This window comes from Amphiura filiformis, chromosome 6 (assembly GCF_039555335.1).
Source record: "Amphiura filiformis chromosome 6, Afil_fr2py, whole genome shotgun sequence".
Taxonomy (NCBI): Eukaryota; Metazoa; Echinodermata; class Ophiuroidea; order Amphilepidida; family Amphiuridae; genus Amphiura; species Amphiura filiformis.
In genome coordinates, this window is record NC_092633.1 from 63665160 (window position 1) to 63737248 (window position 72089).

At 38.1% G+C, this 72089-nt stretch overlaps 1 protein-coding gene and 1 long non-coding RNA gene across 4 annotated transcripts in view; both read right to left on the reverse strand.

Moving 5' to 3' along the window:
- Positions 1-1872: 1872 nt before the first annotated feature.
- LOC140154308 (uncharacterized) lies at positions 1873-34561 on the reverse strand. The gene is made up of 4 exons (XR_011859303.1): positions 34328-34561; positions 15191-15306; positions 10101-10400; positions 1873-1950 (listed from the first exon to the last, which is right to left on the reverse strand). It is a non-coding gene; the product is annotated as an uncharacterized lncRNA (long non-coding RNA).
- A 17574-nt stretch (positions 34562-52135) lies between these two features.
- Positions 52136-72089, reverse strand: part of LOC140155803 (nitric oxide synthase-interacting protein-like) — a 36253-nt gene continuing 16299 nt past the window's right edge. Inside the window, exons 8-10 of one of the 3 annotated variants that reach the window (XM_072178775.1) lie at positions 62956-63064; positions 52993-53063; positions 52136-52943 (exon numbers count right to left, since the gene is read on the reverse strand). In XM_072178775.1, the coding sequence (XP_072034876.1) occupies positions 52937-52943; positions 52993-53063; positions 62956-63064 (187 nt within the window). In that variant the 3' untranslated portion in view covers positions 52136-52936. Of the gene's footprint in view, positions 53064-62955; positions 63065-72089 lie in introns of all 3 variants that reach the window. The other 2 variants (XM_072178774.1, XM_072178773.1) reach the window with 2 other exon arrangements.

The following is a 72089-nucleotide window of genomic DNA, read 5'->3' on the forward strand; positions in this document are numbered from 1 at the left end:
ACTCCGATTGTAGGGTACGTGTTTCGCTAGAGGTCGCGAAAGATCACACAGGGGTAAAAAAACTGAAAATGCTTCGATCTTCTTGAAAGATATATCAAATTACTCGTCTGATGACAAGGATTAACAAAATGTATAGTTTGTGCTATCTACGACCTATCGTTATTGAGTTATCTTACGAAAACCACCCTAATTTTTGGGCTAAATGACACGTTTTTGGTTTTACATGGATCAAAATGTCAACTTACTCCGATTTGGGAAAAATTTGTAGCAAATTGTTTGTGTAGTTGAATAGAATCAGAAAAAGAATAGTATTGCCTATCTACTGTGTTCACTTATCGAAAAAGAGTGCAAAACAAGGTCAATGCCAAAGTAAACAGTTTAGAAGGTAAGTTCTATACCGTTTCTTGATTCTTATATCAAGATGGGTGAGCGATTTGCCACCATTTTTGCCAAAATCAGAGTAAGTTGAAATTTTGACTCCCGTACAACCAAAAACATGTCATTTTACCTAAAAATGAGGTTTTGGTAGGATAGGTAGCACAAATTATACATGTTATTAATCCTTGTCATCAGTAGAGTAATTTGATATATCTTTCATCAAGATCGAAGCAATTTAATTTTTTTTACCCCTGTGTGACCTTTTGTGACCTCTAGCAAAAAACGTACCCTACAATTTGAGTCCACTCCTCCCGTGGCAGTGATCTAGTAGAGGGCATACTGCAGTTACTGTCCGTTTTCCTATGCACAATACACAGAGCTCTCACAATTCACACGTGACCTCTACAAGTAGTGTATGTTAGAAGTATAGGCAATTGCCTAGTTAACGCCACTGTGTGAAAAATAACCGGCCAATATTTTAAAGTATTCTCTGAAATTCTAGAAAATATAGTTTTGTAACATGTCCTAAATTTTTAGCTAATTTAGGTGTTTGGAAATATTCGCACTTTGGTGTTTTAGTGTATGCTATAGGTAATAGGACATTGCTTAACGTCGCTGTGTGAAAAATAACCGGCCAATATTTAAAGTATTCTCTGAAATTCTAGAAAATATAGTTTTAGGAAGGATATGTAAACGACAGATAACACCAAAAAATATGAAGAAATTATTTCCAAACCGTGTTAAGTCTGCAAACCATTATGCTTCTCATTTTCAAGAACGTTGGTTAACAATAAGCACTCTATTGTCTCATTTCGTAAACAAAAGCGCACACGATATTGTTACCTTGCGTTCGCTTTATAATCGTTCACCCAACTGAAACTATAATACCAGCTCATTGCTCATTGCACAGGTAAAACAGAAACATGTGTCGTGTAGATTTAACCAGAGAAGATCTGATTTAATCAGTTCAGCGGTTTTCAATGAGTGTTATCTTGGTTTAATAGCTTTTAATGGGGTTTAAGTCCTGCAAAGGTCGTGGTGAATTCTACTGTAGACATGCCTGCATCATGGTCTACCCTAAATGTTAATACTAACATCATGGTATTAAACATTGGTTGACATGGGTGTTGAACTCAGTCCTTAATATTAAGGCCCGTATGAGATTTAGCTCCTAGACTAAGTAAATCGATAGCATATGACGGTGAATCCTTGCATCGAGAGGAAGAATTTGACATGTATTTGGACCCGATTGGTGGATATTGAAAAATTTGACATCTTTGACTTGTTTTGACCATATATCTAAAGCTAAACATCTCAGGGTTATGAAATTTTGACTTTTTTGTTCCTAGAATCATGAGGAACATTTTGAGATACTTAAATGTGCACAAAGGGTCCCCAGTGGACCCTTTATGAAATTATTTACACGTGTGAGGGAATTATTAGATACTATGCAGAAAGCTGCCGATTTACCTGGATCTGGGATATCACAGAGAGTGCCAGTAAATCCATCTGGACAAATGCAGACAGCACCTGGTCCACATATCCCACCGTTTATACAGCCAGTACCACAACCTGCAAGTGAAATATACCATGAAAAAATGTATGTATTATATAAGGGGGTATAGGAGTTTGGGTCAGCGATTTTTTTTCGCCTCACTATATAACACCTAAGTAGATCCTTGTCATTTGATTGGTTCATTGTAGGTCACATGTCATTCAATAAATAAACTATTTTATGGCCAATGTCATTAAACATGGAATTTTGTTATATGCATACGTTCTAAGATTGTATGCTTTTTCAGTCTCTATTCCTAATAGAGTCCGATCGGCCAACAGTATACGTCAATTCCCTGTTTACTTTGCCGTTACTATGAGGCTATATTTGTGATCATGAGTTCACAACCTTTGACAGGTAGCAGACGATTTTACGACCTGCTTGCAAATTGTCCGGTGCCGGTCAAAGCAATGTTGTGCTCATGAATGAAGATGACTTTGCAGCGTTAATTGACGCAGCTGATGTCACAAATAGTGAAGCAGAACTGGAGCAGTTGCTATCCCGATTTTACGCCGTTCTACGCAATGATGATGGAACATTGTATGGCAAGAAATCAATGCACGCAATTAGGTATGGAATACATCGTCACTTTGCAGCGACCAAGGACGTGGACATTACTAAATCTGACACATTTAAGGAAAGCAACAAGGTCATGAAGGTGTCAGGGGCGTCGCTGGACCAATATGATTCGCCGACAGAAACATTTTGTGAATTGTAGACCCAAATGTTTTTTACTAATATAACATTAACAATAGGCCTATTACGTAACAACAGAACAATTTCGTAACACATTGATCTTTTTCGGCCCCTGCAATTTGCCCCCCCCCCCCCCATACCCCCTCTAGCGACGCCCCTGGAAGGTGTACAAACCAATGATGGTGAAGCTGAAACAAGAAGGGAAGGGGACTTTGCTGCATAAGGCAGCCATATCTGACCTTGATATGGCCAAGATACGGCATTCGCTCGACATCAGCACACCAGAAGGACTGCAGAACAAAGTATTTATTGACATGATGATTTATTTTGCGAACAGAGGTAGGAATAATCTGCGTAGTATGGCAGTCGCAGACTTTGTGGTAATGTTGATGAACAAGGCTTACGTTACATTGTTCATCGTAACAACTCTCACAAAGTCCAGTGCGTGAAAATGAAGATGTGGGCTTTAACACATTGGGGAATGAGATGAAAGTCATTGGAGAGAAAGCAGGATGTTCAAGAAATTACACAAACTACAGTTCGAGAGCAACTACTTGTACCGTACTCGATGAAGCTGGGTTCGCGAATCGTCACATATTAATGTCGGTCACTGGTCATCGGTCGAAATCTGAAGAGTTATTCTAGAACCAGTGACCAGAACAAAAAGCTCATGAGTGCCGTCTTAGCAGAGCAAATGCAGGAGAATCATGCTCCACCTCCAGAGCCTGAGGAACACACTGTTCATGATCATGATAATTTATTGAGAGCGAGTCTGGTAATAGTATCTTGGAAAATATTCCAGACAACATCCTCACTAATTCCCAAGAGCAGCTCATCTTGAACGAGTCCAATTATAACATCCAAAATGCAATGCAACTTCTTCAGTGAAGCAGTTCCATTTCCATGGACCAGTCAACTTTTTTAACATATAACTTACAGACCCTTCAAGTAAGTATGTTGTTGTTTTTTTCTTCAATTTTTAGAACTTTGACTGTTTTAACTTTTGAACTTGAAGAAATGAATCTAGGTATTTTGGATGTATATTGGTGTGATCAACTTTGGAACTTGACTGTTTTGATGAATTTAATATTGGAGTTGCGGTATTTAACTTTTGAAATTGAACTTGACTTGAATCCGGATTTTGAATCTATGTGATATGTGCATGTATTATAAATTGGACAAGCCGGAAAGAAGAATTGCAGCAGATACCGAAATGTAAGTACATTTTCTTTATAATATTTTATAGGCTAATTCTCCAATCAAATGACAAAGATCCACTTTGATGTTATATAAAACAAATAAGGAATAACAACTATTCGTGCAATGGAAAGAATATTTTTATTCGTTGAAAAATGGAATGTTCCATTCAACTCGGTTGACTCCTCGTTGAATGGAACATTCCATTTTTCAACGAATGAAGATATTCTTATCATTGCACTCATAAACATTCATTATTTGTATACTATATCATGCCTGGTAACATTTTAAACTTGTTATTTTGTTTTTTATATAGCGCTTTGAGACTTGATTGTGTATTGCGCATGGTTATATTATTGTGGCGGAAATAGATTTAGAAGAGAGATGTCGCCCTTCAGTTATATCGGGTCACATGATTATAAGGGTATATAAACCTGTGCGCCCGATCATTCAGCGCACTTGCACTTCTTTACCCTGCGATCGTCGAGGTAGATAGGTCAAGATCCCAAGTCAAGATCCCTCCTCTCTCTGCAGGGTGCACACCAGTAAATAGCCCCCATTGACTTTCTGTACAAACAGGCTCCGGGAAAACGTCTATTTCTTGACTCCAGAGCGAAGATTAAGACATCCATTGTAGAAATTATATACGGAGTCCGGCATTTTTTTCCAGAAACATGCCGACTAGATCGTCCAATAGCCTATACAGCGTACGCCACTTCACAAATAGCTTGGTGTTTCTAAAATGTAACACATTTTGAAAGTTGAGCCAAATCGTCATAAAAAGTCGAATCCTGCACTCATTTTACACAGACAATCTATTTCCCAGGCCTAAATGAGGATTAAATATGAACAGGGCCTAATAGTTGGGGTTTTAAGCCTTTTCTAATGTATTAAATTAAGTCGTCTTGCACGTTTCCTCGTTTGAAACACTGATTTTTTCCTCCCAGGGTGTAGGAGACTTGTATTTACTGGTGTGCACTCTGCATCAATTCGGCTACCATACCTGGATCAGCCCAGAACCCTCAATAAATGATTAAGAACATAAGAGAATAGATCCGACACCCTGTCTAACTTTATTAGTGTGATCACTGACCAGGTATTCTGAAGACAGTGCGGATTGGCCGCACGCCCACACCATATCACCAAGTTGCCTTACGCTCGCTACTAGATAGATTCCGCCTCATTGGTGAGCAGCGGTGGGATTGTAAGCCTTAACAGAGCAGAACAACAAAAAGAAATAACAATGGATTCGGACGAAGAGAGAAAAAGAAGAAGAAATAGTAGAATGGATTCAGATGAAGAAAGGTGGATGGAGATTTTTCATGAGAGAGAACAATAAGAACAAATAGAAACTGAACAAATTCAGGAAATGGTAGAACAGTTGGAGTTAGAGTACGAGAAGGAGAGTCGATGAGAAGAGAGCAAGAACGATTAAGGGAGAATGATCAAATGGAAAGAGACAAAAGAGATACGAACTTGAGAAATGCAGCAGTTTGTATTCAATAATTTCGCCTTACGTCGGGGAGTAAAAAAACGGATGAAATCAACCGAAGACGATTGCAAAGATAATTTGGATGCAACACGGCCGATGAGAAAATGGCCGAGGGAGCAAACCCAGCACGACGACAGGAAACGCCCACTGGCTGTGGAAGAGCCACGGGGTTAGATCCGAATGTGTTCCTTGCGAAACCAAAGACAAGTCGTGGAGACCGGAGAGTTAAAGTGGGGTGATGTCAAAGACGCCGAAGCAACAGAGTTGGGGACATTCGAAGTGGAAGAACCTGTAGGAAATAGAGGTAGCAACTTCAATGTACCATGGCAATTTAAACGAGAAAAGAAAGTGTTAGGAAAGCAAATGTTCAAGAAAAGAATGGAGAAGCCCAGAAAATAATACGGAAGTCCTATTCCGGTGATGCAAACCTTCAAGAGTATTTGAGTCATTTTGAATCTTGTGCGGCATGGAATGCCTAGACGGAACGGCAAAAGGCCCAGATGAATGGAAGACCATAAAGCATCAAGATCTAGTAGGACGACTTGAAGGAATGTTCGGTGGTTAGGAAGAGATGTATATTTTGCTCAGCTGCGAGGAGGAGGCATTCCGTGTTGCATTAGAATCGGAAGCATTTTGGTAGCTGAGAGACAAAAGCACCCTACCAAATATGCACGAGTAGTAGAAACAACTGAAAGAGGAGGAGGAAAAGATCAAATGACGGAGGTGATCAGTTTGTTGAAGAATCTAGTCGAACGAGTGGACAAACGGTAATCCGATAAACATGATAAAGAGAAACAGACAAATAATTCTGGAAAGGATCGTACGACTGAGAATCCGTATGGAAATGGAAGTAGAGAACAGGGATATAGGGGGTATCGAGGTCGTGGAGGAGCGAACAGAGGAATGGCTGAACAAGTTAGAGGAGAAAGACGTGGACGTTGTGGATGTTTTTGACCATTTGACCGGCAGGGTCGCAGGACATGTGGGATCCGACGCAACAATAAAGAGAGAGAATAAAACACCCCAACTACACAACGCCAAAGAGTGCTACTAACAGTCAACATTAATGGGTAGATTTTCACGGGAAAATTTTCTGGACACGTGACCAATGCGTATCTACGGAAACTCTTACCATAACATTATTAACTTGAGAACTTGAGACAAGTAACTTATTTTTTTGCATCAAAGGAGGAATTCTTCCTATTCAAATACATTGGTAGACCAACCACTGTGCTCGGGGTCACGTTCAGTGGCGGCGCCACGGGGGGGCATGGGGGGCAAATGCCCCCCCAGTCAGAACTCTTGCCCCCTGTTGCCCCCCAGAAAAAACCCAAAATTACGAAAATTTCCACTTTTTACGGTAATTTTGCGCAAACTTTGTTGATTTTGCCCCCCCTGAAATTCACTTTGCCCCCCTAAGGCCCCCCCCCCGAAAAAATTTCCTGGCGCCGCCACTGGTCACGTTCCATAATGCTAATATGTCTGCGCCCATGGGTGTCACGTGTCCAGAAAATTTTCCCGTGAAAATTTACCTATTAATTTTGACTGACTAAAGCAAAGACTGGGCAAACATTGATTGTCATAGGACAGGTAGCTGAGATGCCTCTGAGTCGTCTTCTTGTTGATACGGGTATCACGGACACAATAATTTTTGAAACGTTGACAATAGTATCCGGTCCGATCACGACCAAACATACTTCTAGTAGGAGACACAGATGAACAGGTGGATGGGAGCCAATTAATAGTACAAGGGTGGGCAATGGTGAAAGTTACCATAGGCATCGTCGGCGTGCTCATGCCGGTAACTGTAGGTCAAGTGAAAGACGATGCATTATTGGGAATGGACTTCATGGAATTAGCCGGATGGGTGATAGATGTAGTGAAGAAGCAGTTACAGTTTGGAGAAGAGGTTGTGCAAGGTTATTCAGAAGAAAATCGCACATTGTTGCCAAAGTTACCATTCCTCGTGCATTGACCATTACACTCGGACATGAGATGATAATTATAGGGAAAGTAGATAAACTTCCTGAGATGCAAGGATATGGTGTAGTTGAGCAAGGTGAAAGTAAACTAAGAGATTCTGGAACTATTATGGCTAGAGTTGTTAATCAGGATAAAATTGATGTGAAAAACAAAATCACAATCAGAGTGCATAATCCGACTCTGTCTCTACTGCTGGTGAAAAAGAAAACCACTGTGGGAACATTGAGTCCAGTAGTTAGTCACTTGCTCTGTGGCAACTTGTTGTAATGGTTACATTACTTTGACTTTGACGGAAATTGTTGTTTACATGACTGAAAATATGACTCAAATAAGGAGGTGCAAGACGATTTAAGATTTTGTTGGTTAAAATTAAACAATTTGAGTTTTGTCTGTCAGTTAGTGGTTTCCAGTTAAGTTCAACACGGCCATCTCTGCTGAGGTGTGTCTGTGCTGTAACTATACTCTAAAAAATATTTTGCTGAGTGTGAGGAGTAAAGCGTGTTGAGTAATAAGTTGAGTAAAGATTAAGTCACAAAGTATGAAACACGAATTTCCGTATAACCTCTCACCCAAGTAAAGCCGTGAAAATTATGTTGAATAAAGCAGATTGAAAGTCTAGCTCAACGCTGCGTTTAGTCTCCACAGCAGCCAGTTTGGTTCCGCTCCCTCCACACAAACAGTCTGCCAATGATCACGAACTGGTCATTTTTGATTCGCTAACGATTTTCTGCCGACGTCATCCAGCTTGACGTCAAACAAAGCTTTCAATTGGTCGATCGGCTAGACGGCTACTTTATTATTCATGAGCAAGTTTGACCCGCCATCTCGCGGCATTCTCGCCAGCTGACTGAGGTCAATCAAGTTCCCGTATGTACAGCTCGACGGCTATATTCGTGTAGCTAATCAGAAACGGCGTTATAAGTGGCAATTGGCAGACTGTTTGTGTGGAGGGAGCGTAACCAAACTGGCTGCGGAGGAGACTACGCTGCGTTAACTTGACGCAGTGTCAGGTGAGGAGTTACTCCGCGTCGATCACAATCGTATGCAGCGACGCGTTGTCGGCCCACGTGCGTATATACCAGCGGAGTTGCAAGCATGGCAGACTTGTATGATCTAGGGTTTAGGGAAATTTCCCCCATTCTTGAAGGTAAGAGATGATTATTTTGACACGTAGGTTATGCAATTATTGTGCCATTGTGTGATGCAATGAACTTTTCATGTTTGGCATGATGAGATGAAGTTGGTGAAAGTAATGGAAATGAATTTATTTAAAGCTTACTCGGTCCGGTATGCTAATGCTATATGCATTTACCCTGTCCTGCATAAGATCATGCTGATATAGCTACTTGGTCATTCAGATGTGTGTAGTGTAGAGTAAAGTTGCTACTCAACTTTCGTTGCGTCACATTGACTCAACAAATGAGCTATGACCTTTTTACTCTAAGAAGGGGTACGATTTTACTCAGGTTGAGTAAAATAATGTGTAGAGTGTATCAGTAAAACTGAAACTATCAGTAAACTATACATTTACTGTAACTATCAGTAAACTATACATTGCGAATCTAATATATTTTGAATAAAATGCCATGCTTTTTAAGTTATGAATGAGAGAGTTGACAGGAAGTTGAATGAGTTAGATTGTTATGGGCATGATGGGTGTAAGCGCGAAAATGTTGAAGTTCAGGTCAAGGTCATCCGAGGTGAATTGAGTATAGATTGTCAGAAGGTCATTTGAGGTCGTCTAAGTATACTGTAGTGTCAGAATGTTCAAAGTTGTGTCAAGCGCATTTGATGTCAACTGAGCATTGAGAGGTAGATTGTCATAAAACGTGGTGCGTAATCACAATTAAGCGTCAAAACCATCAAGGTCATATCAAGGTTAACAGTTACTGATAATAGATAATTGGATTGTCATGAAACTTCTTCTTCTTCTTATACGCGCATACCTCAATTTGACTATTGTCGCCCCGGGGGGGGGGTACTCAAGTTTGGTTTTGGTAGGGACGTGCCGCTGAGATTTTGGAAGTAGACCCATAAATATAACAATTTTGGACCCATTGATATACCAAAAGTCAAAATTTTCGGCCGAATTTACCCAAAATTGTCTTAGTTTTTACAAATTTTCCCTAAATTTTGGGAAAATTTTGAAAATTTTGTCTAGATTAAGGAAAAATTGGGCTGTTTTTGAAAAAAGGACCCATTCATATACCAAAATAGGCTTTGAAAAAGGGGTCATTGATATACCAGAAGGCTGAAAATGCTACCCATGTTTGCGGCACGTCCCCGTATGGTCATTTGTACTGAGTATGAAACATAATCTTCATTCATGTCGTTGTCTTTTTTAAAGACAGTTCTTGTTTGGTAGGTAAATTCTTCAATCTGGTTCTGAACCCTCGATATATCATGTATATTAACCGTCTGTGAATTCTATGAAATTTGATGATGACTATTATCCATTTTCACAATTGGTATTTTAATTAGTATTTTGATTATTTTTATTCATTAGAGAATGAATTTGGAGAAAACCTTCTGATAATTACAAACACTCGCTGAGCAGCAAGACCTTCCCTCTAAGCTTTTAATCCGATAAGCTGACTATCTATTTGTTTTTATGAATTGGAAGATGATTCTTTGATGTATTTCTGAGCTCATTCATCTGAAATTACTGGAGCGTGAGCCACCCAGGCTGGTGGCTCAGCTTAATATTTTATTAACAGTAGGTATTCTTCAAATTCGTTATGAATGACTATTATTAAAATCATGTATTACAATTAGTGTTATTTTAACGGATGTGCTTACCCGTACAACCACATGAGCCGCCATCATCATCCACAATCGTTATCTCAGTTGTGGCAACAGTTCCGATTGTACATGTACTTGCGCCACAAGTACTCGATAACATTGTTATCATGAACGTCTCATCAACTTCCGGATCTGCATCATTCATAATATTCAGGGAAAATGTTTCACATCCATCTTGATTTCCATTTAGTCCACCATTGCCACCCGCGGCGCTTTCGGTGAATGTAAATGTGTTCGTGGCACTATCATAATCTGTCAAATCACTCCATTCAGCAGTGCCAAGAGTTATTTCAATCACTGTAGATATGCGAACAAATAACAATAATCAGTCATTTACGAGAAATGTTTCATACAAGTCTCCAGGTGATATAAATGACACCCGCAGTAATAAAAATCACTGACCAACTGGATTTGGACCTTAGACCTTCGGCTCACCGGACCGATGCTCTATTAACTGAGCTAATGAGTTAGATGGGGAATATCAGTGATGTCATTATCTAGGCCTATAGGCCTTCATTACAAAAACTGCCTTTTATCCGAGAAGATTAAAAAGAGGTTTTGTAAATCATTCCGAAATAAAGTTGAACTATGGGGGCAATTATGAGAATCTTTTTTTGTGTGTGAAGGGTCAGTTTTCTATCATCAGCAGTGACATTTTTTTGAAAACCTTTTTGCGAAACTTGTTTTTTGTCCGTCTAACTTCATCAAGTGTTTTAGCAGATCGTTTAATACATTGTTTGGTGTTACCTGTAAGCATCGCAAAATTGTCATATTCCTAACCCTTAACTCTAACCATAACCATACACCCTAAACCCTGAGACCAAACCTTAGAGAATTCGTGATTATGCTCCCGGGGGGCACTGGAATATGAAAGTAACGTACCTGTGCCCACCAGCGTACGAAACTATAGGGGTCTATCAGTGTAGAAAATTTCAGAAAAAATGGGGTCATTGCGTGTTGGCAATGTCAAATATGGAGTGATAGGGAGGGTCTAGAGTAGGATTTGCCAAAAATAACCGGGTCATTTCATGGGCACATGACGTATGTCAATATATGGGAGTGCCCCCCAGTGTCATCGCCCCGATATCTTCATGGTAGAAATCACCATGGTAGGTTGAATCCACAGCCACCCATGGCCATTTTATTCGGACCTTATGAGATGGATAATTAGCGAAGTGACCTGAGTAATTGATTTCTCGCTGTGTGAGTAAGCTTGTATACGACATTGTGGTCAATGGTTCCCTACAGGACCAACGCAATATAAAATTAGAGTTTTGGTCAGATTTTTGAGTTCAAAACGCACGGCCAATTTTCAAAGCGCACGCTAACGACTATCATATCTGTTCAACACGTATTTTCAAGTGTATGAGACCACATCTGGTTTCTTGAGACGAAATCATTTACGGGAGATATTCATCATTTTCTAACCCGGTATCCGAAGATTTTCGTCTGATATCAAAATCGTGCATAGCAATTCACGTGTATCGATCCCGTGTATTCATTTTAGTGTCTCTGCTGCACCAAATAATTATTAGCCAGGCGATGTCGGTGTGCCCCCCGGGATTATGCTTACGGTCATGTGTCATAAGTTGGGACCCTCTTTTGTGACATGCTATTAGCATAGGTCAAAACATGCATCAATTTTGAGATAAATGACTTTTTATGTACCAACATTTGCTGGAAGCATAAAGACCACAGATTACAATGACTTAAAATTGAAATCAATATTTAAGGTATGTGAAATAATAATATACATGGTTATACCAATTGACTTTTAATTAAGATGGTGTAGGCTATAATTTTGTATTTTTTCGCGCGGTTTCCCCGTTATTTTCGCGTCACGCGTTTTAACCATTAAGCTGAATTTATACTCCATCGCTGAGCGATGAGCGATTGGTTATTGACCAATGAGGTAGCACACTCTTCCAAACGCAACCAAAAGCGTTCTATCTCATTGGCTAAAAAACAATCGCTATCGCTTAGCGATGTAGTATAAACTCATCTTTACACTTGTAAGGTACGCTTGCAAGACACCAAAATTTTTGTACTCGCGTACATATATAGTAACGATTAACGAGGTATCAAAACATGCAAAGTTTTGTCACTGTATTATGAACAAGAATTCCTTTAAAATGGAATGGGCGCCCAATGGGTGATGTGATGTGCTGTAATGGGGGGGGGGGGCTCCCACTTTGGAGGTGACGCGTATATAGGGCTTGAAGACCCCTTTTTCACCATCGCTGTCACCCAAAGACCTCATTACCAGCACATGCTCTGTCACCCAAAGTCCCCATATTTTAATTTAGATCTGTCACCTAAAGACCTTGACCCACTGATAAATTATTTCCATCTGAACAGCAACGAGCCTCGTCTATCACTGATTTTGTTAATTCTTTTGAAATAACAAAGCCATTTAGATCCCGGGATTTAGATCTAGGAATTCAATTTTCAACGCTTCTTTAGGCTCTCACACAAAGACCCCATTTAAAAAGTCAAATTCTCACCCCCCCAATCACCCCCCCACCCCAATTTAGATCCAAACGGTCCCTCTCTCACCCAATGACCCCATTTTTTGTACATTTTGCTCTCACCGAATGCCAAAAATCATGCTCTCACCCTTGCAATGACCCCACATTTTTATATTTTGCTCTCACCGGATGCCCCTTATTGCACAGCTCTATACACCTACAGGCTGAGTCAAAAAGAAGTAAACTCGTGTTTGAGGGGCTCTAACTCGAGATCTGCAAAAACTGTGCTAAGAATAAAAATACCACTGAAAAGAGTAAATTCTACACGTCTAAATAAAGAAAAGAATGGTTGCAATTGCTCACAGCAAACTAAAGTTATACTCAATTGAATACAACCACCCATTTTTGTAGCTGCACACGGCTGATTGACTTTCATCCATTTCAATTTCGACGAATCAGCACAGTGCTAACAGGATTTATTGTTGAAAAGACAACTTTTGCTTTTAATTAATATTCAACAACGTGCACGACGGTACTATAGTTTGTAGGATACCAATTCAAGTCTTTACGAACGATCTGGCAGAAACTTGATTGGGGAATGTTGGGTACAGGATTGAGCTGATCTTTAGTCTTGCTGTAACGCATGTCTAACTCTAGCAATGTTCACTTGTGATCTAGCAGTTCGTGGTCTGCCTGAAACTTCCGGCTGTCTGTTCCTTAGTGTCCAATGCACATTGAGCTTGTTCACATTCTTATATACTGCTCCCTTCATCTACATCTACATAAATACTCAACAAAGTTGCATGAAAGCAATATCTAGTTGAGGTGATCAACATGAAACCTGGTTAGCTGTAGGAAATTGGAGACGAAAAAGACTCTGAACTTCAGTGGGACTCTTAGTTTCATAATACTTCGTCGACAGAAACGTGCGCTCCCGTGCTTTAAATTGTGGTGCCATGTTGTTATTTGGCTCGTTTTATTATAATATAGTGCAATGAGGTAAAATTCATATTGAAAAGAGCCCTTTAACATGTAGGAATTATTGATCGAAACCACACCTGCCACGGAACTTTATTTGCATTTGAATATCGCGCCTTACCAATCAATATAATAGGTAGGCCCCTACTTCATGTACTTGGGAAGTGAAACCGTGTGCAGCTACAAAAATGGGTGGTTGTATTCAAATGAGTATAACTTGAGTTTGCTGTGAGCAATTGCAACAATTCTTGTTTTAATTTAAACGTGTAGAATTTGCTCTTTCCAGTGGTATTTTCATTTTTAGCAGATTCCTTACAGATCTCGAGTTACAGCCCCTCAAACATGAGTTTACTTCGTTTTGACTCAGCCTGTATGATGCATTTCATATTGCAGTGTCATCCCGGGGCTGAAATGCAATCGTTTGGATACAATATTTTCTTTAAAACAATAATGTAACATTAGCATAGTAAGCAAAAGAAAGATTAGGAATGTAAAGCATATTTATTGCAGTGAGAGAGGTATAAATTCGTACTGCATTGGGAGGAAAGCGGTTGGTTTCAAATAAAAAGGAATAAAGATCGGGTTACCATTTCGGTATTGTTTTGACATTAATTGAGCTTAGGAAATCATGTTGTGGGGGTTGTTGGAGCAGAATTATTTTATTTAGAATCACAGAGATTTAGAATATAGGTTTGCATATTTAATTCTTCATTGTTTTCCAAATGGACAAATGATATAACTGTCGCTTGTAATACCTGACAATATTGCATGTTTGGTTATTGATTTATCGGAAAGTCGCCGCAGATATCAGGTTTTAGTATTGTATTGCTAAGTATGTTGGGTATGTATAAACGGGTTCATTCATAGGATTTCGGGCATGATCGCTGTTTATGTTTGTCAAACGTTTTATTTTAGTCATCTTTATTTGTTTTACAAATGTTTGCCAAACGTTTTAAAATTTAAATTATTTTAAATTATGATTTAAAGGCAAAAATATGACTTTTTAAAAAAAAATGGTAAAAAAATGTGATTTTGGGTGAAAATGTGATTTGTTTTCTTTCAAAAATTGATTTTTGGTCATTTTTGATCAAAAATGTGATTCTTGGACAAAACAATGTGATTTTTAGTCAAACTCAAAATGTAATTTTAGTCAAAATTTGATTTCGGGTCAAAATGTGATTTTTGGTCAAAATTTTTATTTGATGAAAATTCACAAACATCAATTTGATGATTTTCTTGACAAAACGTAAGATAAATGTTTTAAAATGTTACTATTAAACAATTATTTACAAATTATTAACAAACCGTATTTATTAATTGTTTGACAAACATTTATTTAATATACATTGCTAATAAAACGTTTGTCAAAAGGTAAAATGAATGTAAAATAAATAAAATAATAAATAAATACATAAATACCCCAATTATGTGTTTAGGGTGTATTTACTTTGTTTATTTGTTTAATGCTTTATTTATTTATTTATTTATTTATTTATTTATTTTTTATTTATTTATTTATTTATTTATTTATTTATTTATTTATTTATTTATTTATTTATTTATTTATTTATTTATTTATTTATTTATTTTTTTATTTATCTATCTATCTATCTATCTATCTATCTATTAATTGATACTTACTTATTTGCACATTTTGTGCATTGCCGCTGCTACTTTGCAAATCATGTAATCGATTGTGTTCGTATCCGGTGCTGTACCCTCATTCCCACTATAGGTTGCTGACCCAAAACTAAATACTGGGGAAATATAAAGGAGAGATTAGTATTCTGAGAAATATACGCAATAGGTGAAAACAATTTTTGAATATACCGCGCTGCGCTGATACGTTCACTTGCACCTGTAAGATAAGTATCTTTGAAAAGACCGGTATTGTATTCAATCTATGATTATAGACATACACATGTGATGAGTGCAACCTGCTTGTAGTGCGGCGCGGTATATTCAAAATTGTTTTCACCTATTGCTATGGTAGTTAATCCGATTTATTACGTAACTTCGCCAGCGTATACTAACCTTCGTTTTATCTTTTCTGTTTCGGTTTCGGTTTCCGGTTTCGGTTTCGGATCTCATTGTTATTTTGAAGTGTTAGCATGGTACGTGTGAACAATCCTTTTATTCTAGTCTTTTGTTGACTACATAAAAGTTGAACGAAGGGTCTTTTTATCTTTTCAGTTCAGTTCTGTAAGTCTATTGTTCAGATACGAAAACGCAAGGAATTCAGTAAGTTTACTGTAATCTGACTTCATTGTTAACTTTCAAGTACCAATCAGTTTATTTCAATAGAGGCAGATGCCTATGTCAATAAAAGCGGGAGAGACAAGACCGATTTAATGGTCTAGCGTCTTCTCATTTTTGCATTGCTAAATTGATCTACATTAAATTTGACAAAATGCATGCCAATCCGAATGATAATGTCCACTTTTTTCCCATAAAAACGTTGAAAATAAGCCTTAAATCACAAAAGGTCCCCGTATGAGCCTGTCGCGCCCCAATGCACTTGTCCACAGTGTCGCCCTTCCCTCGTATCAATGTCTATCTCCCTATTTTGCTTCCTCCTGCCCCCTCCCCCCGTGACCAGTCTCCCCACTCCCTCCCCAATCCCTACTCTCTCCTCTAGAGCTTTCTCTTTCTAGTCTTTCCGTCTCTCCCTCTCCTCTCTTTCTTCCTCACCCCCTCCCACTCTCACTTGTTCAGTCTCAAGTATCTCCCTCCCTCCCTCCTTCCCCTCCCTTGCGAAATTTATCAGTATCTGAGACTATTATAATAGTCTCAGTCAGTATGATCCATGACTGAAAATAAGCTCTGGAAAAATAAACATTTAAAATAAACCCGAGTCTTGCATATTGGCCCAACCAATTATCAGATTAGCTTGCCATTGGTACGAATGAATAGAATACATTATCTTTGCTCCACTGCAATTCTTTTGTATTGCATTTCAATATAAAACATGATTACCAAATCACCACTTGTACGCGCCTCATTGGGAGATATTTGACTATTTCAGACACTCGTTTCATCGCCAATATGAAAAACTTTTGCTTATAACTTGGCAACATGGTTAGTATATTAGCAATGCAAGACTATTTTTACGAGCCACTTACGTCTAGGCGTAAGTGCATAATACACCAAACACAAGTCAATTGAATCCGTACAATTTACCGCGAATTTAGGACAGTAAAATTTAGACTCTTCTTTTGTCTAGATTAGCACCCAACCGCACATCTCAAGGTTTTATGTAAAAAATCAATGTAACTTTATACCAAAACGAAAACTGAAATTCACGAGCTTCAAATTTTCAGTAACTAACAAAAGGCTAGAATAAAAGATTGGTCACACCTGGGAGACTACCACTTCAGAATAACAATGACTTACAAAAACGGATACGGATACGGAAACAGAAACTGAATAGATAAAACGACGGGAAGATAACTTCTGTTTCGGTTTCGGGAGTTATGTTAATTTCTGACATGCGAACGTGAGATGAGAGGGTTGAGTGCTAATCTAGACAAAAGAAGTGTCGAAATTTTACGGTCGTAAATTCGCGATCAATTGTACGGCTTTAATGGACTTGCGTTGGTGTATAGGTACTCCAGCCTAGGCAGGAGTAGCTCGTGAAAATAGCCCAGCGTAGAAATATACATTAATATACATTAATCAATAGTAGGCCTAATCAGTGTTGCCAAGAATTACGTATATATACTTGTTCGTGCAATCGCGCAAAAATCGGTTATATTATGATTATGTAGAGATTAAACGGGGAATTATTTTCGTCCCAAATACACCTTAAAACTTGGTAATATGCAACACCAGAGAAGTGCGTTGAAGTAAAACTAATAGGATTTCTTTCATTGGAATTGGTAATCTGATAATTGCTTCAGGCAAAATTGCCAGACTCAAATCTATTTTAAATGTATTATGTGACGTACATGTCAAAAGGAGACACTTTTGGGCAGGTTAACAATTTTGATGTTTTTACATATCTTAAATATAGAGATATTTTGCTCCACAACACCGTTTTCCCCAATGAAATCGGACATTCCTAAGCGAAGATATTGAGTTCGTAAGTTATGATATTATAACATTGGATATTGACAGCGTTGAGAGTAGGAATTACCTTGAAAAATGTCTCAAAAATACAAGATGCCAGTTATATTCCGGTCTGAAACTATCAGACAATATTTTAAACATTAATAACATCACAAATTCGCAACAAACCCAAATTGTGAAAAATTCACCACGAGGCAGACTTTCGGCTATTTCTCCATTTACATGTCACATATTATTTGAGAGAGTGGGGATGATGAGACGAGGAGAGGAGAGGAGAGGAGAGGAGAGGAGAGGAGAGGAGAGGAGAGGAGAGGAGAGGAGAGGAGAGGAGAGGAGTGGAGTGGAGAGGAGATCGAGAGAAGAGAGGAGGGCGAGCAGAGCAGGGAGGAGTTTTGTTCCGTTTATTTTAATTTTCCACGTTGATCATAGGCCTACTGCTAAAACAGTGAGAGGGGGAGAATGGTAAAGGAAATACAACATCCAATATAATTCAGATAGCCACATAATTCAAAAGATGGCACAGGTGAGAGTTGGGGAGGGGGAGAGACAGAGACATACAGACTAGAAAGAGAAGAAAGCGAGAGGAGAAGAGGCAGGGGTCCATTTTTTAAATGTCACAGTAATATAGACCTGATGTAGGCCTAGCTGCCTAGTTAAATGAAGGACATGGATAAGATTGCCTACTTGCGGCGCCAGTGTTGCATATAATTGACTTATCCAACCTTTATTGACAGACATAAGTGTGATTGACAGTGATTACCTCTTGAAATGAGAAGCATGATGCCCCAAACGTAACAATGAAGTCAACTTACACACCATCATCATAACATTATGCCTTATATGTTAGAAAAATAATTATCAAGCACGAATCACATTGTTTTATTTAAAACAAACTCATATTGACCATAAAAACGAATAAAAACAGTCGGCTGTCAACACGCGATATTCAAAATTCCCGCGCCGAAATTGTCTAAGTGCAATGACGTAATGGTTATTTGTGTTCAATTGTCGTCAGCCTTCATTGTATTATTGGGAGGTCATCGCCCGGGAATTTTGAATATCGCGTGTTGAGAAACAGATGTTTTTATTCGTTTTTATGGTCATTATGAGTTTGTTTTAAATAAAACCATGTGATTCGTGCTTGATAATTATTTTTCTAACATATGAGGAATGATGTTGTGATTGCTGGAGACTTCCTTTAATCCCTTGCGTTTTCGTTTCTGAACAATAGAGCTCCCGAAACAGAAAAGATAATACGACAGTAAGAATTTGTCGTTAGATAATCTAGCCAGTGACTCGGCACAGTGTCGACGCCCTATACGATAAATATAAATTTAATACTCCGTTGGTGAGCGACGGGCGAGTGGTAGTGAGCGACAGGCGAGTGGTATTTCACTGAACGCAAGAAAAGGAGTTCTATCTGATTGGCTAGCAATCGATCGCTTAGGTCGCTCAGTAGTCAACTACAAACTCAAAATGGAGCAAGGTATTCAATTCGATTGAAATCGATTATTCTCTTATTGACGTAGATAAAGAGAGTGATAGTGTGTCAATAATGTACATTGTATTGCACCTGGTTTTACATGCATTCCTTTATATAAATATTTTCTCAAAGAGTTGAATATTATCACATTTTTTACAGCGGATTTCAAATGTTTTACATCAAAATTGCAGTTAAACATATCCACAGCAAAATACCGGTCCTCACTAATTAGTTAATTTAATTTCCAGGTAGTTAATTTAAACGAAACCTGTGATTTACGTGACAACAAATAAAATTTTCTTGCAATAGAAATATCATATGGGATACTGATATGGTAGGCCGCAACCGCCACAACGTGGAGCTGCTACGCGTAGCTGACTTTTTGCTCCGTGGAGCCAAATTGACCAATCATGATCATGTTAGAGTTTTTCATTACTCGGAGGTAAAACTGACCAATCAAGTACGACTTACTCATTTTTTTTTTTTCCATTACGTGAAGCGAATTTATTCATTAAGAATTTGCCAGACGAGCGTCACGTAGTTGCAAGATAGGCCTATCCTCGGTCACGAAAGTTATGATTCAAAAAGTAGTTTATGAAAAGTACGAACCGACTTATTATTAAGATGGACATGCACTCATAAGAAACTCATACCGGGACTCATACAGTATTGTACATAACTATATAGCTAGGCAGAGTGGTGGTAAACCATGCACACAGTTCTGCGATCTGCAGTGTATCGCCGGGAGCTAATTTGTATAACTTGCGCGGTGTGGCCTGCGGAATTCGACCTTCAGCAAACTGCAAACCAGTTCGGATTTACTTTATATACTAGTAGTAGGCCATACATACTGTATATTACTGTCCGTTTTCCTATACACAATACTCAGTGCGCTCACCATTGACGCGTGACCTCTACAAATAGTGTATGTTAGAAGTATAGGCCATTGCCTAGTTGACGTCACTGTGTAAAAAATAACCGCCCAATATTTAAAGTATTCTCTGAAATTCTAGAAAATATAGTTTTGTAACATGTCCTACATTTTTAGCTAATTTAGGTGTTTGGAAATATTGGTACTTTTGTACCAAAAAATATGAAGAAATTATTTCTAAACCGTGTTAAGTCATTAAGCTTCTCATTTTCAAGAACGCTGGTTAACAATAAGCAGACTATTGTCTCATTTCGTAAACAAAAGCCCACAGTATTGTTACCTTGCGTTCGCTTTATAATCGTTCACCCAACTGAAACTATAATACCAGCTCATTGCTCATTGCACAGGTAAAACAGACACAAGTGCAGTGTGTATTTAACCAGAGAAGATCTGATGTAACATAGTTGAGCTGTTGTCATTGAGTGTTATCTTGGTTTAATAGCTTTTAATAGGGTTTAAGTCCTTCAAAGGTCGTGGTGAGTTCTACTGTAGACATGACTGCATCATGATTATTTAAAGTCAACAAAATTCAACAATATGATCACCGTGATAGTATGAGAGTATCAGTACCGTGGGTGTCAGTGATCCTGGCCTGACACAGTAGACAAACAAACAAACAAACACGCCACACACATGACACATGCATGCAAGGTAACATTGACTATACACTAATCAAACAATGGTATTGATCCTGTACAACTGGTCGTGGTTTATTTACAATCGATTCATTTAAAATCCCCATAGTAAACATTAATTTTGGCAAGAGTTTTCTCTCTCTGGAACGAGGATGCATCCACTGGCTCCGCGTAATGAAAAGATCTAACATGATTGGTCAATTTAGCTCCGCGAAGCGAAAAGTAAGCTACGCGTAGCAGCTCCACGTTGTGGCGGTTACGGCCAGCCATATATTGATCATGCGAAAATCGTAAAACATAGAATAGAAACAGTGTGGCAGGCTCTCAAAATCTCAAATTGTATGTTTAGCCTGAGTCGCACGGCCTATCTCGAACAAAATCATCATGCGTAGTTGTTGAAAAACATGAGGATTCATCGTACTATCACGGCAATTTTAACACGAAGATATAGGGATGATGACGAACGGTGTGCTCAGGTAGGTAAAGAAAAGAAATGACGACAAAAAAGGTAGGCCTACTATAATGGATGGGTTACGGTTCAGGTTGTGGTTTAGGGTACGTGATGGGATGGGAGTTACCCGGGGGAGTTACGAGATTACAAAGATGAAGAAGAAGCTACAAGAAGTTACAAGCGAAATGTAAGAAAGGGTAGATTTATAACATAATGGGAACGAGGTTAAATAAATAAATAAATAACATGGAAACGGATAATAACAAGCTAAGCATCTTTTTTTTTAATTGGAACAAAATAGGTCCATGTAGAAGAAACTGGAAAGAAAGAAAGACGCTAAAAAGGAAGTGTAAGGGACAGATTCAGTCATTCATCCTGATTTAGTGAACGCTCCCATTTACTCGTCTAGCGGGGACGCTAGTTGTTGTAATAACCAAAAATCAAATTTGAAGCACAAACACAAATTTGTATAACAAAAATATGCTAATTTTATGCAGATTCCGCGAAAAGTCATAATATGACTTTTTATTATTTGTATCCATGCACATTTTGGTAGAAATAACTTGCCTATTTATGAAATTTTTATGTTGTACGACCGTTGCTGCATAGAGCATTAATTCGATGGTTCCTCAACTTTCGCCCTGTTTTGTTGGAATCGCAGCTTCTCTATCAGTGTTCTCTATTATACGGTATCCCGGTACGGTATAGAGTCCCTGGACTCCCTATACCCCCTGTGGACTCTCCACAGGGACTCTACTCTGCTACTATTATAGAAGTCATAGCGCCCTCTTGTTTGCAAAATGTAATAGTTTAAAATGTAACTAGTAACAAATGCATGGCGCGAGCCGGGAAGTTCAAACTTGCTGAATTGTTGGTTTTGAAACGTAAACAAAGCCGAATGCCAAAACGACTCCATGCAGAAAATCACTTCTTTTATAAAACTAAGCATAATTACAACCATCACTTCATGGAATATTTAAACACCAAAGTCATATCTAGCACATAAAAAGCTGCTGAAAATTCATCAGATAAGCGAGAAAGGCGGGGAGAAAGGATCAATATTTCCTCACATTTTCGGTCAAAAGATTTTAAAAAAAAATCACTATATTTTTTGGCCTAAACATTGGCCATAAAAATTTCCCATACACCACCAATTCCATGAGTTTGGTCCTCAAAAATTAACTGAGTAAGGCCGTGTAAAATTAATATTTTGGTTTCGTCCATCCTCCTCCTCAATTTCTGGGATTTGTCAGATTTTTTTTTTTTTATAGATTTTTCAATTTTTTTAGACTTTGGAATGATTTATGAAATCTTCATACATATAAATAAGTTTATTAGAGAACAAGCATCACTTCCAAGTCTTTTTGTGGTACTCTATGGGGTTTATCCCTCAGAATCTCACATTTGAAAAAAAAAAAAAAAGGGCCTCATCGTTTCCTCGAGCACTGTTGGAGAAGACCGAAAACAACTGACTATGCTAATTTTACATTGAAAAAATAAAAAATAAAAAACACCTCCCTCCCTCATTAATTCATGAAAATCCTCTGGACGAGAACCAAAACATTAATTTTATACGGCCTAATCTTCAAAGTGTTTTCGGTCATGTTTAAATCTCTTAGTTTCATTTCCACACGCTGTGCGTTTGTTACTAGTTTCAGCACTAATACTATGGAAGTCTGATGAATAATTTTTTTGTGTTAAAACTGAAGCATCCTATGTATAAAAGAATATGTGAATATTAACTGCACATTCAGGTAGAGTATTTTATTTTAATTTTGCCCAATTTTTTTAATTTAGTGAAAATGAGACTGAAAAGATGATGAAAATTCTATGTAAAAATTACATTTGACCCTGCCAAAGATTACTTTTTCGTTTTTATGGTAATCTGATCTTTTATTTTCAGAAATAAACTTTGGGGTTTAATGTGGACTTTTTGCATAAAGTATATTATAACAAGAAATGTCTTTAAAAAAAGACAATGCCTCCAAGATACCAGTGGGCACCTTTTGTTATTAGTTAAGGAGACACTTATAATGCTAGCTTTAAGGTAACGCTATTGGATATAGATTTTTGTCTGATTGAAATATGTGAGTCCATTCCCTCCTGATTACAAGACTGAAAATTTTATTTTAATCGGATATTCGGTTACCAAAATATATGGCCTGTCAAAATGGCGCGAAACCAAGAAGTTGGCAACAAATTTCTTTTATTTTTGATATGCAATGATGTCAGGTAGGCCTTATTTTCTAATTATATATGCAAGAATTGTACAAAAGTAGAATGTTCAGATCGGCTACAAAATAAGATATAAAACCCATGAATGCCTTTTTCCATGCAAATTTCCATTTGCATAATTAATTAGGGCCCTAATCAACTTTTCTAATAAGTGGCCCAAATTAATTATGCAAATTGAAATTTGCCAAACGCAACCATAATTTTGTAGTAGGTCTACAGTGTGTGTTCTACCCATGTACCATGCCTCAGTAGGCCTACTATAGCTCTTTTAATTGTATCTGAAATCTTTACTTTGCATAATTCATACATGTAATTAGAAAATCATCTGGCAACTGGACTTGTCAAAAATATAGAAAATAAAAAAGAAAGTTGTTGCCAATTTTTTGTTTTGGGTTCGCACCATTTTGACAGGCCATATCTCAAGAACCGAATGTAATCTACAGGGCATAAGCTTTAACATATTATTTAAATAGAAAGAAAATCTAAATTTGTGCATTAGCCAATAGGGCCACGGTCACCTAAAGCCATCTTGCAATCTTTGCAGATAATTCTGATGTATGAAATAAGACCTTCAAACTTTCAGATATGAAGAGTTCCAGATGCAGGCAGCCGTTTCTGTTTTTTAAATTCATATATGCCTAAGTTGTAGGCCCCTATCAAGAGTCATTTCTCGTGGATTTTTTGACTGAAAATTACGATTGTAACGTTTCAGATTTTTTTAATGCTTGTTTATTATATTTTGTATTCAGGACTAAAATAATATTAATATTATTATATTTAGGGGGGTCTTTTTATAGGTCATTACTCTTTTGTATGTGTAATTGAATAAAAATAAAAAACATTGTTTTGTTTTGTTTCCTTCATTTGTGCTTTGTCTTGCATCGAAAGGGCCAATATCAACACCTTGTTTGTAAGAAGTATTGTGTGGGAAAGATGATTCTTGCATTTTATTTTTGATGTTTATCTTAACAAACAAAAAGCAAATTTCTCAGTCAAAGTCTTGAAACGGTCATGGGTATGCATGCAAAAATATTGCAACAGTACTCAGTAGAACATAAAACACAACCACGCATGGGAATTGGGGAAGCAAATACTTTAAAACGAATTATTCCGAATTATATCAACGCAATAAAATTGCAATACTTTAGTACATGTATTTGAACAGCAATGCCCGGGCAGCAATGAAGCCGGCCATAGGCGCGACTAGGCGTATCATACCATACATTGCAGTTCAAATGCATCGGATCATGATTGTGGCCTAGTCGAGCCTAGCATGCATGCCAGTCGGTCTGCTGACTCGGCGCGGCACACAAATACCCCCAATTTTGCACAAAACAATCCATGATGTCAAATTATCACATCCAAAGTGTCGCCATGAACGTCAGCTTCAACTTCTCCAGCCAAAGTTTTTGCATTAATAATCAGGTTTCATGTAATCATGAAATTAAACCTTGTTTGAGGTGTATTCCCATTGCCACAGCATAACGGTTTTCCAACTTGTCTTCAACGATAAAGCTGCTGATCACACCGAAGGCATTGAGGTGGTGTGGCTGCTGATGAGCGCTGAGGCTACAACCTATAATTAAAGACCGAATTAAAAAAGACTAGTTTGCGTCTGACGTCATGACAAAGGCGCGCCGTGATTGGTTGCTGACCTGTGCAGTATGGCATTTTTGGTCTGGTTTACAGGACGGCATACGCAAGCTAGTCTTTTTTAATTCGGTCTTCAATTATACAACATATGAGTTTGAAAATATTCTAATGCATAATTCATTAACTTGATAGACCCACGCCATTGGCGCCACGTGCTAGGCGTTTCTAGAATCCCTATAGAATAAGATTAATTTTAATGCTAATTTATTGCACATGCTGAGGAAGCGTGATTACCTTTTTGAACATTCGGAAATGGCGATAGGCGAATTTATATATGGCGCAAAGAGGTGGGGGATATATATTGGGCTCTCGATATTGGGCGGAAATTAGAGTACTTGTCAGAATATAAATTTGTACAATCGGCCTACATGCCGCGCAATGTGCGGCATTTTAGGTGTAAATTTCAAAGCATACTACCTCCTGCGGAGGCAGAAAAACCCATCAAAACTCCGAGATAAAAATTGGAGTTTAGATTCCTCATCGCAATCCAATTCATACTCTCGGGCCCAGACTGCATGGATGTTACGAACCGACAGATATCGGCTGTAAAGGAGACTAGCCAATTCTATCAAGTCTATGATAAGTAGCAGAGGATGATTTAAGGAAGCCCCATCATGCACTGCAAACGTGTTATCACCAGAGTTTCAACTGCCACTTTACTTTTCAAATCCCATTGAATTCTGTGCAACTGCAAAGATGTTGTTTAAGAATTGTGCGCACGGTGTGTCATTATTACTTGGTCGATTTCAGATCTAAAGTGATGTATGCATGAAGGATAATTCACACCTTCTGTAGGTAACATAAAATGTGAAATCGACTAGCATTGTGAATGCGTTTTTATTGTAAATATATCAGTCCAAATTCAAATTTAACCATGTCCGTCAATGCAATGTGCGCGCAGTGGTGTCGTGTTCACTCACACAGCTGTGCTAACCGCAAGTCAACACAGTGGCGTGGTGGGAAGTGCTTAAATCATCCTCTGGATAACTAGTAATTACTACTCTTTTGTAATGACAGTCAAACAGATTTTTATTCAATCAAAACTCTTATTGATTGATCGATAAATGTTCATTTTAGGGACAGTTGGGCTAGCTTTTTTTCAGTATGATTGCTTGTTATAGCTGTTTGTCACAACCTGCGACAAGTGAACAATGAGAGATTTGAAGATGTTGTTTTGTATGAAAAAAGAGATACATGAAGAGCTTTGTTTCAAATCCCTTATATCCACTTGAGCAATTTTGAGAAAACATCAAAAAATCATCAAAAAAGGTCTGATATATGGGGGTTTGCAACAAAAGCAGTTTTTGGCGGGATGCTTGGGTTGGATCATCGAGATAAAAAATGATGAGTATCCCGCCAAAACCTGATTTTGTTGAAAACCCCCATTATAGCCTGTCAGTGATTTTTTGATGATTTTTTGATGTGTTCTCAAGTGGATGTAAGGGGTTTTGAAACAAAGCTCTTCACATATAGCCGCCGACAAGTGCCTCATTTTATAAGTTGTACGCCACTGTACATAATTGATTGATCGATGTTCATTTAGGAACAGTTGGGCTAGCTTTTATTATTTTCGACGAAGGAAGGAGTGGATGACGCCTGCAAGCGATTATTTTTTTCCGTAACAACATTTGCATCGCACAAGTACATAGGGTCCACAACTTATAAGTTCCCTCCTAAATCTATCTATCTATCTATCTATCTATCTTTACTAATAAAATAATAAGCGGGCTGTATCTGTCTATCTGTCTGTCTATCTGTCTGTCCGGCTATGCGTTCCGCCGCGCTTTGACGCATCGAGCCAAAATTTCGGATATGGGTAGGTGACGGGAAAAGCATGTTGACTGGGTGGTTTTCGAAGGGCCCCTCGAGGTCAAAGGTCATCTAGGGGCAAAATACCCCAACTGGATAGCAAAAGCAGCAGCAAGTGGATACAAAGATGTGTAATGGGCAACTATGGACAAGTTTCATTCAGCTTTTGGCTGTCTGCCCAATTTGAAATGCACTGTAATGTCTACCCAGAATGCATTGCTGCAAAGCTACAGGTGCACTAGTACTAATAAAATAATAAGCGGTCTCTATCTGTCTGTCTGTCTATCTATCTGTCTGTCCGGCTATGCGTTTCGCCGCGCTTCGACGCATCGCGCTGAAATTTCGGATATAGATAGGTATTGGGAAAAGCATGTTGGCCATGTGGTTTTGAAGGTCATCGGAGGTCAAGGTCAAAGGTCAAAATTTCAAACTTTGTCCGATCGGGCTCAAACTTGGTGGGTGGAATCCTTCATACGAGGGGAATATATGACCGAAATAAAATCAAGGTCAACCGAGGTCAAAGGTCATTACGGAGGGGGTCAAATTTCAAACTTTGTCCGATCGGGCTCAAACTTGGTGGGTCGAAACCTTCGTATGAGGGGAACATGAAAAACATTATATGGAGGTCATCCGAGGTCAAAGGTCATGGATTTCAAACTTTGTCCTATCGGGTTCAAACTTGGTGGGTGCAATCCTTGATACGCGGGGAATATATGCGCAAAACAAAATTGAGGTCAACCGAGGTCAAAGGTCATGCAGGGGCTAAATTTAAACTTTGCCCTATTGGCCTTAAACTTGATAGGTGTAATCCTTCGTATGACTGAGGGGAGCATGAAAAAAATTGCACCAAGGTCATCCAAGTTCAAAGGTCATCTGGGGTCAAACAGTGTCGCTATCATGCCAGTGCTCTCACAGCATCTGGGCTCTCATAGCCGCAGGTGCACTAGTACTACTAAAATAATAGCCGTTGTGTGTCTCTCTGTCTGTCTGTCTGTCCGGCTATGCGTTCCACCGCGCTTCGACGCATCGTTCCGATATTGCAGCCATAGATGGGTACCGGGCGGGCGCTGTTTACCGGGTACTTTTAAAGGTCATCGGAGGTCAAGGTCAAAGGTCAAAATTTCAAACTTTGTCCAATCGGGCCCAAACTTGGCGGGTGGGATCCTTGATACGAGGGGAATATATGCCCAAAATAAAGTCGAGGTCAACCGAGGTCAACGGTCATTACGGAGGGGTCAAATTTCAAACTATGTCCGATCGGGCTCAAACTTGGTGGGTCGAAACCTTCGTATGAGGGGAGCATGAAAAACATATGGAGGTCATCCAAGGTCAAAGGTCAAAGGTCATGGATTTCAAACTTTGTCCTATCGGGCTCAAACTAGGTGGGTGGAATCCTTGATACGAGGGGAATATATGCGCAAAACAAAATTGAGGTCAACCGAGGTCAAAGGTCATGTAGGGGCTAAATTTAAACTTTGCCCTATTGGCCTTAAACTTGACAGGTGTAATCCTTCGTATGAGGGGAGCATGAAAAAATTACACCAAGGTCATCCGAGGTCAAAGGTCATCTGGGGTCAAACAGTATCGCTATCATGCCAGTGCTCTCACAGCATCAGGGCTCTCACAGCTGCAGGTGCACTAGTACTACTAAAATAATAAGCGGTCTCTGTCTGTCTGTCTGTCCGGCTATGCGTTCCGCCGCGCTGCAACGCATCGATCCGATATTTGGGACATGGGTAGGTGCCGGGAAAAGCATGTTGACCGTGTGGTTTTGAAGGTCATCGGAGGTCAAGGTCAAAGGTCAAATTTTAAACTTTGTCCAATCGGGCCCAAACTTGGTGAGTCGGATCCGATACGAGGGGAATATATGGGCGAAATAAAATCAAGGTCAACCGAGGTCAAAGGTCATTACGGAGGGTCAAATTTCAAACTTTGTCCGATCGGGCTCAAACTTGGTGGGTGGAATCCTTCGTAAGAGGGGAGCATGAAAAACATTATATGGAGGTCATCCGAGGTCAAAGGTCAAAGGTCATGGATTTCAAACTTTGTCCTATCGGGCTCAAACTTGGTGGGTGGGATCCTTGATACGAGGGGAATATATGCGCAAAACAAAATTGAGGTCAACCAGTGCTCTCACAACATCAGGGCTCTCACAGCTGCAGGTGCACTAGTCTATACTAATAAAATAATAAGCGGTCTCTGTCTATCTGTCTGTCCGGCTATGCGTTTCGCCGTGCTTCAACGCATCGCGCTCAAATTTCGCATATAGATAGGTCTCGGGAAAAGCATGTTGGCCATGTGGTTTTGAAGGTCATCGGAGGTCAAGGTCAAAGGTCAAAATTTCAAACTTTGTCCGATCGGGCCCAAACTTGGTGGGTGCCATCCTTGATAGGAGGGGAATATAATGCGCGAAATAAAATCGAGGTCAACCGGGGTCAAAGGTCATTACGGAGGGGTCAAATTTCAAACTTTGTCCGATCGGGCTCAAACTTGGTGGGTCGAAACCTTCGTATGAGGGGAGCTTGAAAAACATTATATGGAGGTCATCCGAGGTCAAAGGTCAAAGGTCATGGATTTCAAACTTTGTCCTATCGCTTTCAAACTTGGTGGGTGCAATCCTTGATACGAGGGGAATATATGCGCAAAACAAAATTGAGGTCAACCGAGGTCAAAGGTCATGTAGGGGCTAAATTTACACTTTGCCCTATTGGGCTTAAACGTGATAGGTGGAATCCTTCGTATGACTGAGGGGAGCATGAAAAAATTGCACCAAGGTCATCCAAGTTCAAAGGTCATCTGGGGTCAAACAGTATCGCTATCATAGCAGTGCTCTCACAGCATCTGGGCTCTCATAGCCGCAGGTGCACTAGTAATACTAAAATAATAGCCGTTAGTTGTCTGTCTGTCCATCTGTCCGTCTGTCCGGCTATGCGTTCCGCCGCGCTTCGACGCATGGTTCCGATATTTCAGACATATATGGGTACCAGGCGTGCGCTGTTTACCGGGTAGTTTCAAAGGTCATCGGAGGTCAAGGTCAAAGGTCAAAATTTCAAACTTTGTCCGATCGGGCCCAAACTTGGTGGGTGGGATCCTTGATACGAGGGGAATATATGCCCGAAATAAAATCGAGGTCAAAGGTCATCACGGAGGGTCAAATTTCAAACTTTGTCCGATCGGGCTCAAACTTGGTGGGTGGGATCCTTGATGCAAGGGGAATATATGCCCGAAATGAAATTGAGGTCATCCGAGGTCAAAGGTCATTAGGGGTCAAATTTCAAACTTTGTCCGATCAGGTTCAAACTTGGTGGGTACGGTGGAATCCTATATATGAGGGAAATATATGCCCGAAATAAAATCGAGGTCCACCGAGGTCAAAGGTCATTACGGAGGGGTCAAATTTTAAACTTTGCCCGATCGGGCTCAAACTTGGTGGGTGGAATCCTTTGTATGAGGGGAGCATGCAAAACATTATATGGAGGTCATCCGAGGTCAAAGGTCATGGATTTCAAACTTTGTCCTATCGGGTTCAAACTTGGTGGGTGCAATCCTTGATACGAGGGGAATATATGCGCAAAACAAAATTGAGGTCAACCGAGGTCAAAGGTCATGTAGGGGCTAAATTTAAACTTTGCCCTATTGGGCTTAAACTTGATAGGTGGAATCCTTCGTATGACTGAGGGAGCATGAAAAAAAATTGCACCAAGGTCATCCAAGTTCAAAGGTCATCTGGGGTCAAACAGTATCGCTATCATTCCAGTGCTCTCACAGCATCTGGGCTCTCATAGCCGCAGGTGCACTAGTACTACTAAAATAATAGCCGTTAGATGTCTGTGTGTCTGTGTGTCCGGCTATGCGTTCCGCCGCGCTTCGACGCATCGAGCCAAAATTTCGGATATGGATAGGTGACGGGAAAAGCATGTTGACCGGTGGTTTTCGAAGGGCCCCTCGAGGTCAAAGGTCATCTAGGGGGAATATACCCCAACTGGATAGCAAAAGCAGCAGCAAGTGGATACAAAGATGTGTACTGGGCAACTCTGGACATGTTTCATTCAGCTTTTGGCTGTCTGCCCAATTTGAAATGCACTGTAATGTCTACCCAGAATGCATTGCTGCAAATGAATCTTAAATTTCAAACTTTGTCCGATCGGGCCCAAACTTGCTGGAAATGAATTCTATAAGTGCCCATACCCCAATAAGTGCCCACACCCCAATAAGCGCCCATACCCCAATAAGCGCCCATACACCAATAAGCGCCCATACCCCAATAAGAGCCCATACCCAATAAGTGCCTACATACCACAATAAGCGCCTACATACCACAATAAGGGCCCACATACCCCAATAAGCGCCCACATACCCCAATAATAGCTATAGGGCTATCACTGCTACAGGTGCACTAGTACTACTAAAATAATAGCCGTTGTCTGTGTGTGTGTGTCTGTCTGTCCGGCTATGCGTTCCGCCGCGCTTCGACGCATCGTCCCGATATTTCACACATAGATGGGTATCGGGCGGGCGCTGTTTACCGGGTAGTTTCGAAGGTCATTGGAGGTCAAGGTCAAAGGTCAAAATTTCAAACTTTGTCTGATCGGGCCCAAACTTGGTGGGTGCCATCCTTGATAGCAGGGGAATATAATACGCGAAATAAAATCGAGGTCAACCGGGGTCAAAGGTCATTACGGAGGGGGTCAAATTTCAAACTTTGTCCGATCGGGCTCAAACTTGGTGGGTCGAAACCTTCGTATGAGGGGAGCATGAAAAACATTATATGGAGGTCATCCGAGTTCAAAGGTCAAAGGTCATGGATTTCAAATTTTGTCCTATCGGGCTCAAACTTCGTGGGTGGAATCCTTGATACGAGGGGAATATATGCGCAACCCCAAATTGAGGTCAACCGAGGTCAAAGGTCATGTAGGGGCTAAATTTAAACTTTGCCCTATTGGGCTTAAACTTAGGTAGGTGGAATCCTTCGTATGAGGGGAGCATGAAAAAAGGTCATCTAGGGTCAAACAGTATCGCTATCATGCCAGTGCTCTCACAGCATCAGGGCTCTCACAGCTGCAGGTGCACTAGTACTTTTAAAAATAAATCGAAAAATATTTGACAAAATGAAAATGTGTAAAGGTGTATGGGTAGCCTTATTTGTTTTACACATATAGACCAAATTATAGCGTCACATTTAATTACAATGGTTCATTATGTAAAAAAGAGACCTTTTTAAACAGTGATAAAAGTTGCATCTGAGTCATCTGAGGCCTCTTTTCTTACACAATATTAACCATTGTGACTGAACGCCGTGACGTGTGACACTATAAATTGGTCCACATGATTGTGTAAAACAAATAGGGCTATGCATACCTTTTTACACTTTTACATTTCATTAAAAAAAAGTATTAGGGGGGGGGGACTTATAAGTTATGGACCCTATATATGAGGTTTGATATTACACGGGAATTTTACCATTACTATTTCCTATTAACAAAATATAAAGGAATTTTATCAGAATTAAAAATCTACAGGGTGATTAAAAAAAAGTGCAACAGAGAAAAGAATCCATTTTTATTTAAGAACCGAGTTGAACTTTTTAAGTTTTAAAACATTTTATATACGGTATATCCATCAGTGACCTTGTGAAAAAAAAATAAGGAATTAGCATTAATCGTTTTGTTTTTATGAAACATTTTATAGCGCTACCCAATTTTAATGTTTGTCCAAGAGACATATATAAAATTGGAATGTCAGTCCACTCTGTGTAGGGTAGATTTGGAACAACTGCCATTTTCTTAACCTCATTGGCATTAAAATAAAATGGAGCACCCAAAGTGTTATTGCCCTTGGTCTTGTTTGAGGAGAAGAAACATTATTTGTTGTTATTTTCATTTTATCTTTACTTTAAAAATGTTTATTCTCTATCAAAACAAATTGTAGGCGGGTTTTTCAAATGTCAAAATGAAATGCGCGCAAATTGAAGTGGAGTAAATTTTAAAATATCCAGTAAGTTGGACATATTGGGATTAAAAAACTGGAGTTGGAGTTGAGTGAGATATGAAGGACTTATGTAATGTTAGAAAGTTTGTTTGAACAGAAAAAAAAAAAAATTAAAATATTAAACGCAAAAATCAACCTTATCTAAGTTAAAGTCAGTTTCAGATCTAGTGTCTTTGCCGTGCACTGTGTGCTCTCATTCAAAATACATGGTACCTCGTGGACAAATAACGAAATTGGGTATCGCAACAAAGGGACTCATAAAAATTAAACGGTAGTCGCCATTCACTTCATATTTTCACAGAAGGTGGCCAATGAGTGTAGCATTTATAGAATATTCCAATATTGAGGATGTTCGACTTAGTTCTTACATAAATTATTGATTCTTTGCTCTATTGCAGTTTTTTGACTCACCCTTGAAGCGGGGTTCGAACCAACATTCTATGGACCCATAGTCCAGAGGCTATACTTTATTATGCTATGAATCATTCTGCCAGAAAGGCGTTTGTTTATCATACTTATTGGTTACGGAATAAAATGTCTATACACGATGAACTATAATACTATTATTACCAATGAATACGTATTATATTCTCAGTTCAATCAATAATGAAGGGCCCTAACCCTAACCCTAACCTTAACCTTAAAGGGAAGATTGCAATGTCATCTTTCCCTGGGAAAGATCAGACTGAAACCTAGACCATGACCAGACAGTAACATTATGAGCACGGTTTATTTCACCTTGGGCATGGATAGTCTTTCCCTCCCTACGGCCATCCAAGATGCATGAATTAGTACTAAAACTTGTATTCTACTTGTGAGTTTATACTCTTATTTCCAAATGTATGTGTGGCTTTAACCCTAACCCTAATGCTAACCCTAATGAAATATAGGGTTGTGCGGGAGATTACCGGTAATATTACGCATCGTTGTTACGAAAAAAATAATCGCGCCTGCAAATTAGAATTTTTCGTGATTCTATCTAGTATCCTCTTTTTGTGACATTCTTCAGTCACGAAAAAATCTACGAGAAAAGCTTAGGCATACTCCCAAAATTTCAGTTCATTCCGATTTTGTGTTTGCGAGTTATGCGTAATTTTATGATTTATGTGTATTACACTGCTCCATAGGCAATGTGTGGTAATTTCGTTCTGGTTTAGGCCTATTATTAAAATGTGACGATATTTTTGCTAAACGAATTAATCTACAAAAATATTTTTGTACATAAACATTATATAGCCAGAGGTTTCCAGTGGTATAAAAATCTCATTTTTTTGTTGAGAAAAGTGGGCCATGAGGCCTGCTGTGGATCTTGTGACAAAATGTACCGACGGACCGTCGGGACCGGAGAGCACCAGATATACCACACTGAGCACTACGGAATCACTCTTAGGTCATTTATAGCAACAAGTTATATTATATTATGCATATATTATCATTACTTTCGTAATTTATAGATCCACGAAATTTTTTTAAATTAAATTAACATTCAGATTTCCGAGCCTTTCTTTTTTCCTGTGACACTTACCAGCATCTTGAGCGTCGCATTTTTTTAAATGCAGACTCATCAAAGTCAACAGCAAACAAGTAATATAACGATATATTCCATAACAATACATCCTGTCCACTGTGACGATCGATATCGTCACTATTATAGTCCCGGGATAGTCCAGAAATGTATTTAAAAGTACCGTACCAAAGAAGAGACACCATCGAAGCTACATGGAGTTCCGTCGATCACTACTCCGAGCTCCGTCGATCACTATCACTTCATTCCTATTATATTATAGTGCATTATTAAGGATACTGAATGCATGATCAATCTTCATGTATAAGGTCAATAATTGTAAAATGACATTTCAACGAATTCTGTGAGCATAACTAATGCGAGTCAAAAACCAATCCAAACACGCAAGATAAAAACTCATGAAATGAAAAAAAAACATAAACAAAGATCACCTTTGACTTTTACATGCATATTTTGATAATTTTTGCTGTAGCGCTGCATGAGATGAAACGGGAGGGTCTACCCGCCCGGTGTCGAGAAAATCTGCCAATTATGTCAAGATTAACCATTTGAAAATAAAAGGAAACCGAAGGGCAAACCAAAGATTGGATGAAACACCTCCATTCGTGACCCATTTGGGCAAGCCGCATTCGGGCCGCATTTTGGCATTGGGAGGATAGAAAAGTGAATGTCCAAGGGAACAAACATTTGGAATAAAAAATATTATCCTGTCTATTTTTACCTCAAAAGTGAAAACATTCCATATTTGGCAGGGAGCAACTGGGAAAAGCTCAATACTGAGGGGCCAAATGTCCTTATATTCCCCCTTCGCGCTGCCCATATTGGACAAGGGAGGGTAAACTGCATGGGGAAAAGTCCAAGACTGAGGGACATGAGGGTGCAAATGTCCTATGTCCTAGGTTACTGAACTATGCCGTTGGGATGAGGCCATTGTGGTTCATAGTCTTTACAGCAATAATTTATACAATAACAGAGACAACTTTTCCACGCGTGGCTTCAGTTGGCCTGTCATTTCGCAAATTTTCGGTTTTTTTTAACTAATAAAAGTTTACACAATAATAGTAATAGTGCCAAAATGGTCTACCAAATGGCTTCAATTGGGTCTTCATTTTGCAAAAGTTTCTCACTTCTGCAGGGCATACCCCTTCAGACACCCCCGGCCCCGCGTCGCGCAACTTAATGTTTAAAGCAATAATCTATACTTTTATACAATAACAGTGAAAACTTGACTACCAATGGCTCCAATTGGGTTGTCATTTCGCAACATTTTCGGCTTTTTCAGACTAAAACTTTACACAATAATAGTGCCAAAATGCTCCACCAAATGACATCAATTTGGTCTTCATTTTGCAAAAGTTTCTCACTAGGGGGCACATCCACCCCCTCAGACACCCCACTTTCATAGTTCACCAAGAAATCCTCCCACCCACCGGTTGCTGAAGTTCTGTATACGCGCCTGTAATTCAGTGCGCTGGTTTGTAATGCCAGCGAGTTCATCATGTTTAATAGAAACAAAATTGAAAAGTTCAATGTCGCGTGAAAAGTAACTTTCAAGCATTATTCTAGTTTTCAACAAACAATGTTTAGAAGGTACCGGTTATAGCGCGGGGTTAATTATAGTTCCGAGTTGTATTATGCAAAGTTACACTCTGGAAAAACTCACCGCGCCCTACACTGTCTATTACAATGCGATACGACATCATGACATATCGGCAAGGTAAATGTCGTATTATTTTATTATGCGATGGACATGCATCATCCAACAAAATAAGAATGAAATGCTTCAAGTACCGTAAAATTTAACGCTCAAATATTTGTTGTATAAATGTTTAAAGGCTATGATGGTGCATGACATGGTGCAGTGTAATCATGATTTTTGGTCCCGAATAGGCGACCTTACACTTCAAATGGTGGGGTCTGTGGTTATTCCCAGTACAGCCGTAGCCAGGGGTACAGTAATGTGACCACCTCCACCCCTCCCCCACAAATGCCAATCAAAAATTATTTAAGTTCACTTTTTATGTAAAAAACCGTTGCTTTTTGAAGGAAATTTCACTTATAAGGTCCACTTTTGAGCACCCCCCGGTTCCGGCACTCCGTGTATCAACAAGTATTCAATAATAGCATACATGCGCGTATTTTGGGGCCCCGGGGTAAAAAACGGGGCGGCAAAAAAAGAAGAGGAGAGAAGAAGAGAAAAAAAAAGAAAAGAAAAGAAAAAAGAAGGAAAGTAAAAAACAATCACGCTTATCACCTATAAGGGCGGCACATTTGAGTAGGGTGGCGTGTAATCAGGCAATAATCGGAGGCTTACAGGGTGGCACATACAAGGAGGGCGGCTTATGGGGCGACACATAAGAGAGCGGTGGCTTGTAAAAACGCGTGTCAGTCACCCATAAAGGCGGCACATGGTAAACTTGTAAGTGAAAAGAGGGGGTGAAAAAATACAAGAAGCCTGATATGCCTACAGAGTAACCTATCACAAGCAGGGCGGCTTGTGATGGGCGGCACATACAAGGAGGGCGGTTTGTAACCAGGACAAAAGTAGAGGGAACGAGGTCATCTATAGGGCGGCACATCGTGACTTGTAACCAAGAGAAAAGAGGGGGATGAAAAGGTAGATCACTCTTTTTTGACTATGTGGGCCTGTGGGGCAGCAAACAGAAGTATAGGGGATTTTGGGGCGGCACATACAAGGACGGGCGGCTTGTAACGAGGAAAAAGTAAAATGGAGAGAAAAACGTTTGTCAGCCACATAGGGCCGCACATGTTGGCTTGTAACCAAGAGAAAGGGGCGGCGGAAAAGTACAACAGGCGTTATCGTAAATATAGGTGAAGGAGGGCGGCTTGTGAGGCGGCACTACAAGGAGGGCGGTTTGTAACAACGACAAAGGTAGAGGGAGGAGGTCATCTATAGGGCGGCACATCGTAACTTGTAACCAGGAGAAAAGAGGGGATGAAAAAGTAGATCACACTCTTTTGACTATGTGGGCCTGTACTACAAGGAGGGTGACTTGTGGGACAGCACACAGAAGTATAGGGGATTTTGGGGCGGCACATACAAGGTCGGGCGGCTTGTAACGAGGAAAAAAGTAAATGGAGAGAAAAACGCACAACAGGCGTTATCGTAAATATAGGTGAAGGAGGGCGACTTGTGAGGCGGCACATACAAGGAGGGCGACTTGTAACCAGGACAAAAGTAGAGGAAGGGAAGAGAGAAAAACGCTTGTCAGTCACATATAAATGGCGGCACGTCGTGATTCTTAACCAGGAGAAAAGGGGGAATGAAAAACGGTATATCACGCTGTGTAACTATCGGCCTACACTGTGACACATAGAAGGAGGATGGCTTGTGGGCGGCACTACTTATGTGGCGGCACATATAAAGAAGATGGCTTATAACCATGCAGGAATAAAGCAGATGAAGGAGAGAAAACCGCATTATATCATGGCTTTCAACAGTGGCGTAACGACGGGGGCAGAGGGGGGCACTTACCTTGGGCACTTGCCTCGATTCTGCGCCCCTCCTAGCGAGCGATGAAAGTCACAATTTTCGCGCAGTTCGTAGGCATTTGAGCACAAGTTCATTTGAAAGACCAATTTACGATTTTCGACTTCATTATAACCAAAATTAATCAGTGATAGGTCCTATTTGTGCAAATCTTCGCGCGCCCGCGAGCACTTGTTTCAAGGATTGGGGAGGGACGCCATGTATCCTTAGCCCTGGGCGTCACAACCCCTAGCGACGCCACTGGCTTTTAACTAGCACTGAGAGAAGAGGGGAGAAGGAGAAGAAATCAACGTTATGACCACTACCATTGGGTAACTAAGGTAGTCAACGGGAACTTGCCGCCCTGCGTTGGATTCAGCGCCTCTTTAATAAATTTTGAGCCCGTGTCCAAGCAGTGAAAATCTAAATTTCAACAAAACTAAACAATCATGAAAGATTGTTTTACGGCCGGCAAAATTCAGAGGGTCAGAAAAAAAACCCGAATAAACGCATAATCAGATACAGTACCTCACTACCCCCTCGATGGATTTTTGAGCTCCTTCCATGCAGTAAAAATCTAAATTTTTGCGCGCTTCGCGCGAATTTCAACAAAACTAATTATTTTCCTTTAATCATTAAAACTAAGGGAACTAAAAGGAACGTGCCGCCCGTGTTGCAAGCGGCAAAAATGTTTCCGCGCCTCTTGCGAATTGATAACGAAAGACAGCTTTTTCAAAGCCAACATTTTCAGAGGGTAAGAAAAACATATAGCGCCGTGCCATTATAGCGTTGCAATGGATTTCAAATGGGGAACGTATCGCCCTAGATGCATTCAGCGCCCCTGATGGATTGTGAGCCCTTTCCGAGCTCAATTTTCTAGACCATGTACCATGGGCGTCAATCCCAGGTAACAGGGTTCATGTCCCTTAATATTTTTTGGATGGGGACACAATATCAAATGGCCTCCCCACAGGGCATTTAGGCATAGATCCCAGTAGGCCTATCAATATATTGACCCGGTATATTGATAGGGAATATCTAATCACCACCATGTTGACACCTGGGTTTATGACCAAATTAACCTGATATCGGGCCTTATATTTGGTCATAAACATAAAAGGTGCCAATATGTGTGCGCTTCGCGCAAATTTATTCCACTTTTGTACCATACTTCACCAGTTTAGCGTCAATATTATGGTAAATTTTTCTCGCGCTTCGAGAGCATTTGTACCAGATATCCCCCCCCCCCCCATTTTAAAAACAAATCTACGCCACTGTCCATAGGGCAGGGTGGCAATTCAGTACCCTCCCTGTTCATGTGGCAAAGTTTACGATTTGAATCTTCCTTTTGGTCTATTTTAGACCCAAAGTTAAGCCCATTATGGAACATTTATTTTATAGTATTAAAATGCCAAATTGCCGCGCGCGCGCATTAATCTCGACAAACCCATTCTGTGAGTAGATCTGTGAGACGCCCCTTGGAAATTCCGTTCTGTTTTCATCTCAAACTTGAACACAATCACGAATCTCAAAAATGAGAATCATAATTCCATCCTTTCTATTATGTAAATCATAAATATGAGTGCTATATGATAGACTGGCCCCCAGTCTCGGTTCGGTTCCATCTCTGGATAATGTAACAATAAATAATTACGTAATGCCTTATGAACAAAAATGCCAACTCCCCCCCCCTTATTTTCTTCAATGCCAAAAACCCATTCCTCTTCATCCACAAATCGACGCCACTAATTACACCCACCACAGTCAACCATGCAGCAATATAGAAATATACTCGTATTATAAGTGAACGCGAAAGTCCATTGAGCGCTTGGGTTGATTTTTAATGCTATGTAATCTACATTACCAGTCGTTCTCCACGGACCCGAGGGAGGGTCTAGCTATATGACAGCTCTGGTGCCTGGAATAAACATAAAACTCATGAGCTGGATCAAAGTACTAGGACTAAATTAACCAAATGCAGTGGCGTACCATGGCCGCTCCTACCCCGGGGGCTGAAGAAAATTCAATTTTGCCGCCCCTTCCTCAACAGCCCGAAAAGGTTGACCCAATTTTTTTCTCGGTCGTTTGAAAAAGTGAAGAGCAAAAAAAAAAGCAGCACATTTTGATGTATAGTACCATTTTTTCAAAAAAAATTATGTTTATCAAATTTGTCCGCCCTTTTGAATTTACTAATTCTTTTTGCCGCCCTCTTCGTTTTTGCCGCCCCTGTTTTTGCCGCCCTTCTTCTTCCGCCGACTCTTCATTTTGGCCGCCCCTGCTTTTTACCCCGGTGATTGGCGCCCCAAAGCCCCCCCAAAAACAAAAAAAAAAAATACGCGCATGAAATGTTGTAAAAGGCCTATATGTACATCTTCCTTTGGCGCAATTGTGTTCATTTTAGCATTGAAATTGCAATTTATCGCGCTCTTCGCGCGTAATGTTCTTTTTAGTAGGCCTAGTAAATCATTGGGACGTAGTATCAAGCAATGATACAGTGATGCATCATCCCAAATGCCTTCAATTTGAACCTTCATTTGGTAAAATTGTTCAACTTATCAGGGAACATCTCCACTCAGACACCCCTCTGCGTATGCATAAACAAGTAAAAATGCAATAAATGGCTTCAATTTGGAGCTTCATTTAGCAAAATTGTCAAACTTCTGAGGGAGTAGGGCATCACTCCTACAACCCCCTGTGAATGAATAAACAAGTGAAAATGATGGACCAAATAACATCGATTCGGATCTTCATTTGGCAAAACTTCTATGGGGGAACATCCCCGCTCAGACACCCCCTGCTTATGGATAAACAACCAAAAATGATGCACCAATGGTTTCAATTTGGATCTTCATTTAGCAAACATTTCCAACTTTGGAGGGGGAACATCCCCTCAGAAATGTCAGACACCCCCTGCATACAAGTGAAAAATGATGAACCAGATGGCTTCATTTTGGACCTTCATTTTGGCAAAATTGTCACATTTTCGGAGGGGGAATATCCCCCTCAGACCCCCCCCCCCCCACATACACACCCACACACCCCTACACCCTGGCGTATGGTTAAACAAGTGAAAAATGATGCCCAGATGGCTTCAATTTGGAACTTCATTTGGCAAAATTGTCTAACTTTGGAGGGGGAAAATTCCCCTCAGACACTCCCCTTCTTATGGATAAACAACTTACAAATGATACACCAAATGGCTTCAATTTGGACCTTCAATTGGCAAAATTTTCCAACTTCGGAGGAGGGGGAATATCCGCCCTCGGACACCCCTCCAGCTTATGGATAAAGAAGTAAAAAGTGATGCACCAAACGGTTTCAATTTGGACCTTCATTTGGCAACATTTTATGAAGGGGGAACATCCCTCAGACACCTCTTGCGTATGGATAAACCAGTGAAAAAGAATGCACAAAATGGCTTCGATTTGGACCATCATTTACCAAAAATGTCCAACTTCTGAGGAGATATCTTCCTACGTATTGATAAACAAGTGCCCTTTTTCCTCTTCTCTTTTGAACACAAAATCAGTTTTGGTCCACGAATTGCTTCATTTGGGCCTTCATTATTTTTTCACTTTCTTGTTAACTATAATTTTACACTATAGGCCTAATAGTATCAAAATCGTCCACCAAATGGCTTCAATCGGGCTTTCATTTTGCAATTTCTTTCAAATTCTTAGGGGGTAACATTCCCCTCAGACTTCCCAAATGATCGGGTGTGTGTGTCGGGGGGGTAGGGCGCCATCTTGTATCTTTTCTCCGGGGCGCCACCATCTCAGCCTCCCGGGGTAAGGGCCTTCTGGATACGCCACTGGCATAGAGGAGCACATGTTTATGTGAAAGCGAATTATCTGTAGTGTACATCACCTTCCTCAATGCTATTTACGCGATTTTGCTCTTCTCGCTCATTCCATCACGTACCTCAAGCTTGTGCTATATTGTTCACGCGATATTTCGCTTTTTCTGAAAACAGGCCACCCCAATTTCTTTTTGCCAAGAACCGCTATGTCTAAAGTCGTCCTCTGAAAGAGTTGTCAGGACGAGGATGTGTATACTGACTATTATTATATGCCTACCTCTATTTTTTTCTGAAAACCGCCCCCATCCCAGATTTTAAATTTCCCTTTCCCGAGAACCGCTGTTGGCATTCATTGTCTTTTTTTCTGAAAACCGCTCATCCCAAATTTCTCTTTGCCGAGAACCGCTGTGTCTAAAGTCGGCATCCTCTGAAAGAGTGTTCATCACTCAGGACGCGGATGTTTAGATATGAAGTATATACCCTTCCTGAAAAGCACCCAACAGCTTTCAATCTTCTCTTTAATTTAAGGTGCATGGTACTACACCCCCTGATAAATTTTGTGACAAATTTTGCATTTTTCTCACAAAATAACTACACACTGGTAACAAAAGTTATATAGGCTACTAGTATATTATAGGGGCAAGGAATCCAATTACTTCACTGAAATTTTAGTGATTCAAGACAAGTGGTGGTTCAATATTATAGGTTTTAACGAAAAGAGGTGCCGCTAGAATGTACCTCATTTCTTTCGCTAAAATGTAATTATGCCTCATTTCTTTTAAGAAATGTGGTACATTCTAGCGGCACCTCTATTCTTATCATAAATAAACGTACGGCTATATAGGTTTATTTATTCTGTCACCGAGGGGCATAACCTGCTGGGATGGGGACTCAGCCGTTTTGATTTTGTAAAATTCCATTCGGGATCTAAGTAGTTTACATATTCAGTCGCGTATCAGGGTCAGTTGTAGGAGGGGGCAAAGACAAAAGAAATTATGGTAGACATCATTTTGATCTTGTGTTCTTGTGATAATTGCTCGCGAAACGCGAAAATCATTTTCAGTACACCATTTTACCCACAAAATTAAGGTGCTAATTATTTTTTATTATATGCCAATATTTAAGTTTACATTATTTTGCCCAAGTAAGGGTAAAATTGTGTGTTTACAGGGCAATTTTCAATTTTACACTGGGGTCAGAGGTTGAGATTTTTAGGGGATTGGTTTTAGGGTGTTGACATTTTCTTTTGTGAAGTTGTTTTTAGGGGGTTTTTGGGGGGGGGGGGGGTTGAGTTAGCAAACCAACTCATTAAAAGGGGTACCCCGCAAAGACTAACTTATTAGGCCTAATCAGTTGAAATGACCATACGTCATATTAAATAAGCCGCAAATATGGGTCTCATTTGGGGGTCTTTTAGACCTATATAATAATGGCTCCCCATTTATATACAATTTTCGTATAAAGGTTTGCATTTTCAAAAACATCATAGATTTCACCTAAATGAAACGAATTGTTTTTTAATGATAGGCCTATTCAGTAACAATGTCGAGACATTGTTTTCAATTTGGCCAAAAAGTCTGACAATCGTGGATACCCACGATTGTCAGATATACTCTATTAGTAGGCCTATTCCATTCCCCCGGGTTCCATTCAAGCCCAGGGGTGGGATAGTGGGATTATGTAGGCCTATAATTTCTCCTATAAATTTTTTTGGCACAAAACTTGAAATTATTCCTAATTCTTGAATCGTGAGGAGATCCTGAAATAAGAAAATTTAGAGATAGAGGATATCTTGAGTTTTGAAAACATGTTTCCCCAGACATGAAAATATTTATATAGATTCGAACTATTACTTGCCGCTGAGTGCACCAAATCCGCGTAACTTCGTAAGCTACTAGTTTAGTTAGTTGGAGAGTATCTCGCATTTTGAGACTTCTAAATCGGCGTAAGTTAATACTAGACTAGTAGGCCTAAGTTCTATTGTTTGAGGTATGTGAAGGGGGGCGAAAACCTTTCGCGGTGATTTTTTTGCATCAGCCCCCCCAACAAGTGTTTATGAACGGTCACTAATATGACATATGGTCCGCGTAGGACTATGTGAAGTACTTTTTAGTACTTTTCAGATCCACTTAAATTTTGAAAAAGACATGTGGGCTTGAGCAGTGTTTACATTGTAGTTTTGTGTAGAATTAATGTGATACTACATGTAGTTATAGAAAATATAAAGTTCAAATATTTTGAAAGAAATTAAATTAGGCATTATAATTTATATATGTTTGTGTATTTGTATTAATTTTATTTATGCATTTATTTTTCATAGTTCATAAGACATATAACATTAAATATAGGGTCTTGGAAACGTTTTAAAACATTTTGTAAGAAAACACACTACAACAATTTTTTTTAAATATTTTAAAAATAATATTGCAAAACATTTTTGCAAACATTTTTGCCAAATATTTTGTCAACACTTAAATAACATTATGTTAGAATATTTGTAGTAGGTTATCAACAAATGTTTTTGAATGCTATGAAAACGTTTTATACTCTCAGTATAATTATGTCCTTTTCTAAACCTTTTGTAAATGATGCCGAAAACGTTTTATGTTTGCTGGGATAGTGCAACTATCTGTATCACCATGCACCGTTAATCACCGGGCATGAATCTCAGACTGAACATGTTAAATGCCGCGTGCATATCTTTATTAACACTATATTATGTTTTTCATACTTTATGAACTTGAACTAAAGCTACCGTTGGGAGTTTCCCTAGAATAAATGGGTATTTGAACCTTGTTATAAATACAAAAGCACCTCTTGAAACGTAGTACGGTGTCACTGTCAATACAAGTAATGTTAGGGTGGTGCAATATATTGTGAAGCAGCCAAATTCTTTCGTCAAACTCTCTTTTAAAATGCTACTAGTGCCAAACTCTACAACAATTTCAACCATTATTCCAGGCCATTATTATGGTTTGATGAATCCAAGTGTGTGAAAATAATGGATTCAAAACATACAATGATAAAATTGGATGCTTTACGCTCAATATCTATCGGGGCTCGCTATGAGTTATACAATAGGCCTATTGGACTCGACTACTGTCTGTTTAGCTTAGATTCTTGTATTTTTAAGATATTTGCAAAAATAAAAAATTCGATGTCTGATGTGCTCTCACGCCCCACAAAAATACTGTGCAAACGTTGCTAACTGTTCCCTTAAATGCTACTTGTACTCTAAATTACATTCTTAATTATAAGTTTTGTCCCCTTTGTTTTATTCACTTTTTCATCCTTATGTTTGAATATAATAAAATAGCACAAAGAAGGTGATTTTAACCGAGAGAGTGCAGTACTATGCCCTTATTTAATGATTTGATAAAAATTATATAGTCAAAATTAGAGTCAAAAAGGTCCATAAATCTAAAAAGGGTACTGAATCAATGTCAATAAAACAAGAAAAGGGATCAAAAATGTCATCAAATTTCACAAATTGTGCTATCTTCAGTAGATAGCGACTACTATAATAGTTACCACTGTCTCGAATCTTTCAACAATTTTAAACCAAAACACGGATCATAGAATGTAATATTTTGTCAATTTGGCAACTATTATAGTACTCGCTATCTATACTGAAGATAGCACAATTTGTGAAATTTCATGACATTTTTGATACCTTTTCTTGTTTTATTGACATTGATTCAGTGCCTTTTTTAATCCGTTTTTGATTTAGGGACCTCTTTGACTCCTATTTTGGATTTATCGACCTTTTTGATCCCTATTTCTGATTTATTGACCTTTTTGATTCCTATTTTTGGTTTATTGACCTTTTTATTCTTGCATTTAATTTATTGACCTTTTTGATCAACATTCCTGTGTTGTGTTTTTCAAGTTCTCTAAAAAGCTTCTAATTTCCACCAAAACGACAAAGAAGGTAATTTCAACTCAGATTGTGCCCTTATCATGCTTATTTATGATTTGATACCAATTCTGCACCAAAACTCGCACTTTCATAGAACCTCATTTTTCACAATTTGGCAACTACATTATACTCACTATGTAATGAAGATAGCACAGTTTCCGATCACAAAATATTCTGGTTACCATTCCAGACGAATTTATAAAATATAAGGAACCGTTCAATATATATGCCTGATCATCCAGGCCGGACCGAACCGAGACTGTGGGACAGTCTAATAGAAATCCTATTATTATTTGTTTTTTTATCTTGGGGGGATCTGAATTTTTGTCTTGAACTTTTTCTTGGAACATGTTGGAATGTTATTTTTTTAAATGGAGAAAAATGGTAAAACAAGAAGGGCATTCGAAAATTTTGAGCGGATACGGGGGGAATCGTAAAGTTTGTTGTCATTTTTTTTCAAAACTCCCACTCCCCCATGGTGTAAATATTGAATGGTCCCTAAACTATTGAGCTTTTTAAAGAAGATTCGGAGAATATTACTACAATGTATATAAAACTGAAAAAGGTATAAGCTTAATACAAGTTGTACCCAGCTTGAGGTCAAATGTCACACAAGGGTCAGTAGTAGGAATTCTCGGACAGGAATTTAACCAAAAACACTAAGACTAGATTACCAAAATCAGATATTAGATATTAGAACATTCATGATAATACATAACACTGTATACTGTATAGTGTAGTATGGACTATAGCACTATCATGTAGTAAATGGTGGTTACAACTCATACTTCTTGGTATCTGATATATACGGCTTCTTTGCTTCCATTTCTCTGTGGCCAGCTATTTCGCTGAAATTTTGCATGAGGGGCCGGGGAACATGAAAAAATGGAACTGAGATCACCCGAGGCCGAAAGTCATTTACTACAGTTGGTCACTAGTCAGTAAAAATTGAGAGAAATACATTGTTTTTTTGTTAAGGTCAAATGTAATGCAGAAGTCATCAAAATCAGAAGCCACCGCCTGACATCTGTGGCTCTTGAGCCACAGTAGCTCTAGTTCCAACCTGAATAGCTGGGTTGTATAAAGCTGTTTTTATATATCACCTTGTAGTGACATTCACCCACGCACCCCATTCACCTTCACCGCACTCACCGAACAAGATTTGGCATGCTTCAATAGCTTTCAATGCTCAAAAATTTCACTACATGGCTGATAGGTAAACAACATACATGTATTATGTATACAAGTTCAGTACCCGCTCAAGTTCAAATACATGTAAGCATGGAAATTTGTATTCCCAACAAAATCAATAATAAAACTATCTTATACCTGTGTCACTTCTAAAACAATATTAATTGTCTTACACAATGTATATCATTTTGTATTGCCATAGGCGAATCCGAGGAGGGGTAAATCCTCAATATTTGTGAGGACTGATGAGGGGATGCGTGTTTTTTTTACCAAATTTCCATCATATTTAACCATTTTAGCTTTAAAAACTTGAATTTTTGCCCTCTTTGCGTGCATTTGTTCCAACTTAATGCCATATAGCTTCAAAATGCATGTGTTTGCATGCATTTGTTCCAGGCCCGTACGCAGGATTTTTTGCGGGGGGGGGGGTGCTGATTTGAAAAAAGTGGACCTTTTTTTCCAAGGGGGGGCGATTTTGTAAAAGGTGGACTTTTCCTGAAAAATTTGGACCTTTTTTGGCCAAAAAAGCGTAAAAACCCGGATTTTTTTGCTCGCTACGCTCGCAAATTGTCATATTTTGGGACTTTTTGTATACTTTTGCACATTGGGGGGGTGCGACCGCACCCCCCGCACCCCCCCTGCGTACGGGCCTGATTTGTTCTAAGAAAGAAGTTCTGGGAGCAAAAAAACAATCCTATGGGCGGCCACATGGGTCAAAATGGTGTATAAACTCAGCCCAGAGAGCAGTGTAGGCCTATAGTGCAATAGATTTCAGTTCACATGCACTACAATCGTTTGGCAGAGTAATAGTATAGTGCTGATTAATCTAGGCTATGAAGGCATTTCAACAGTACCCCCATTTAGTGTGAATAGGTCATTGATCTTTGCACAGAGGGCCAAGTTCAAAAACTTGCCCAATCTGTGAGGCCAAAAATCATTTCGATGCCGTTTGTGTACCTTTAAATCTCTGTATACATAATGTGCTATGCTATTATTCTATGACAAGATTAGATGTCGTTCTATAGTTTATTTAACAAGATCAGAGTTATTGTTTCTTAATAACAACCAGGGCATTACGAATTAGGCCTACCTTTTGTATTATATAAACCTGCCTTAATTGCTATCTTCTGTAGAGAGTTAAAAAAATCATCAAACATAAAAATATACCAAAATGTCTTAACAGCTTCTGCTGAAGGTATTTTCTTCACATGCCCTAAATGATATCTTCAGAAGATAGAACAAAAACATGAAAAATAAAAATATTGCAAACAACAGGATGTAACCCGCTTTCAGTAAAAAGTAGCAATCAGGTTCTGCTGAAAATATTATTTTTTTGTTGGCCCTAAATGCCATCTGAATTCTGGGTTTTTTCTGAGACCCAGCCACACATCCCCACACAAACAAAATGTGTGAACCCACTAACCATAAACCCATACCAGTGACATAGCACAAGTCAACCTACTGGGGGGGCACCAGACCAGATAGGGAGGGGGCACCAGGCCAGATTGGGGGGGGGGTAGACATTTTAGAGCAATTTTTCTATGGAATTTTCAAATCGATGGGGAAGGTGCCCCCCCTGTTGTGCCCATATGACGAGACACCACTGAACCGAACCCCAACCATTGTGCTCCAGGAGCTTTCAGGACAGAGAACAGTTGCTTGACGATATCTCAATTTGCTATTTATCAGTAATACTCACAGCAAATCCTTCACCATTTTATTTGTGCGTAACTCAACAGGGGAAGGGGTAAAAGCTATGCACAAAGCGTAAGTGACTGGAGGGTGCAGTAGGTAAGGGTTGTGGGGAGGGAGGAAGAGATCACAATTTTTCTCTTGAATATCAAAGAAGGCTTCAGGTCTTACAAAATAGTTTAGCTAGAACGAATCTATGTGCTAATATTAGGACGCCAGTAATAGACATGTTAAACTCACTAGGGTGGATCAAACTAAGTGACAGATGGAAAAATCATATGCTTATTCTTACATTTAAATGTTTAAGAAATCTTAGTCCTTCATATTTATCATCTCAGTTTGAATTTGCTCATAATACTCATTCTCATGTAACCAGAAATCATTCGTCTAACACATTGATTGTTCCCAAATACAACACTAATTCTGGATTGCGTACATTTCACGTCAGAGCTGCTCATATTTGGAACAGTTTATCACCAATGATTCAAACTGATATGGAAATTATGTCTTTGAGACAATTCAAAACAAATGTTCTCATTTCATGTTAAAATGTATATATTCTATGAATTCCTAATTGTGATTGCATTTTTTTTGTATATCTTATAATTATGTGACCATTAGGGTGATTCAGAAATACAAAAGTTTTTATTTTTTGATGGGCCAACATCTAATTTTGTTCACTTTGGTGTAAAAATGCATCATGCAAAATTTCATAAAATTTAGATCAACTTTGGAGGGTGCGCCCGGGCTTTGAAGTTTTGTATGCAAAGTCAATAGGGTTTGGTGCAAAATTTTCCCCAACAGTTTTTTCACACAGACTCAACTTATGTTGATGAATTTCTCAGGTGCATTAGATACACATATTTCCTATGTAAACCCGTCGGAAATTTAAAAGTTCAAGATTGTCTATAATAATGAAAAAAGTACATTCACTGAAGAGGGAGTGAATCCTCTCAGCAGTCTATGATATCGAATTGATTAATTCGAATTAAACAATTCATTGATGTTAGCACTGGGTAGTAGCCATTACTGCCAGTAGACCTCAACTTCCTGTGCTTTTGAATGGGACAGCAGTAACCAAATTTTAGACCAAAATGTTGGATTTTTCAGATTTTTTTCTAAGTTTGTGAGAGCATAACAAGACTATCCGTCGATGGATTTTTATTTCCGTCGGTAAATATTTTTTGAATTAAGTTTTTCATAACATATTATAAAGGCAGAGACCCCTGCTGTATAAAAAATTAGCTAGGTAAGTTTTGAGTAACCTTGGTGAAAATTATCAAAAAGTGCCTATTCTTTTTGTGTGTGTACGGTCCATTACCTGTCACTTGGTAGTCTTGTAACATGTCTAATGGCACTGCCCATGGCCACTCGATGAATTGTTTAATTCGAATTAATCAATTCGATATTATAGACTGCTCAGTAGCACTGCTGATAGTTCAACTTCTTGTGATAGTTATTGCAAAGGCAGATGAATAAACTCATGAATATTAACAAAGGCATATTACAGGTTATAACTGGTTGTTACATAATTATCTAGTAGTATGAAAGAAGAAGACCTCCCACCACCAGACATCAAGTTGATATTGCAGGCTCCCATAATGCTTTCCTGCATAATGCTAGGATTTCTGGCCATTGTGACAGTTATGAATAGAGCCATTTGACCATTAAACTCAATAGATGCAATGCACCATGGGAAGAGGAGAGATGGACATTTTATATTTTCTACAGTATTTCCAATTGGATGACAGGTCATTGAAGCTGAAAACACAATAGAGCCTATTTATACCATGATTACAGGCTATCCTAATTATAATATTTTCCTGTGGCCAGAGGACTGGCCAAATGTTTTCGCTGTTCTGTCTACTGCTTTCCCACCATTGAAACAATGGAGATAAAATTTGAATTTTCTCCGCTTGTCAATATTTTCATTTAATTTTTCTTACATATTTGTTTCATGAATACCTAGACTACATGCTAACAGTTTTATAGCATGCTATAAAACTGTAAGTCTGTTAGCATGTAGTCATATAGTTGGATAAGTTGATTACTGTAAAAGAAGAAATTTTTGCGAGCTTTTTATTTTCGCGAATTTCGCGAGTGGACATAAAATCGCGAAAATAAAAACTCGCGAAAATAACCTTTTGCATTAGGTTTCTATTGTATCAATATCAAAACCGCGAAATTTAATTCTCGCGGAATTGACAAAATCTTCAAAATCGCGAAAATATCTTCTCGCGAAAATATTGACTTTTACAGTATTACTTTCTGGTGGTTGAGTGAAATTTACCAAAAATCCTCATAGACTTCACACACAAAACTTCAAAGCCCGGCGCACCCTCTAAAAAATTATTTGAATTTCATGAAATTTTGCATGATGTATTTTTAAACCAAAATGAACAATATTAGGGGTTGGCCCGTTAAAAAATCAAAACTGTTGTATTTTTGAATCACCCTAGTGACCATCCACCATGAAGTGGTAGTCCCGTGCATCCGCGGGTATTCATGCTCGTCGAAAATTTCGCGAAATAGGGGGTGTTTTCAGATGAAGAAATGCGATTCGCGAAACACACAAAAAAGGGGTGTTTTTTTTCAAACCACGTGTTCGCGAAATGGAAAAAAAAGGGTATTTTCATGGAGCAGCCTACGTGTTCTGTCAGAAAAGGGTATGTTAGAAATATCGTTCGCGTTTTAGCGAAAATAGGGGTATTGTCGAAGGGCAAATAATTCACGAAATCGCTAAAAAAGGGGTGTTTTTCCCCTAAAAACTTCGCGAAATGAGATGCAAAAGGGGGTGTTTTTAAAGTTCACCGACAAGCATGAATACCCGCGGATGCACGGAGTGCGGGGACCGGGGTGGTAGTAGAGTCGGCTCTAGGTCATTTTCGGTTTATTACAGATTTTGAAAGAATTCACTTTCAGCTTCAAAATGACACCTCAACCAGCTTCATCGGACATCTGAAAGTGAAGTTGTAGTTCATCAAAGGTCAAATTCCTAGTATATTCAACATAGAAACCCAATTACTGTTTTGATTGTATCTCAAAATGGAAAATGCCGACTTAACGACCAGTTTGTGGTGGATGGGCACAATTATTGTATCACTTTTGTGTACTATTATATTTTATATTATATTATGTTTTGTATTGAGAAAGAATAAACTAAACTAACTATTTTCCAATGGCCTCGACCCAGCGACCGCTGGAGGCACATCGTATTGTGAAACGCAAGAATTACATATTGCCTTTTTTTTTTTTTTTTTTTTTTTAATTTCTTGTAACCTTCATGGTCCGATGCCCTAGCAAGATTTTTGACATGGCACAGCACTGTAATATCAGTTCAAATTTCTGAAAGGATGCATAGTGTGGAATATCTGCTCAGTTAGAGCAAACTGTTTGACCTTATACTGTCCTTTTCTCTTGTCATGTCACTCACAAAAGTTTATGCACCATTATGATGACAGGTTTCACATTTTAACTACATTTATCCTAAAATGCTATTAAACTACATATATCCTTTAATGCTATCACTAGGCGGGTGCAGTACTCCAGCAGTTCTCACTCAAAAGAGTCTGCAGGGGAAGCATATTGAGGGGCGCTTATTAGGTTGAATATGGTATTGCTTAAATTGTGAAACCCTTTTTTGTAAACAAATTTAGAGGTACCACTTGATGAATTAAATCAATTTGACATAAAGCAACAATGCCTTGCCTGTCCGTGTTTATAAAGGATACTTGTACACACACCACTATTTTATTAAATTTGAAAAGAAAATTCACATAGACAGACGCATACTGTTAACAGCATAAACAATATTTACAAGTGATTTTACAAACTGCATTATGTAAAGTTCATGCATCAAAATTATAACCATTTATTTGAATATGTATTCCCACCCATTCCATTTCGGATTCCCACCCATTCCATTTCGGATTCCCACCCATTCCATTTCGGATTCCCACCTATTTCATTGAAATCCCCACCCATTTCATTTAGGATTTCCACCCATTTCATTTACAATTCCCAACCATTCCATTTCGGATTTCCACCCAGAGTCCAGAAAGCATATGAATTTTGCCCCCTCCAAATTGATCAAAAATGTACAACATTTTTAAATGTTGTACATTTTTGCTCAACTTAAAATTTATAAATCTTATATGATGTCAATTCTCATTAACAGTTGTTAACTAACAGTGTGCTCATTGACAACTGGCTGCTTTGAGTATGATGTTTCATGATGGAGCCATCTTTGTCAGTCGGGTGCTATCTTTGTTTCCATATACTACTTGAATCAGTAGCCAGTACAAAATGTAGCATTCACTGACCTAATACACTGGCAAAGGTATGCATTTAAAATAATTGCTGTAGCATTAACTTCTTATCACTAAACAATGATGTAAAATGTATGTATCAAAAATCATACCCTAAAATGCCGGTGCCTGGAAACTTTACAATATGCATTGATTGCATTTCTATAAAGAGATAAATTAGCTGTTTAAAATGTTTGATGCATGGATAGTCTTATGAAGCCATCATCACTGGTCTAGCTTTCTTTGATGCATGGATTGTCTCATGACGCCATCATCACTGGTCTAGCTTTCTTTGCTGCTAATTTGTCACCGCCAGCACTTGCAAATCCAGTACCACCCTGACACAAAAATAACACAAATTGATTTCATTAATATTGTCATTTAAAAACACTGTAGTATATTTAGATATCTACCATCATGTACAATTGTTTCTTCAATGATGAAAGAGTATTTGCAAGACGTATGTGTGTCTAAGTCTTCAGAGAGCACACCAATAAATAAGATCCCTTTTAACTTTCCCATAAATGACCTGTGCATATATAGTCAAATACATGAATAGTTTGAATCATAGACCATTGTTTTAACTGGTCTATGTTTCAATTAAATGTTAAGCACTGATTCCTATTTATTCCTAATTTAAAGTTTGTTCTGTTTATATAAGGTGGAAATTATTCCGCTTTTGTTACTCCCTGGGTCAATAAAGTCCCAACTCACACTTGCGTAAATTCATAAATAAGCATGTGATAGTCACACATTACGCAACGCACACCTAGCATTGCGCCCAACATTGTGCACACCATTTTATATCAATACACAATGTTGTGAGCCTTATATGAACCGAACAAACTTTAGCACTGTCTTGCCATTTGAATGTTTGGCAAAACATTAGTAGTCCATATTATTTTGGTGTTCTTATTCTGAAAATCCTTAGCCATTTGAAGGCTGATATACATGGAAGGCAAAAACACCCACATAGTAATTTGTGTAGTTGGACTGCATCCGGGGACTGCATGTGCTATCTACACTTGATAACTCAGTCTGACCTACTTTTTTGCCATTGCGTTTTTATTGAAAAAAAGCAAACAACAGATACATGATTGGAAAAACTGGAACAAGCATACCAAAATCATTACACATCAATCATATCACAAAATCACACCAAACACATACAAAAGTTCTGTCTGTGACCAAACATAATTGGATTGAACCATGTGAAGAAAATATACAAGATTTGCCTGCCACTATAAAAATGTGGGCACACTCAAATTACATGTACAGGAAGAGCATGTAAATGGTGATTAACAAACAGTGCTTACGAGTACACCCTATCAGTCTGAAACACCATCAATCTGAAACCCTGTCAGTCCGAAACAGGCCCGTACGCAGGATTTTTTTGGGGGGGGGTGCTGATTTTGAAAAAGTGGACTTTTTTCCCAGGAGGGGGTGCGATTTTGTGAAAAGTGGACTTTCTTCTCAAAATTTGGACTTTTTTTGACCAAAAAAGCGTTAAAAACCTGATTTTTTTGCTCGCTACGCTCGCAAATTCTGCAATTGTGGGACTTTTTGTATACTTTTGCAAATTTGGGGAGGTGCGGTCGCACCCCCCGCACCCCCCCTGCGTACGGGCTTGGTCCGAAAATCTAAAGACGTCTACCCTAAACCTAACCCTAACTTCAATTAGATTTTCGGACTGATGGTGGTTCGGATTGACGGTGTTTCGGACTGAAGGGGAGACCCAGAACCAAATAGTGAAATCAAAAATCAACACTCCATTTACGGAAGCGTTGAGATATTTTTCCCTTTTTCAAAGCAATACTCAATCTTACGTTTGATAATGATAAAGGATTTAAGATCACTAAACAAGGGAGAAACATTTTAGAATTTACACAATTTGTAAATAAAAATTTGTAGCATAAAAAAAAAGTGGGTATTTTCCCACTCCCAATCCATAGCCTCCTCATTACTACCATTAAGCAATTCATCCCAAAACAGTTGAGCTTTATCAGGAGGTGTTTTGTTAACCAAATTTTGGTAACAATAACAAGAAACTTTAATTGTCAACAGTATATTGTTTGAAAATGTATTTAACAAATCACAATCTTCCACAGCAGCATCATCAAGCAATTCCCCTTCAACAATACTTTTAACCAAACTATAATTTTGCAATTCTCGACCGGCGCGTTTATCGACGCAAAGTATCAGCCGCAATGCCTCCACCTTGACGCCCATCATTTTAACCGGTGCAATTTCACTTGACCGCAAAATGACCTTCACATTCTTTGTCTCACTAAGGTGGCAATTTGACCCAGATTACCCCGAATGACCTTAAAATGACCATGCATTTTTGGCTTGTTTCAGTGGCCTTCCTCACAAAATTTCATGAACCTGCGACAATCTATGGCAATTTGACTTTGGATGACCTTGGATGACCCCAAAATGACCTTGACATCTTTGCATTGTTTCTGTGGTCATCCCCACAGAATTTCATGAACCTGCGACAATCTATGGCAATTTGATCTTGGATGACCTTGGATGACCCCAAAATGACCTTGACATCTTTGCATTGTTTCTGTGGTCATCCCTACAAAATTTCATGAACCTGCAACAATATATGGCCATTTGACCCCCGATGACCCCAAATGACCTCACAATGACCTTGCGATTATGCACATTTTGCGCTGAAAAGCAAATCATGTCCTCTGGCTGTGCTACTCTCTGCCAAGTTTCATCACTGTAACTCGTACAGATCTCCAGATAATCTGTGCACAAGGTTATTTTGCTTGATATGCATAAATTATGCAAATTAGGTACTTAATTACCATATTTTTATCTATCAGTCGGATAGCAAAAGAGCAAAAAGGTAAATTATTGTAAAGGAAAAGATCAAAGTGGACCTACATGTACATGCGAGCAAGTGCACATTAGGACGATAATACATCGGGAAATATGGTAGTTATAATTAGGAAGTATTAATAATTAATATCATTAGATTTCAGTGCATTTATTTACATTTGAGGGGTACAAGTTCAACACAAGTTTTGAAGAATAATTTATGAGAAATGTGGACATTATAAACATTAATGTAGAAAATGCAAGCGAATGTGTGTATCTTTACTATCTTATAACTGCTTTATAAGTTCATGAAATTGGACGTCATGGTGTAGGGAAAGCCAAGGAAAAAAACTAAGGAGTACACAATGGTACAGGAATTCGGTTTCCTGGCATGGTGGATTAGATCTGGTGAATTTATTACTGTGGTGGGCTACTGGTAAAGCGCAGAAAAAACATCCAAGCGCACCTAGGATTTTTCATCAGGATCAGTAGAAATTTATCTTTGATAGATTTTCGGATGACTTCGCTTGAATCTAACAAACAATAAACAGTCAGTATTATAGCGTGCTATTTAATCAGATTCAACTTGGTGTGGAACCTATTTTTATTCGACGTGTAGTACTTTTTGACATCACGAAAAGTATTATAAATAAAATATTATACGTAAGATTTGGAGTCTGAAGCTACCCTAATTGTGCAGCCCTAAGGGCATACATTCTTTTACATGGTTCCAGCAGACTTTCCATTGTCAAATTCTATAACTTTTCAATAACATTAGTATCTACTCCAGCTACTGTTCCACATCATAAATTTCCTTTTTGTATATTTGGAAATTGTATTATAATAGGATTTATTGCTTCCAATTGCAGATAAATAGAGCTATAATTTGTTACAATTAAAGTATTATCCTGCTTTGCCAAATAAAATCATTAAGGGCTCGGAAAGTGACCTTTGCACAGTACTTTATGGCAAATTATTAAATATTGACATTTTTTGACATTTAACAGTCTTTGAAGTAAACTTTATAAATCTAATGATATGTACTTTAAGGTGGTACGAAAGGCAAAATCAAGTTGCTCTGATTGAGATTAAAATAGACTTGTTGCAGAGAGATATGCAAAATAATCTTAATTCCAAAATTTGAGCCAAATCGGACAAACGGTTTTTGAGATATTGCTGTTGAAAGATTCTTTGTATTCTATTGTTTTTGCCAATATATTGATGAAGTTAATGAGGAAAATGGGCAAAATGTGCTCATTAATATTAATTTTTGCCAATATTTTCCCAATATTTTATGAATAAACCTTCATACTACTTTTACCTTTAAGAATTTTGACCTGAAACTTTGCCAATGTGTCTCTATGACCTAAACCTTTAAGGATGCACACAGGATCACTGAAGTGTTACATGGCCAAAATTGAGTTTTCATCACTAATGTCATCTTCAAACCGTATTTTATCTTGTCATTAATATATTTTAAAGAAATCTTAAAATTTGAACCATAAGAAAAGCCATTTTAAAGACCCTTTTTCATTGAAAATTCGTCAAAATGCAAAAGCAAATAAATCACTGTTTTCCCGCAATAGATCGCGTTCTCGTAACGCGTACTGCGGCGTACAGCTAGCAAAGACACGCACACATGGTAAACTGGATGGGCGAGGTGATTGCTGATTGAGGCGCTGAGTCGCTAATCGCGATCACTACCGTTTATCGTCACGGTATTGATCTCTTCCAAGGTAGGTAAAGCTTGCACCATTGCATTGCGAAACTGCGGGCCGACAGACCACCACCGTCCCCGTCCCAGAATCAGTAGGCCTACTCGATAAATTTCGCCAAAAAAAGTGCTGATATAGTGGTAGGCCTATAAAGTGTTTTTTTTTTATATGAACATAGGGCCTAATAGTGAATTTTTTGTTTGTTTTTGTTTTGTTTTTCAAGTTTCATTTTGAACTTGAAAAGATGAAATTTATCTGTAAGAAGTAGTTACCCATAAGAAGCCCTGTAATGATGACGCAATCTGGTAGATAGATAGAAAACGTAGGCCCTAAATATTTTGCTAGTAGGCCCGTATAGTACATCAGCTTATATTTTATGCAGTCCCAGCCTTGGTTCGGGGGCCTCTGCGGTCGTTCAGTCTCGTCTTAATTTTGAAGACCATAAAAAATAGGCAAGCATTCAGTTACTACCGGTAGGCCTATATTAGATACCTAAGGCCCTGAATAATGTTTCAAAGTGTTATTAAAACACGGATTTAAGATTCGTTTTCAAACGTTCTATACTCCTGATTGACCATTAACGCAATGTCAAAAACGTTGACATTTCAATACATCATATCGACCATCTAGGCATAGGCCTACAACTCTATGTCAAACGATATTTGAAATCGGCATAGCGAGCACGTGTTTATGAAATGTTTTAATGCTAAATAATAATTTCAAACAAGAAATATAATCGAAAACGCAAAATTCGTGCTTTTTTCATATTAACCCATTTTAACTACATTTCCATTAGTAGGCCTTTTAGGTCTACCATATGCCATGATTGCGATAAAGGCTTTTGGTTTTACAACACTTTTTGCGAATGTTTTGGCCGAATGCCTTGTTATTTGCAATGTTTGTCTGGCATTCAACTTTCACGTTTATAATGTTTTCTGTATACTTTAAAAGGTAAACTGCTTTAAAGCATTTTTCGTGAATGTTTTCTTGCATTGTTTTAAAACGCTCTTTATAGCATGATGCCTATATACGGTAGGCCTACTGCATAAACCACAATCTAATTTAAAGCCATAAGTGTTCCGTTTTGTACTTTTGAAATTCGGTTTTGTTAGGCTATGTCAATTTCCGTGTTTTTCAGTTTTCTTGTGACCTCTCCGTGTTTTGCCCGTTTAACATATAGGCCTACTACTTAAGTTTATTCAAGACATATACACGTTTATATGATTGAAAACAACAACAGACACACTTTTTTAAATTTTTGTTGTTGTATTTTATTCACTTTTTATGCGGTACAAAATATTTTACAACTTTATTGTGGCTTTAGGCCTATATAATAATAGGCCTATGACTTTTGTACGTGTTTGATATTCCGTAAAAAGTTAAAAATAAAATATGATAACAACAAACAATTACAAATAACAAAAACGGAATATTGAGTAATGCGACACATCAGAATCTTGAAAATTATGAAAATTAGGACAAAACAGAAATCACAATTATCATGATTATGTCTCAATTTATTCTTCATTTCATAAAACTTCCTGATTATCTGCTAAAATAATTGCTTGTCAGTTATTCTATGCTACATTTAATGTTCTGATGTCCGCAAATTTTAATACAGAGCATGATCTTTTTTATACGGAACAGGACAAAATTGTGCTTAAATAATCATGGTTTCGTTCATGGCAACACGACCATGCACTGTGCAACTTATTCAGCGTAACCTGTCTGTCTGTCCATGCTACCAGTCGCTCCTCAAGCGCCGACGCGACTTCGCTGCCTTGTCGGACGCTCTGCTGCACCATGGAAACAAGACTGAAGTAAATAAAATGGCTACTCCATGTGGATAAACATCTGCCGAATGTGCACGGATAATTTTGAAATATTGTATATTTTACCTTCTAAATCACCAAAAAAATGCCAATCTGCTGCAGTTGGACGCCCCTTCTCATTTTCTAACTTGACCAAACGTCACAAGTCACGGAGTATATATTTATGGAATAATCTTCAAAATGGACCTAAAATTCGCTGTATTTTTCTAAATCGCGATTTTCGGCAAGTTCACTTTTGACCACTTTTAACCATTTTTGGTCCGCCATAGCGTCTAAATGAAGCATCACTGAGGTAAGTTTTTAAGTCAAACGTTTAGATATGGCCAAAATCTAGATAGTGTTTTTAATTTTTTTAAATTAGGGCCTAGAACTTTTTTATCACCCATGATTCAAAAATTTGAACACGGGTCACACGTTTTTACTGATTTTTTGCCTATATTTTAAAAACTAAGCAAAATTTCGAAAAAATAAAAAACACTTTCTAGATTTATTTGTCTAAATTAATAAAATTCATGTTTTACAGTTTTTGATTTTCAAATAATTTTTTTATGGCGGACCAAAAATTGTTGGTCAAAAAAGCCGTTTTTGGGGATTTTCTCAAAAATTATACTTTTTGACCCAAACTGACATTTTAAATGGATTTATGAGCTCATTTCCTTTCAAAAAATGTATACTTTTATATACTTTACATAAATAGTTTTCGAGTTATGAGGTGAATAATAATGGATAATTAGTGATCCTGTGTGCCTCCTTAACATGTGATTTTCCCACCCATCTAATTTGCATATTTGCATAATTAATTAGCTTTAAGTATAATGCTAATTAATTCTGCAAATATGCACATTAGATGGGCGGGAAAATCACATGTTAATGTTTTAGGCCATAGAAACACATTGGGAAAGTTTCATGTCAAAATCATATAAAATAAAAGTAGTATGAAGGTTTATTCATAAGATATTGGTATAATATTGGCAAACATGAATATTCATGAGCACATTATGCCAAATTTCCTCATTAACTTCATCAATATATTAGCAAAAACAATAAAATACAAAGAAACTAAAAACATGTATATCTTGACAACCGTATGTCCGATTTCCTTCAAACAAAAACTATTTTGCTCAGTGTATTTAGCTTAACTTATTCAATCTATTCAAATGGTTCTAAATTCAGTTTCTGTTTTCCAGAAACATCGTTTCGAACCCCCTTAAGTGTATGTAGCTGAGAGGAAAAGCTGACCATCATTTGAAAAGTTTGACCTTTCGTATTGAAGATATACATTTTTCCAAACAGACCTAACATGTCATTTTTGTGAGGTCTCCCACCCTAAATAAATCTTGACTATGCTGCTGCAAATGACTTTACATAAACTACCTATTGGGCATAAACAGCATAAAATGTTATGCAGAGTTATAGCTACACACCTGCACACCTGAAGTCTTGGTACCATGGTAACTATGTGTGAAAGAGAACCCGGTGACCTAACGGTAATAAGGTGTTTGACTCATTACTATGGTCACAACTGCAGGTGTAACATGGCAAACTGTTAGGGCGGGGTAATCACACTGGCATCATTATTGATGACAGCTAAATGGTGTGTGATAAATCCTATAATGGCAATCATTCATTTCATTCAGCTGCAAAGTTTCTCCATGTATTACGATTTCAAGCCAAATTGGTAATGTCATCTGGCAGTAAACAGTTTTTGCACATATAAGACATGTAGGATGTTCTTTGCCTTCCAGATCTTCTTTTACCATGCAGTGGTGTGTAAAGACCATCTTTGGCAAAGTTCATCTTCTTGCATCCTCAGGATATACCCCATGAATTGTAGTTGTTTAGTGGAATAAATATAAAGGATGTTGATAACTGTTCTAACAAGGCGGTTCTCGAACCACGAGTCTCGCCTGCTTTCGTGACCGCCTGCTTTTGCGATTACTTTGGTAGAGGTAAATGAATTTGGCGGTTATCGGCTGGGCACGATTATCTGGCTGATGGTGACTGTATGCCCATGCAACAGTTTTTACTAATTTGACTTCAGATTACCCCTGGTGGACTCGAAATGACCTTCCCAAAATTTGGCTTTAAATGATGACTGTACCCACCAAGTGTCATGCCCATACGACAGTATTTACTCATTTGACCTCAGATGACCCCTGGTGACCCAGAAATGACCTTCCAAAATTTGGCTTTAAATGTTGACTGTACCCACCAAGTTTCATGCCCATATGACAGGTTTTACTAATTTGACCTCAGATGACCCCTGGTGACCTCGAAATGACCTTCCAAAAATTTGGCTTTAAATGTTGACTATACCCACCAAGTTTCATGCCCATCCAACAGTTTTTACTAATTTGACCTCAGATGACCCCTGGTGACCTCAAAATGACCTTCCAAAAATTTGGCTTTAAATGTTGACTGCACCCACCAAATTTCATGCTAAATGAATTTGGCGGTTATCGGCTGGGCACGATTATCTGGCTGATGGTGACTGTATGCCCATGCAACAGTTTTTACTAATTTGACTTCAGATTACCCCTGGTGGACTCGAAATGACCTTCCCAAAATTTGGCTTTAAATGATGACTGTACCCACCAAGTGTCATGCCCATACGACAGTATTTACTCATTTGACCTCAGATGACCCTGGTGACCCAGAAATGACCTTCCAAAAATTTGGCTTTAAATGTTGACTGTACCCACCAAGTTTCATGCCCATATGACAGGTTTTACTAATTTGACCTCAGATGACCCTGGTGACCTCGAAATGACCTTCCAAAAATTTGGCTTTAAATGTTAACTGTACCCCCCAAGTTTCATGCCCATCCAACAGTTTTTACTAATTTGACCTCAGATGACCCCTGGTGACCTCAAAATGACCTTCCAAAAATTTGGCTTTAAATGTTGACTGCACCCACCAAATTTCATGCCCATATGACAGTTTTTACTAATTTGACCTCAGATGACCCCTGGTGACCCTGAAATGACCTTCCAAAAATTTGGCTTTAAATGTTGACTGTACCTACCAAGTTTCATGCCCATCCGACAGTTTTACTAATTTGACCTCAGATGACCCCTGGTGACCTCGAAATGACCTTCCAAAAATTTGGCTTTAAATGTTGACTGTACCCACCAAGTTTCATGCCCATACGACAGTTTTACTAATTTGACCTCAGATGACCCTGGTGACCTTGAAATGACCTTCCACAAATTTGGCTTTAAATGTTGACTGAACCCACCAAGTTTCATGCCCATACGACAGTTTTTACTAATTTGACCTCAGATGAACCCTAGATGACCTCAGTGACCTTGACCCACTAACCAATACAAACCGGTTCTGTCTCGGGTCAAGATGCACCCACCCACCAAGTTTGAGGAACGTGCAACCCCTAGTCTCCGAGAAAATAGGCGGAAGGCAAACTTTAACCAAAACTTTAACCAAATTTGTCACATCCACACACACACACACACACACACACATACATACACACATACGGAAAAGTGATTATATAGTCTCCTGCCTTATCAGGCGAGACAAAAATGCTATATAAATGTCTAAATATATTTACTTATTAATGATTTACCAAGAAGACCTTTATTTAAGTTTGTTTGGCTTTAAGGCGGAAATTATTCGGCTTTTGTTACTGCGCACATCAATTAAGTCCCAACTCACGCTCGCGTAAATTCACATAAGCGTGCGAGAGTCACACATTACGCAACACACAACAAGCATAAGCATTGCGCCCAACTACGTGCATGCCATTCTATATCAATACACAGTGTTATGAGTCTTATTTTTTCCACCATATAAACCGAACAAACTTTAACTAGATGACCACTGCATGCACTTACCCTTTGCAGTGGAATTATGTCACTCTCTTCAAGTTTTGTGTCTGAGAATGGATCCATCATATCCTTCTTGATCAACTTTTCCACACACTCCATTGTTACTACTTTACCACTGAAAGATAAGAAGATGATTTATAACTGTAATGTACTGAAGGCTACGCTTGTTATCAACAGACCTACTGTCGCCAAAATTGTCGACAATGAGATTTTTTGAGATTTTCCCGACAGTCGATAAGAGACTATCACTGTCAACAAAATAATAATCAATAATTAGGGATTCAATCATGTTTCACCATTGTCCATCACCGATTAACAACGATGCGTCCGCGTCGTCTGAGTGGTTTACTTCGCGAGGGCAGATTTAGCTGCCCGAGTGAAGTAAACCACGCAGACGACGCGGACGCATCGTTGTTAATCGGTGATGAACAACGGTGAAACATGATTGAATCCCTTTCAATAACGAAACAAGCTAAAGATGTATATAATTCACATGATTATTTTATTTGGAATGTCCGTTTGCCATTACCACTCAACCTTACAAAAAGATCGCGGTATTTTTCTGTTCATGTTTAAGCATATGTTCCAGGCATGACAAATTTTACGCGCTTATGCGTAACGCGTACGCGTAACCTTGCGTTCACGTATACGCTACTGAACTGTGTATTCATCACGGATTAACAACGGTTGGCTCCTGTACAAAGGTATAGGAAGAGCTGTTGAATAAATTATGAACGACTAGTGGCTACTAGTAAAAAGTAGTAAAAAACACCAACAAAGAGCTTCACAATTTCGTCAAAATGACTCTACAAAGGGAAGCAAATTAATATATTTTACACTGGGATGGGTATATATATGCCTACCATTCGTCATCGTTGACCGTCATGGATGCTAGAATGCTAAATTTAGAAGCTTTATAAAGACAATATTTTTCATTTGTTTGTCGACAAAGATTTGATGTCAGGTTTTGGCGACATGTTGCCAAAGAAAAATGAAACAGCAACAAGCCTACTGAAGACATGCTTGCTTACACCATAACCTAGAGGTAACCAGTGATCCCTGAGTCAAATTGTAAACATATTTGAAATTGGAAGGAGTCACTTAAACTAAAGGATAAGTGTACACAATTCTAAGAGTTTTTCAATTTTGTCAAATGAAAAATTGAAAAGAAGGTATAAAAAAAATAGCACTGTTTTAGCCAACTATTCATATCTATCAACATTAAATTCACATGGAGTATCATCAATATCAAAATATTTATACAATTCCAATAATAAATTATCATCAACCATGTAGTGGTTAAATGTCAAATTCATTGTATCATTGCATTTAACTTGAAGTTGAGGTCATCTAAAATATGCCACAAACACTATTATGGTTTAAAGTTTTGTACAACAATGAAGAGTCAGCCAAGCATTATCAGAATTAATCAATGAATTACATGTATAAGTATGTGTATATAGCAGATTCCTAGAAGAAAAAAAAAGATACACCCAGTATTCGCTCCTTTCAAGGTCATCAAGTTTTGGGTAGAGCCTCGAACTGGCAACATACATGAATGGGAATTGAATCAGTTATACAATGTTATACAACAATTAGGGGCGCACCATTAGATTTCCAGGGGGGCATGGGAGTTTTTGGAAAAAAAACCTCTGCCCACTAGTGAGACGAAAAAAAAACAACTTTGCCCACTAGTGAGACGAAAAAAAAAAAATTGCCTCACTGATGAGTAAGAAAAAAAATTTCCCCACCCAACTTTGTATAAAAATTTACATTAAAATCAAAAAAAAAAATACTTCGCCGCCAAAGGCAGCGAAAAAAAAAATTTGGTGCTCTCGGAGGCGAAAAAAAAAATTCCGGTGCCTTTGGTGTCGAAAAAAAAAATTCTGCCTGACCCAAACTCCCATGCCCCCCCTGAGAATCTAATGGTGCATCCCTTATGTAACAGTAAAGTATGTTGCCAGTTTGAGGCTCTACCCAATGTGGGCGGAACCATGCAAGAGGTGAATAGTACCAGTCAGTACTGCAAACAAAAGTTTTGAAATTTGTTGAAGTGCAAAATCTTTTTGTTGTTTTATCACAATACAACAAAAAGATTTTTCACTTCAAAATTTTCAGACAGGTTTTAAAAATAACCAAGTTGTTGTATAGGTAAAACTGTTAACGTGGTAAAACTGTTACTGTTTAGGGGTGTACATATTATCTTGATCAGTTATTAACATAAGGTGTCAAAAACCAGCATCTTCTATAGTTAAAGAGAGACACAAACTGTAGTAATAATAGGGATGCCCACTCTCAATACAGTTTCCACTAGAACGATTTTTCATTTACTGTGTGCGTGCACTCACACACGTATTGTCTATGGAGAAACTGATCGATACAAGAAATCCGAGGCATGTTAAATGGCGTACATACTTGTTTTGATCCAAATGTAGGCCTATATCAGGGTATTTCAAGAAATTCCTGATTCCACCAGAAAACATTCACCAAACTTTTTCCTGTTTGGTCAGTAAATAGAGAGGACCTTCCTGCATGAAGAGATCAACTTTTTTAATGAAAAATTTAATGAGATGAGAACTACAACAGGTTGAAGTGACACCATTCCGTGCATCAGGTGTTCAAACGCAATTATCTCCGAATTTGGAGTGAATCAGACAAGCAAACTTACATACTCATAAAATTTAACTATTTATGAAGACAAAATGTGTAGGATGTTAAGAAATTTAAGAATGTTTAAGCCTACATGCCCATCTCAAATCATGCACTTCCCGTGCACTTCTCACTACCATGTCCATTTCATAGGGAGTATAAAAACCGGGGACCATCATGGCTTCCATGCACACAGTGTATTGCTCAATGTAGTAAAGATAACCTTTGAGTTGGAGCAAATTTCTCCAAATTGGTAGTGATTAATGTTACCAAACTTATGCCATGATGAAATATAATAATTTTTGAAGATAAAATGTGCTGACCTTAAAAGATTGAACAATGTTTAAGACTACCGCTTTTCATTTGAAATAATGCACTTATTGTTCATCTCCTCTATGGAGATATTTTCCATGGCGGCCATCTATGATCATGCTTGAGGTTTCAACAAACAAACCATGGGTTTTGAGGTCTTATAGTTTTTGTTGTATGTCAACAAAATCGATTACATTTTCAGGATGATCTTATTTTCATGTTGTTATAAGCAAATATAATGTTCCAGATAAGATAGTTAATAAATACATTAAGAAAAAGTACCTTAAAGTTGCACTTTCTGTTAGTATTCCTTTTGGACTTTAACTTTTTAACATGTTCTAGCAGCCCTATATAAAACCGTGACACTCAAAAGGCCATATCTCTGGAATGAAACGTCCGATTAAGATTATTTAAACGCCAAAATGTTTCTTTCATCAATTCCCATCCAATAAGTTAGGTCTGAATCAATTTAAAAGTACTTCAATTTTTAGTGGACATGCCTAGTAATAAGATTGTATCTTTTGAAACATTTCTTTAGACAGAGTTTCAAGATTCCATTACCAATGCTATCATCAACATCTTGTTCAACAGCACCAGGGTATTTTACACTTTTACTAGAGTTGTTACCAACAAATGAAGAGCTTTGTTTCAAAACCCCTTACATCCATTTGCCCATTTTTGAGAACGCATCAACAAATCATCAAAAAAATCACTGATATATGGGGGTTTGCAACAAAAGCAGTTTTTGGCGGGATGCTTGGGTAGGATGAGCATCCTGGCAAAAACTGCTTTTGTTGAAAAACACCTTATATCAGTGATTATTTTGATGATTTTATGATGTGTTCTCAAAATTGGGCAAGTGGATGTAAGGGGTTTTGAAACAAAGCTCTTCAAATGTTCTATGTTTAACACTAAACAATTGAATACCTGAGTGGAAGAAAGGCCCAACTTGTAAAAACCAAGTTTTTACAAAATGAGTCAGACACAGCATTTTATTGCCAGCAGGCTGTTCTTCCTTGTGTGTGAAAGATGAGCCAAAATCCACTCTCTAAAAAGTCTTCCACATACACTTAATCATGAGTTTTCATGGAAGAAAGGCCCAACTCCATGGAGTTGGGCCCTTCTTCCACAAATATTGGGTCAAAGAGGAATGTTGTTCATCCATGAAATCTGCTTTTCACTACAATATACTTTCTTGCTAACATATTACATGTTTCTATTTGTGCAATAAATAGATATTATCAAATTTCTGTAGCTATTTATAACACATCTGCTTACAGAACTGGCACTTGCAGTATATTAATGGAAGAAGGGCCCAACTCCAGCTCGTATTAAGATCTCTACCGTTGCCATGGAAATATCATATATTAAAATTTCGAATGTATGTAATATTGTATGTTCATGTTAAAGGTCCCCTGAAGATGAAAACATTCTTGTCTTCAAAACCTTTCCAAATATTATTACGTTTTTTCTTAATATCTCAAAAACAGTTTTGATGGAGTTGGGCCCTTCTTCCACTCAGGTATTCAATTATTTCTAGTCAACATTAGGCAACACAAGTGGTTTTTGATCGGAACCACTAATATTTCATATTCTATTAGAGTCAATAACAACATTAATTCCACACCATTTTACAACATACTACAGTCAGTACCACATGAGTCATTACCAGCAATTGGTTGGTATTGAAAACCACTAGACTGTTTAAAAAACCAACAAGTGTTTGTGTTGAATACCACTAGTATTACAATCCCGGAAAAAATGTGTTCGAACACCCACTGTAATTCCCATGTTCTTCTTAGCATAGTGCGCACGCAATATGAGTCACTGGAAACTAAGAATTATAATAGTGTTGTCTCAATGTTCATCTTAAAGGCCCTTTCAGTGATTTCACAGGAACATTTAAAAAAATGGAAATTTGTCAGAGTTGCTTAGAAATAAAGAATAAGTCTACAGAATTTCATTAAACCACTTTTCCCCTGAATACATCGACAAATTAGTCAAAAAACAGAAGTTTTAGAAAGGTTTTCTACTTCAACTCAGATCGACTCGAGAAAATCTAGATTTTCGTACAGTGCGCCACCAATCGACTAGAAAAACTTCCTAGTCCAGTGTTTCTAACACGGGGGAAGTAGAGTCTAAATTGATTTAAAACAGACGCTTAATTTTTGTAGTAGAAAACAAAATAAGCAATTAAAGGTCACCGAGGCAAACTAACGGTCAATTCAAATATGAAAAACAGTTAAAATTGTGTATTTTGTTTAAAATAGTAGCTACTGATGTAATAAGTAGTAGAAACAATACACAATGCGTGTTGGTACGGTGGAGAGTGAGCTTCTTTCGATCTCGAGTCGGACTTTTTGTACTGTCAGTATCAAAAGTCCAGAATCATGCAAATGCTTTATTTTGTCTAAAATACACGGCTTTCTACCGAACCACTAGCAGGCTATGTTAGCACATCTATGCCAATTACAAAGGTACCAAAATCTGAATTTTGATGATTTTTACGATCGTCCGGATGAGCAAATCACTGAATGGGCCTTTAAGCATGCCCCCTCCCCTTTCCCCACCAAACAATGTTGGGAGAAGATATGGTAAAGATGAGCATATTGGGCATGCCAACATTGAAAAGGGGTAGAAGGGGGACCAGTTCCAATAAGACCTTAAAAGTGTTCGAACAAATATTTCTAAGATTGTCTGAGGAATTCCAAAATCAGTGTTTGCTACTTCACATTAGGGTTCACAACTTCAGAACCAGTAGAGCGATTGAAATAAAACTTGGACATGTTAATTTATAGATACTAAGGAACATAGGGAATAAAAAATATTACATTACATTCACAAATATTTCAGGGATCGGTCACTTTATACATATATTTTCATCAAATTTTGACTAAGTTAATTCAAATAAGATGTAGAATACCTTATACATAGCCCCAAACATTTTAAAACATAGCAATTTGCATAGTTAAAAAGTTGACAATCTTTTTGGAAAATCATTCACCATCTTTTATGTTTGCTATGACACTAAGGGAACCGTCAAGCAAACATCTCACGGATGTGGGATGCAAATTTATCATTGTTATCTGCAGTAGATAGCAAAATAATGCAACAAACTCTACCAACCTATGTACATTGCTTTGCCAAACTTCTCCTTCCAAACCAGTAATTCCCGACCCCACGAAAGTATACCTCAAAGAATTCAAGCAAAGACAAAGAAATAAAAATAAGAAATCATTAAAGACCCCCCCAAAATGAAAGAAACAAAGAAAGGAAACCAAAACAAAATAGCAAAGAAAATACAAAATAGAAATAAAAGAAAGATAAAACGAACAATCACACTAAAAAATACCATGAATTAAAAAAGAAGGAAGAATAAAAAGTAACAAAAAGTGCAAATGTCACTTGCAGGTCAATATTTTTCAAGTTCAAGACCAATTGCACATTAAAAGACACACATGCGCAATGTATAAGACAACTCAATTTTAACTGACATATTCAATGATTGGTATGCAAGTTCAGGGTTATTTCATGATTGTCATTATTTTGATTGGAATAAAAGAAAATATAGACGCTTCAAAAATGCTGTTTTCCGATTCAACAAACACTGATCATTATGAGCAAGATAGATAATGACCTTTATTATTAGGCCTATATGCAATCTCACATGGGCAAAGTTCATTAAAAACATGATTTGCATTGTCTCTTCTGTGGGTATAATTATGTACACTGAAAGTGTGAAACCCTATTCATGGTAAAGGTGAATCGTTGCTCATCTCACCATTGAAAACATACAGTATGCAAGGTTGACCACAAAACATAAAGAAGAATAGGATTTACTTTTCTATTATATGGTAAATCGATGGATATGCGTGCTTGTCTATGTGTGTAAATCATTATGATTTACCATTTGACCATCTTAACCATGGTGTATTTAAAATGTTTAATGAACACAATTTCACACATTAGGCTGATTTTCTTAAATATTGGTCAAGTAATGTTTTTATTATAAACAATTTTTAAAACAATAAATGTGGGTATCCGGTGCGTATCTCTCCCTTCCTATAACTCGCTCTCTCTCTCCCTCGTCCTCGATGCCCCCCAACCCCCCCTCGAATTTATCATACAGTGGTACTGTGTGAAATTTAAATAAATAACATTGAATTTACGAGTAATGTTCATTTTTTATTTTTAGCTGAAAATAAAATTTTAATCTCTCCTCTTAATTTATTATATCATTATACATATGCGCAATTAACATAGCACATAAACCATTAAGGCCTATATTTGTGTGTACAAAACGCTATATTAAATCTATTGTAACTGACCGCTATCCAAATATTCATTGATTTCCTCCATATTTTGTGAGATGATAGCAAATCATTGTTTCTGACATGTGTACCAAATTGCATTAAGATTGATGGTGTAACTGCAGAGTTATTGTCCAAAAACTAAAATCAGATGATTTTGCTAAGCAATTTTGTAGACAATCCCGGAAAAATGTGTTCGAACACCCACTGTAATTCCCATGTTCTTCTTAGCATAGTGCGACGCTATATGAGTCACTGGAAACTAAGAATTATAATAGTGTTGTCTCAATGTTCATCTTAAGAATGCCCCCTCCCCTTACCAAACCAATGTTGGGAGAAGATATGGTAAAGATGAGCATATTGGGCATGCCAACATTGTACAGGGGTAGAAGGGGGACCAGTTCCAATAAGACCTTAAAAGTGTTCGAACAAATATTTCTAAGATTGTAGTAATACTTATACCAACACTATTTTTGTACTAGTAAATACCAAGTTTCATGTTAAATTCATGTTAGTAATACTTATACCAACACTATTTTTGTACTAGTAAATACCAAGTTTCATGTCAGTTTCATTGTATAAAATCAACAACACTTTTTCATTCAGTGCCAGCATCAAGTTTTCAAAACCACCAATATTTTAAAGTTTAACATCTCATTCAAGTCATGACCAACAACTGATTTGTGTTGAATACCACTAGTTGTGTGTCGCGTAATGTGTGACTGGTGCACGCTTATGTGAATTTATGCGAGCAAGTTGGGACTTTACTGACATACGCAATAACAAAAACCCAATAATTTTCGCCAATTATAAGCCGTACAAACTTAATGATGTGAATGTCAAAATGAACATTTTCTCTAGGCAGTGTCCATTCAGTCACTGTTGTTATTTATAGTAGAACATAGAAATAAGAACTACCATATTCCCTCCATTGCGCACCCATGCCCCAAGCATCCACCAAGCAAAATTTTTTTAACTTGTAAAATGTATGTACTTGTAAATGATGTCTATTTATTGAAATGTTTTAAATATTTACATTGGTTCTTTCTTTGCATGTTCTTCTCCTCTTTCTTTTTTCTTTTATTTGTTAAGTTTGTGTAATTGTATGTTGTAACTTAGGGCAGTGTAAAGGGGTGCTCGCTTCAGGCCTTTGAGCATCTCCTCATTCAAATTGTGTGTCTTTTATATATATTTTGTATGTTGATTTGAATGAAAATAAAATGATGATGTATGTATCCATTATGGTGTATGTATGTATATTCTATTGTTTTTTGTTTTTTTGCGATAGAAATACCCAGATTATTGGCTAAAAGTAAAACAGCCACCATAATGTTAATTTTCAATTGAAATTCCATTAGGGTGCATAATATTACAATTGTTTAAGAATTTTCATGCCCAAATGCACCTATATAGAGGGCAAACCAAACACCACAACCACTGATATCATGATCAACATCCAACTCACAAACCTGTTTACAAAGTATATTGTGTCGGCATATATTAAACTTATTTATTATTTATATACCATTATATTGTTATCATGTGCCTTGTTACTATGTGATTGCTATGTAAGATGGAAATGCATGAATAAACTACTTTGAATTGAAAGTTGAATGGTTGTTTTATCAATGTTTACATATTGACTAAGTTTCCAATTTAACAGATGCGTTTAACCATCAAGCGATGGCGCACTAACATACATTATAAAATAATATCAGCCAGATGGGGATGGACAGTTTTTGGACATTTTAAGTATGTCTAGATGTAAACAAATGTAAATACAAGTTAAATCGACATACTGAGGACCAACATAGCAGATTTTTGGTGTGTATATAGATGTGTATGATACATAGCAAGAAAAATACCTAC